The sequence below is a fragment of the Balaenoptera ricei genome, chromosome 8 (genome assembly GCF_028023285.1).
Source record: "Balaenoptera ricei isolate mBalRic1 chromosome 8, mBalRic1.hap2, whole genome shotgun sequence".
In the NCBI taxonomy this organism is placed as follows: domain Eukaryota; kingdom Metazoa; phylum Chordata; class Mammalia; order Artiodactyla; family Balaenopteridae; genus Balaenoptera; species Balaenoptera ricei.
In genome coordinates this window covers 109,866,530-109,937,182 of record NC_082646.1, presented here as the reverse complement: position 1 = coordinate 109,937,182, position 70,653 = coordinate 109,866,530, and the positions used below count along the sequence as shown (strand labels likewise).

General features: G+C 53.5%; 1 protein-coding gene and 1 pseudogene across 4 annotated transcripts; one reads left to right on the top strand and one right to left on the bottom strand.

The window, feature by feature from the left end:
- Positions 1–24,917: 24,917 nt before the first annotated feature.
- Positions 24,918–33,162, top strand: LOC132371060 (mas-related G-protein coupled receptor member F). Of its 4 annotated transcripts, none has more exons than XM_059932251.1 (3): positions 24,918–25,110; positions 28,201–28,314; positions 31,371–33,162. In XM_059932251.1, exons 2-3 carry the CDS (start codon positions 28,267–28,269, stop codon positions 32,352–32,354), a joined length of 1,032 nt encoding a protein of 343 aa, XP_059788234.1. In that variant the 5' UTR covers positions 24,918–25,110; positions 28,201–28,266; the 3' UTR covers positions 32,355–33,162. The 4 variants fall into 4 exon arrangements, with proteins under 4 accessions (XP_059788234.1, XP_059788236.1, XP_059788235.1 ...); XM_059932253.1 differs by lacking the exon at positions 24,918–25,110 and adding an exon at positions 25,131–25,924; XM_059932252.1 differs by lacking the exon at positions 24,918–25,110 and adding an exon at positions 26,952–27,869.
- Positions 33,163–42,483: 9,321 nt separating this feature from the next.
- LOC132370095 (protein N-terminal asparagine amidohydrolase-like) lies at positions 42,484–43,343 on the bottom strand (annotated as a pseudogene).
- Positions 43,344–70,653: the final 27,310 nt, after the last annotated feature.

Here is a 70,653-nt window from a genome sequence, read left to right as displayed (position 1 = left end):
ATGACCGTCAGAGGTCGGGCACCCTGGGCCTGCTTCTGACGCTTTTTGATCTCATCCATTGCCTTCCTGGTCAGTTCAGGCCAACGCCCACCATGGGGCTGGGTCTCCCCTGTCACCTGCAGGAGCAGAAAACATGTGCCCATGGTTTATGTGCCCATAAAGCCAACGTAGCTTTATGGTTTAATTCATTCACTCACTCATTCATCCACGCATCTATTGAGGGCCTCCTGCATGCCAGGGACTGGCCTAGGTACTACCGAATAAGACAAAAGATGCTCCTCGTAACAGTTTCAAATGATTTCTAAAAGCACATGGAAAAAAAAATTTAAATCACCCGTCCTCATGGTTACAAGGGAAAATCATGGGCCTGGAATCATGCAGATCTGAATTCATATCCCTGCCCACGACCACCTTCCTGGGCTCGGGCAGCCCCACCCCCTTGCTGAGCCACGGTCTCTGCCTGCATAAAACGCGGATAACGATGGCGGCAACTCCCATCTGCAGCGACAAGGGACACGCAACAGGGCCTCAGACCCTGTTCCTCCTCTCCTGCCCCCTCCCTTCTATACCATCTCTGGGAGAAACATGACGCAGTGTTTTAAGATCACCAAGAACTCTCAAGTCCCTTGTCACACTTCAGCCTTGAAATGACCACCACAATTAGGGCAGCGACGATCCTCCTGTTGCACTTGGGGAAACTGAGGCTGAGAGAGGCCACGTGCTTTGTCCACGGTCACACAGCGAGTGAGGGACACAGTGGACATCAAGCCTGCCCAAGCGTGGGAAGAGAGTACGTCGGCTGAGCACGGGGCCAAAAGCAGGGGCGTTGGTGAGCAAGACCTCGTCTGTGCCCTGGGGACCAACCCCTGGGAAAACCAGATCCTTCCCAGGCAGGGCACAGGCCACACTGGCTATTTTGAGTTCTCCCACACATGACACAAGCAACAGGAATCTGGGGACACCCGGATCACTGGTCGCATCGGGAACCGAGCTGCTCGGGTGGCGGCCAAGGGAAGGGCTGAGGGTGACAAGGGTCTGCGGGGCAGGGGCTGGAGAGCAGAGCCCAGATGCCTTCAGGGCTGGGGTACCTGCTGGAGAGAAGGCCCGTGGGGAGCTGGAGTGAGAGCCTGGGAGAGGCGGGGGCCGTGTCAGGCTGGGGAGGAATCTGGGGCCTTTCCAGGTCAGGCAGGCACACCTGTGTCCTCCTGGGCTGGGATCCTGAGACAAGGTTTGAGCAGTGTGTGTGGGTGGCAATCCCAGAAACAGGTCAGGGAAGGGAAGGAAGCCATAGAAGTTGCCCCATCAACCCGTAGCAGCCAGGCTCCGTCCCCGGGGGGACCTCAGAGAAGAAACCTCAGGGTGTCCCCACCGCCTCGGGGCGAGGAAGCCTAGGTGCTCCCCCAACTCCCCTGCGACAAGGCCATTGGCTGGAGCCATTCCTAGGATGTGAGTTTCCCAGCGCGGAAAGGCACAGGTGCTGGCGGGAGGGTATCGTTGGCCTGGCCTGGATCCGTGGGTCCACAGCGCTACCCAGCCGGCACCAAAAGCATCCACTGAGACAAGGCTGGGCGGAGCTCAGACCATCCCACTCGGGGCGCCCTATTCACCCAGCACCCCGGTGCACCCAGCCCTGGCCACGCACCGAGGCACAGCCAGGAGCACAGAGTCAGGGCCTCCCTCTCGGAGCCCGTGTCTCATCAAAGAGACCAAAAGTGAGAAGAGCACCACAGGGAAATGAAAAGCATACACTGGATTCGTGCACGAAGGGAGTGAGGGATGGATAAACAGAACGTGGCAGATCCATACAAGGGCATATTATTCAGCCATAAAAAGGAATGAGGGGGCTTCCCTGGTGGCGCAGTGGTTGAGAATCCGCCTGCTAATGCAGGGGACACGGGTTCGAGCCCTGGTCTGGGAGGATCCCACATGCCGCGGAGCAACTAGGCCCGTGTGCCACAACTACTGAGCCTGCGCGTCTGGAGCCTGTGCTCCGCAACAAGAGAGGCCACGATATTGAGAGGCCCGCGCACCGCGATGAAGAGTGGCCCCCGCTCGCCACAACTAGAGAAAGCCCTCGCACAGAAACGAAGACCCAATATAGCCAAAAATAAGATAAATAAAAATAAATTAAAAACTAATTCCTTAAAAAAAAAAAGGAATGAGGTGCTGAATCTTGACGGTAATTATGCTAAGTGGAAGAATCAGATACAAAAGGCCACATAATGTAGGATTCCATTAATACGAAGTGTCCAAAAGAGGTAGATCCACGGAGACAGAAGGCAGGTTGGTGGTGGCCAGGGCCTGGGGGAGGGGAGGGTCGGAGAGACTGCTGAGGGGTACGAGGTTTCTTCTCTGGGTGATTAGAGTGTTCTGAAGTTAGAGAGTGGTGATGGTTGCACAACCTGGTGAATATACTGAAAATCATTGAATTTTATACTTTAAAGGGGTGAAGTTTATAGTAAGAGAATTCATTAAATCTCGATCCTAAAAAGCACACCCGGGGACTTCCCTGGCGGCTCAGTGGTTAAGACTCCACGCTTCCACTGCAGGGGGCCCGAGTTCGATCCCTGGTTGGGGAACTAAGATCCCACATGCCGTATGGCATGGCCAAAAAAAAAAAAGGAATAAATAAAATTTTTTTAAATGAAAAACACACACAGAGGGGTCCTCTTTACGTGAGATGGTCAGGGAGGGCCTCTGGGAGGAGGTGACATTTTAGCTGAGGTCTGAAGGGTGAGGAGGAGCTGGCCATGGGGCAGGGCAGGAGGGGGCATGGCGTGTAGCGGGAGTGACGGGGGGCTGAGGGCAGTGAGCTTGAGGGGAAGGGGCCGAGGTGCGGGGAGGGGGCGGCAGCAGACCCCATAGGGTTTGGTATCTGTGCTGAGGGGTAGCTCATTCTGACAGCAGCTGGAGGCAGCTGGAGGGTCTCAAGCTTGGGAGAGAAACATGATGGGATTTATGCTTTTAAAGTGTGGTGGCTGGACTAGAGGGGACAGGAGAACCCCCGCAGGAGACCACATGCCTCCGGGGAATCCCTTGGGACTGGGGCTTACCCAGTACAAACCAGTTCTCACCCCCATGCCCTAAGAGGGACTGTGGGTGGGGACACTTTGCTCTGTTGTGGCCATTTGTATCCTGCAGTATCTTTTTTTTTTTTTTTTAACATCTTTATTGGAGTATAATTGCTTTACAATGGTGTGTTAGTTTCTGCTTTATAACAAAGTAAATCAGTTATACATATACATATGTTCCCATATCTCTTCCCTCTTGCATCTCCCTCCCTCCCACCCTCCCTATCCCACCCCTCTAGGTGGTCACAAAGCACAGAGCTGATCTCCCTGTGCTATGCTGTTGCTTCCCACTAGCTATCTATTTTACGTTTGGTAGTGTATATATGTCCACGCCACTCTCTCACCTTGTCACGTCTTACCCTTCCCCCTCCCCATATCCTCAAGTCCATTCTCTAGTAGGTCTGTGTCTTTATTCCCGTCTTACTACTAGGTTGTTCATGACCTTTTTTTTTTTTTTTTCCTTAGATTCCATACATACGTGTTAGCATACGGTATTTGTTTTTCTCTTTCTGACTTACTTCACTCTGTATGACAAACTCTAACTCCATCCACCTCACTACAAATAACTCAATTTTGTTTCTTTTTATGGCTGAGTAATATTCCATTGTATATATGTGCCACATCTCCTTTATCCATTCATCCAATGATGGACATTTAGGTTGCTTCCGTGTCCTGGCTATTGTAAATAGAGCTGCAATGAACATTTTGGTACATGACTCTTTTTGAATTATGGTTTTCTCAGGGTATATGCCCAGTAGTGGGATTGCTGGGTCGTATGGTAATTCTATTTTTAGTTTTTTAAGGAACCTCCATACTGTTCTTCATAGTGGCTGTATCAATTTACATTCCCACCAACAGTGCAAGAGGGTTCCCTTTTCTCCACACCCTCTCCAGCATTTATTGTTTACAGATTTTCTGATGATGGCCATTCTGACCAGTGTGAGGTGATACCTCAATGTAGTTTTGATTTGCATTTCTCTAATGATTAGTGATGTTGAGCATTCTTTCATGTGTTTGTTGGCAATCTGTATATCTTCTTTGGAGAAATGTCTATTTAGGTCTTCTGCCCATTTTTGGATTGGGTTGTTTGTTTTTTTGTTATTGAGCTGCATGAGCTGCTTGTAAATCTTGGAGATTAATCCTTTGTCAGTTGCTTCATTTGCAAATATTTTCTCCCATTCTGAGGGTTGTCTTTTGGTCTTGTTTGTGGTTTCCTTTGCTGTGCAAAAGCTTTGAAGTTTCATTAGGTCCCATTTGTTTATTTTTGTTTTTATTTCCATTTCTCTAGGAGGTGGGTCAAAAAGGATCTTGCTGTGAAAAGGCACCCTTGCCCTGAGATGATAAACCCCAGGGTGTGGGAGAAAAGGCCACAGCACAGAAAAGGGGCTGAGCGGGCGACCGCCTCGGGCCGCAGGGAAGGTGAGAGCGCCGCAGCAGGGCAGGGACGGAGGCAGACCCCGGGGCCGCCTGGAAGGCAACGCAGACTTTGAGCTTGCTGCCCGGCCAGCTGCTCAGGCTCCTCGGGGCGGGGAAGGGGGTTTGGGGGAAGCACGGGCCCAAGGGGCAGAGTCCACCAGCACCAGGAAACCTGACGGGGAGGGACTGGTGGTCTTCCGGGCCGGGGACGGCGGTCCTGCCAAGGATCGAAGCCAGGCCAGCGGATCTGGCAGGTCACAGTCAAGGTTTGTTCTGAGGGCGGAGGGGAAGTCCCCACACGACTCAGGAACACGTGAGCTCCTCAGAGAGCCAGCGACGTCCCAGCAGCTGGAACAGGGAAGCATCTTGGAGAAGGATGTCAAGGGAACTTCACTGCCCTTCAGAGCTGGCTGAGGGAGCCACACTGGACCCATTCATCCCTCATCAAGTGTCTTCTGTGTGCCAAGTCCTGGCAGGGCTTCATGGGAAGGCTTCCTGGAGGAGGTGACATTTGAACCGGGCCCTGAAGGATAGTGGGAGTTTTCCAAGGAACAGCAGGTAGAGAGAACACTCGAGCACAGACCTAGAGGTTGGAAAGGGCCTGCACCAACCAGGGAACCGAGCAGCCCTTGCCTGGGCAGGGGTTGGAAAGTTGGGGGGACTCTTCCAGGAGGGGGGTAAACCTGGGGTCTCTCTGCCAGGAGCCCCCTCGAGCTGGGCCGAGCTAGGATGGGCCAGCGACTCCCTACCTGGTTGATTCCTTTGACTCTCCCGGCTTTGCCTGTCCACCTGCCCCCCATCCCTCAGACCCTTCCCCAGGTGGGGATGCAGGTGGCACGGTGAGCACAGAGGTGAGGGGACCCCACACTTCTGCTGGGAGGGATTTGGTACAGTTCAGAGCCAAGAGGGCGTGCAGTCACCTCGGCAACGGCTCCCACCATCTCAGGGAGAGGCCACTTTGCTGACCCCCTTGTAGGGAATCCCACCGCGGAAAGAGGCGTTAAAGACAGGCAGTCACGCCCTCCCTATGGTCAGGGAAACCACCAGCACATAGGGTGCATTCTCAGGGTGGAGGCTGCAGCCCCGGGACGGGACCCAGGGCTTGTGCATGAGCTGGAATTCAGTCGCACTTGCCCTCTCAGCCAAGTGCACCAAGGACATGTGACCCAAGGACAGTGCACGGTGGCCCCGCTTGCAGCTCTCTCTGCCAGGCCTCAAGGTCTGGTGACAGGGGCCTGGAAAGGCCCAGATCCCCATAGGTGTCATGCTCTGCTCTTTGGTACTGCTTGTTTCTATTGACAAACAGCCCACCTCGAGCTGCCATCAAGCCTGGGACTTTCAGAACAGACACTTCTGCTGCTATTTCATGCTATTTCAAGAGAGCTTGAAGGCAGTTTGGGGAAGTTGGAAGAGTGATGCATCTTTTTTGATCTCTCCAAATTCCCCTATAAAAATGGACAGAGCACCTAGGATAGCAAAACCCAAAACTCATGGGTTGCAGCCAGGATGGAACTAGACGGCCAGGTGGCCACGGCAGGCAAGGAGGTGGAGACGAATCCCCAACAGGTGCAAGAGCCACGTGGTGTCAGCCTCTGCAAGAGAAGACGGGGAGGCAAGTCAACGGGGCTCTGACGGTCCTGAGAACTGAGGACCCCCCCACCCCAGTTGCCAACAGTTCTCACTGCAAAGCGTGGTGGTCCCATCTGAGAGCAGACGTCAGTACCTCACGTGCAGGCTTCTATCTGTGGTGACTGCAGGAGGACAGCAGTGAGGTCACACGGTGCTGGGGCAGTCTGGACCCTGAACCCACGACCAAGTTATTAAAGTACCAGAAAGCTTCCATGACTGCCCTTCAAAAGCCCACATCTCTTGTAATCACAGGGTCAAGGTTTTAGAAAACCAGACCCAAACTCTGACCCCGTGGGGTCAGCTCGGCCGTTTGAAATCGTGGCCACACGGGTTCCTTGGGGTGAAGTTAGGGTATCGATGAGAAAGAGGGGAACCCCAAACATTGGAACGGATCCCATTTGGAAAGATTGTGGTACTGCTGGACCTCCAAATCCCTCAGACACTCTGTTGCCTGCAGAAGCCGTCCCAAGTCCCCCCTCCATCACTCCTAAGGGAGACGCTTCCTCTAGGGCCTGCCACCACGTCTTGCTTCTGGATCTGAACTTGAATCGCAGGAGCAGGGGTATAAAATCTGACCCAGGGGGACTTCCCTGGCGGTCCAGTGGTTAGGACTCCTCACTTTCACTGCCGAGGGCACGGGTTCAATCCCTGGTCGGGAACTAAGATCCCGCAAGCTGCATGGCACAGCCAAAAAAAAAAAAATCTGACCCAGGAAGATGTACTGCATACAACAAAAGAAATGACAGGCATTACCAGTTTCCATTGACAGAAACCTCGGGAATAAGCACGGCAATGGCCCTGCGGGTGTCAGACCAGCATGGAAGAAACGTAATGTTTTCTGATACGGATGCAATCGCCCATCCCAGACTCAAAGTGTTAACCCAGAGCTGGGCGTGGCTCTAATAGAATGCTCATGTCATTGACTGAAGTCTGGACCCAGCGGTGGCTCCTCTTTTTTTTCTCCAAAATCAAAATTTAACTTTTTTTTTTAATTGAAAGAAAGATTCTTTAAATTCTACGGTGCTTTACAATTTTCAAAAATTTCACACACATACTCAGCCATAAAAAAGAACGAAGTAATGCCATTTGCAGCAACATGGATGCAAATAGAGATTACCATACTAAGTGAAGTCAGTCAGAAAGACAAAGACAAATACCATATGATATCACTTATATGTGGAATCTAAAATATGGCACAAATGAACCTATCTACAAAACAGAAACAGACTCACAGACATAGAGAACAGACTTGTGGCTGCCAAGGGGGAAAGGGGGAGGGAGAGGGAGGGACTGGGAGTTTGGGGTTAGCAGATGCAAACTATTACATTTAGAATGGATAAACAACAAGGTCCTAATGTATAGCACAGGGAACTACATCCAATCTCCTGGGATAAACCATAATGGAAAAGAATATTTAAAAAGAATGTATATATGTGTATAACTGAGTCACTTTGCTGTACAGCAGAGATTGGAACAACACTGTAAATCAACTATACTTCAATTCAAAAAATTGAAAAAAAATTTCACACACATGGTTTCATATAATCTCATAATAACCCTTTCCGTCCCCATCCCCTATGTTGCCCCTCCCCCCAACCCTCTCCCCACTGGTAATCACTAGTTTGTTCTCTATCTCTGTGAGTCTGCTTCTTTTTTGTTTCATTCACTAGTTTGTTGTATTTTTTTAGATTCCACATATAGGTGATATCGTACAGTATTTGTTTTTGTCTGGCTTATTTCTCTTAGTATAATGCCTTCCAAGTCCATCCACGTTTCTGCAAATGGCAAAATTCCGGTGGTTTTTTTTTTTTTTTTAATGGCTGAGTAGTATACATTGTATGTATATACCACACCTTCTTTATCCATTCATCTGTTGATGGACGCTTAGGTTGCTTCTGTACCTTGGCTATTGTAAATAACGCTGCGGTGAACATTGGGGTGTGTGTATCTTTTTGAATTAGTGTTCTTCTTTTTTTCAGATATATTCCCAGGAGTGGAATTGCTGGGTCATATGGTAGTTCTATTTTTGGTTTTCCACAGTGGCTGCACCAATTTACATTCAGTGGTGGCCCATTTGAGATGGAGATGAGATTATGGGATTCCCTTGGTAAACTGTAAAGGACAGTTTTTTAACTTTGGCACTTTTGATATTTGGGACGAGATAATTCTTTTTTTGGGGGGGAGGCTCTTAGGGGGGGTGCTTAGTGGCATCCCTGGTCCACTAGATGCTAGCAACACACCCTTCCCAGTTGTAACAACCAAAAATGTCTCTAGACATTGCTAAATGTCCCCAGGTTGGCAGGCGGTGTGTGGTAGGAAAATCCTCCCTAATTGAGAACACCTGCTGTAGAGAAAGTTCTCCAAAGACTTGGGGAAATAGGAATATTGGAGTAGATTCATTATATACAACCCACTCGCCCATGCCCTAACCATGCCCCAAGAGGGCCCTTCACCAAAGCTTTGCGAAATACAGTGGGGAGGGGAACACAGCACGTGGAAAGTCTTCGTGGCTGTTCTCTGCGGGCTAGGAATAACCTTGGGAGACGCTGCCATTGAAACAGCCTTCCTGAATTCCATGAGGATGAAGGAATCCCAACACAGCAGGGGCCAAGGAGACAAGAAGGGTGTAGTTACCATCATGGAAACATGAATAACCAGAGTAGCCCTTTGGTAGTGGCTAATTGCTCAGGAAGTACCTGGGACTGAAATGTTTGGTTTAACCCCATAAAATTGGTGATAGGCAACCATTTTTGACCTGAACTACCATTTAACATGGTTCAGACTCATAAAGGAGCAGCTAACTGAGATTTACTTGATTGGAATAAGCAAAGAAAACCCTCTAGATCTGATTCACAGGACAACAAACTGACCCACCATATCGATGACATCTGGCAGATTGGACCCAATGAGCCAGAAATATAAACCCTCCAGAAATCTTGGTCAGACACATGCATGTCAGGGGGTGGGAACTGATCCCCACAAAATGCAATGAAATTTCTAGAAGGACAATGGTCTGGGGCGTGTTGAGATAACCTCGCCAAAAGAAAATACAAGTTGCTAGACCAGCAAGCTCTTACTGCTAGGAAAGTCCCACAATGCCTGGTGAGCCTCTTTAGATTTTGGACACAACATACATCTTATAAAGTGTGCTCATCCAACTGGTCTACCTGTAAGGCTGCCTGTGACCTGTAAGGCAGGTGTGAGTAGATGCTAGGACAAGAGAAGGCTCTGGGATGCGTCCAGGATGCAGTGAAAGTTATTCTGCAGCTCAGACCAAATGACCCAGCAGAGCTGATGGAACGTGAGGTGTCAGGAGATGGGGGGATTCTGTGGGAAGTCTTTAGCAGGCTCCTACTGGGGTATTGCAGCACAGACCGTTCAAATTTTGGAGCAAAGCACATCCTCTTCTGAAAAGAACGCTTCTCCTTTTGAGAAGACAGTTCCTGGCTTGCCTCTGGGCCCTAATAGAGACTAAACGTGTGAACAGAGGTTGCAAAGTCACCATCGATCTGAGCTGCCCATCCTGAACTAGGTGTTACCCAACCCAGCAAGATAGACACTGAGATGCCCACCACGGCACTCCACGGTCAAGGGGAAGTGAGACACAGCGGATCAGACCTGAAGGCACAAGTCATTGCAGAAGCAGATGTTAGACTCCCATGGTACCTCCTCTGCTGTGTCAGCCCCTCTCCCTCCATCCACGCAAATGATCTCCCGGGAGTTCCTTAGGACCAGTTGACCGGAAGAAAGACTTCAGGCCTGCACGATAAGCTGGCATCGTCTGAGGGTGGAGAGCTGAAGCTCTGCAGCTCCAGGGAGGTGGTCCTGAAGGGTCTGGGGCCAAATTTTCAGACATGTGCCTGGTTGTCCCTTTTACCTGGAAAGAGAGAGGGTCAGAGGTATGGGTCTACACTGAGACGTCGGTAGGGCCTAATGGATGGTCAGGGATCCAAAAGGAACAGGCTTAGGGGACCTCCCTGGTGGTCCAGTGGTTAGGACTCCACGCTTCCACTGCAGGGGGCATGGGTTCGATCCCTGGTCAGGGAGCTAAGATCCTGCGTGCCGCACGGCGCAACCAAAAAATAAAAAGAAAGAAAAGAAAGGAACAGGATTGGATGATTGGTCACAGGAGGTCAGGAGAAGAGGCCTGAGGGAGAACCTCTCGGAGTAGGCGCAAGGTAGCCAGATAGAGATTAACATCCCATGTAAATACCCACCAGAGGCCAACTTCACAGAGGAGGCTCAGTGTCATCAGATGGACAAGATGACCTGTCTGATGGCATCAGCCAGCCTGTGTCCCCAGCTACCCTGCTTTGCATGGGCTCAGCAACCCAAGCTTCCCTACTCCAAAGCTGACCCAGCTCAGTCACTGCTGCGAGCCCGGGTACCCCCGGGGGACACCATTCCCCAGGGGACAGCCAGCCACCTGGTTGTGGGTTGATTTCACTGGACCACTTCCATCATGAAAGGGACAGTGATTTGATTTTCCTGGAATTATGACTTTGCTCTGAACATGAATTTGCCTTCCCTGCCTGGAAGTCTTCTGCCAAAGCCACCACCCATGGACATACGGAATCTCCTTGGTCATTATTACACCCCACAACGCTGCTTCTCACCAAGGAGCTCATTTCCCTACAAATGAAGGTGCATCACCAGGCTTGAGCCCACTGGCTCCTCGGTCTCACCATGTTCCCCATCGTCCTAAGCATCTTTGAATGAAGGGATGGCCTTTTAATGGCTGGGTGATGATCCTGTGCTGTTTCTAGGATACGGCCTAGGCTCTGAACCAAGAAACGAAGAAGGGGGTTATTGTACCCGCTGGCATGACTGGTCCTGGTTCAGAGGGGGAATGCAGTGGAGAGACTATGCCCGGAGTCCAGAAGATTTTCTGGGGCTCTAGGCACGCGGGGTTCAGTAGTTGTGGCGCACGGGCTTAGTTGCTCCCTAGCGCGTGGGATCTTCCCGGACCAGGGCTCGAACCCATGTTCCCAGCATTGTCAGGCAGATTCTTAATCCCTGCACCACCAGGGAAGTCCCATGCATCTCCGTTTTTGGAGAGAGGATTAGTGTGTCTTTGGTTGAACAGGGGAAAATGGGGTTCTGTTAGGTATAGAAAGATATTATTGTTTTCTTTTTTTTTCATTGGAGTATGATTGCTTTACAACATTGTGTTAGTTTCTGCTGTACGACAAAGTGAATCAGCTATATGTATACATATATCCCCCCCCTCTTGAGTCTCCTTCCCACCCCCTCCCCGTCCCACCCCTCTAAGTCATCACAGAGCACTGAGCTGAGCTCCCTGTGCTATACAGCTGCTTCCCACTAGCTATCTATTTTACACACGGTAGTGTATACGTGTCAGTGCTACTCTCTCAGTTCATCCCACCCTCTCCTCCCCCCCACTGTGTCCACAAGTCCATTCTCTACATCTGCGTCTCTTCTCCTGCGCTGGAAATAGGTTCATCAGTACCATTTTTCTAGATTCCACACACATGTGATAATATATGATATTTGTTTTTCTCTTTCTGACTTACTTCACTCTGCATGACAGACTCTAGGTTCATCCACATCACTACAAATGACCCAGTTTCATTCCTAGAAAGACATTATTTTTTCTTTATTTAAAAGTGAAGTGAAGGGACCCCCTCACACCCATTAGGATGGCTACTGTGAAAAAAGTATAGAAAATAACCGGTGTTGGTGAGGGTGTGGAGAAATTGGAACTTTTGTGCACTGTTGATGGGAATGTAAAATGGGGAATGAAAACAGTATGATGGTTCCTCAAAAAAATTAGAAAGAAAACAACCGTACGATCCAGAAATTCTGATTCTGGGTACAACCCCAGAAGAACTGAAAGCAAGGTCTCAAAGAGGGATTTGCAACCGAAACACAGAAGCAACCCAAGTGTCCATCAACGGATGAATGGATAAACAAAATGTGGTCCATCGGTACAATGGAATATCATTCAGCCTTAAAAAGGAAGGAAATTCTGACACATGCTACCATATGGATGAAGCTTGAGGGCATTATGCTCAGTGAAACAAGCCAGTTGCAAAAGGACAAATACTGTGTGATTCCACTCAAAGGAGGTCCCTAGAGTCATCACATTGATAGAGACAGAAAGTAGGATGGTGGTTGCCAGGGGCTGGGGGAGGGGAAGAGGAGTGTTTAACGGGGACAGAGCTTCAGTGTCACTAGATAAAAAGAGTTTTGGAGATGGATGGTGGTGACGGTTGCACAACAATGTGAATGTAATTATTGCCACAGAACTTAGAAATGGTTAAAATGGCAAGTTTTCTGTTAGGTGTATTTCACCACAATTTATTTGAAAAGATCCTGGAATTTAAAAAAAAAAAATTTTTTTTTAAATGAGTTGAAAGACACACACACATACCAATCAGTATAATCTGTTCAGCTGGCCCAGGCCTCGGGGGAAAATTCCAGCTCCAACAGCTGAGGGGCTAAACAATTCTGAGTTTTATCTGGAAAACAGCTACTTCTGCCAGAAAGTTTAGGAAACACGGCCTCCCACAAACAGGAGACAACAGAGCACTCAGACTGGAGAACAACTCTGCAATTTTGCACTAGTTTCATGGAAAACTGTGACTAATTCATGTGGGGAACAAGGCATATTTTTTTGTTGTTGTTGTTTTGGGTTTTTTGGTTTGTTTGTTTTTGAATTTTATTTTATTCTTTTATACAGCAGGTTCTTATTAGTTATCCATTTAATACATATTAGTGTATATATGTCAATCCCAATCTCCCAATTCATCACACCACCACCACACCCGCCCCCCCCCCCCCGCCACTTTCCCCCTGTGGTGTCCACACATTTGTTCTCTACATCTGTGTCTCTATTTCTGCCCTGCAAACTGGTTCATCTGTACCATTTTTCTAGGTTCCACATATATGCATTAATATACGATATTTGTTTTTCTCTTTCTGACTTACTTCACTCTGTGTGACAGTCTCTAGATCCATCCACGTCTCTACAAATGACCCAATTTCATTCCTATTTATGGCTGAGTAATATCCCATTGTATATATGTACCACATCTTCTTTATGCGTTCATCTGTCGATGGGCATTTAGGTTAATTCCATGACCTAGTTATTGTAAATAATGCTACAGTGAGCATTGGGGTGCATGTGTCTTTTTGAATCATGGTTTTCTCTGGGTATATGCCCAGTAGTGGGATTGCTGGGTCATATGGTAATTCTATTTTTAGTTTTTTTAGGAACCTCCATACTGTTCTCCATAGTGGCTGCATCAATTTACATTCCCACCAACAGTGTAAGAGGGTTCCCTTTTCTCCACACCCTCTCCAGCATTTGCTGTTTGTAGATTTTCTGATGATGCCCATTCTAACTGGTGTGAGGTGATACCTCACTGTAGTTTTGATTTGCATTTCTCTAATAATTAGTGATGTTGAGCAGTTTTCATGTGCTTCTTGGCCATCTGCATGTCTTCTTCGGAGAAGTGTCTATTTAGGTCTTCTGCCCATTTTTGGATTGGGTTTTGTTTTTTTTTTAACGTTAAGCTGCATGAGCTGTTTATATATTTTGGAGATTAATCCTTTGTCCGTTGATTCATTTGCAAATATTTTCTCCCATTCTGAGGGTTGTCTTTTCATCTTGTTTATGGTTTCCTTTGCTGTGCAAAAGCTTTTAAGTTTCATTAGGTCCCATTTGTTTATTTTTGTTTTTATTTCCATTACTCTAGGAGGTGGATCAAAAAAGACCTTGCTGTGATTTATGTCAAAGAGTGTTCTTCCTATATTTTCCTCTAAGAATTTTATACTGTCCAGTCTTATATTTAGGTCTCTAATCCATTTTGAGTTTATTTTTGTGTATGGTGTTAGGGAGTGTTCTAATTTCATTCTTTTACATGTAGCTGTCCAGTTCTCCCAGCACCACTTATTGAAGAGACTGTCTTTTCTCCATTGTATATCCTTGCCTCCTTTGTCATAGATTAGTTGACCATAGGTATGTGGATTTATCTCTGGACTTTCTATCCTGTTCCATTGATCTATATTTCTGTTTTTGTGCCAGTACCATACTATCTTGATTATTGTAGCTTTGTAGTATAGTCTGAAGTGCAGTGGCCTGATTCCTCCAGCTCTGTTTTTTCCCATCAAGACTGCTTTGGCTATTCGGGGTCTTTTGTGTCTCCATACAAATTTTAAGATTTTTTGTTCTAGTTCTGTAAAAAATGCCATTGATGATTTGATAGGGATTGCAATGAATCTGTAGATTGCTTTGGGTAGTATAGTCATTTTCACAATATTGATTCCTCCAATCCAAGAACATGGTATATCTCTCCATCTGTTTGTATCATCTTTAATTTCTTTCATCAGTGTCTTATAGTTTTCTGCATACAGGTCTTCTGTCTCACTAGGTAGGTTTATTCCTAGGTATTTTATTCCTTTTGTTGCAATGGTAAATGGGAGTGTTTCCTTAATTTCTCTTTCAGATTTTTCATCATTAGTGTATGGGAATGCAAGAGATTTCTGTGCATTAATTTTGTATCCTGCAACTTTGGCAAATTCATTGATTAGCTCTAGTAGTTTTCTGGTGGCATATTTAGGATTCTCTACGTATAGTATCATGTCATCTGCAAACAGTGACAGTTTTACTTCTTCTTTTCCAATTTGTATTCCTTTTATTTCTTTTTCTTCTCTGATTGCCATGGCTAGGACTTCCAAAACTATGTTGAATAATAGTGGCGAGAGTGGACATCCTTGTCTTGTTCCTGATCTTAGAGGAAATCTTTCAGTTTTTCACCATTGAGAATGATGTTTGCTGTGGGTTTGTCATATATGGCCTTTATTATGTTGAGGTAGGATCCCTCTATGCCCACTTTCTGGAGAGTTTTTATCATAAATCGGTGTTGACTTTTGTCAAAAGCTTTTTCTGCATCTATTGAGATGATCATATGGTTTTTATTCTTCAGTTTGTTAATATGGTGTATCACATTGATTGATTTGCGTATATTGAAGAATCCTTGCATCCCTGGGATAAATCTCACTTGATTATGGTGTATGATCCTTTTAATGTGTTGTTGGATTCTGTTTGCTAGTATTTTGTTGAGGATTTTTGCATCTATATTCATCAGTGATATTGGTCTGTAATTTTCTTTTTTTGTAGTATCTTTGTCTGGTTTTGGTATCAGGGTGATGGTGGCCTCATAGAATGAGTTTGGGAGTGTTCTTTCCTCTGCAATTTTTTGGAAGAGCTTGAGAAGGATGGATGTTAACTCTTCTCTAAATATTTGATAGAATTCACCTGTGAAGCCATCTGGTCCTGGACTTTTGTTTGTTGGAAGATTTTGAATCACAGTTTCAATTTCATTACTTGTGATTGGTCTGTTCATATTTTCTATTTCTTCCTGGTTCAGTCTTGGAAGGTTATACCTTTCTAAGAATTTGTCCATTTCTTCCAGGTTGTCCATTTTATTGGCATAGAGTTGCTTGTAGTAGTCTCCTAGGATGCTTTGTATTTTTGTGCTGTCTGTTGTAACGTCTCCTTTTTCATTTCTAATTTTATTGATTTGAGTCCTCTCCCTCTTTTTCTTGATGAGTCTGGCTAATGGTTTATCAATTTTGTTTATCTTCTCAAAGAACCAGCTTTTAGTTTTATTGATCTTTGCTATCGCTTTCTTTGTTTCTATTTCATTTATTTCTGCTCTGATCTTTATGATTTCTTTCCTTCTGCTAACTTTGGGTTTTGTTTGTTCTTCTTTCTCTAGTTCCTTTAGGTGTAAGGTTAGATGGTTTATTTGAAACTTTTCTTGTTTCTTGAGGTAGACTTGTATTGCTATAAACTTCCCTCTTAGAACTGCTTTTGCTGCATCCCATAGGTTTTGGATCATTGTGCTTTCATTGTCATTTGTTTCTAGGTATTTTTTTATTTCCCCTTTGATTTCTTCAGTGATCTCTTGGTTATTTAGTAAAGTATTGTTTAGCCTCCATTAGTTTGTATTTTTTACAGATTTTTTCCTGTGATTGATATCTAGTCTCATAGTGTTGTGGTTGGAAAAGATACTTGATACGATTTCAATTTTCTTAAATTTACCAAGGCTTGATTTGTGACCCAAGGTATGATCTATCCTGGAAAATGTTCCATGAGCACTTGAGAAAAATGTGTAATCTGCTGTTTCTGGATGGAATGTCCTACATATATCAATTAAATCTATCTGGTCTATTGTGTCATTTAAAGCTTGTGTTTCCTTATTAATTTTCTGTCTGGATGATCTGTCCGTTGGTGTAAGTGAGGTGTTAAAGTCCCCCACTATTATTGTGTTACTGTTGATTTCCTCTTTTAGAGCTGTTAGCAGTTGCTTTATGTATTGAGGTGCTCCTATACTGGGTGCATATATATTTATGTTTATTTTTATTTTTTTAAATTTATTTATTTTTGGCTGTGTTGGGTCTTCGTTTCTGTACGAGGGCTTTCTGTAGTTGCAGCAAGTGGGGGCCACTCTTCAACGCAGTGCGCAGGCCTCTCACTATTGCGGCCTCTCCTGTTGCGGAGCACAGGCTCCAGACGTGCAGGCTCAGTAGTTGTGGCTCACAGGCCTAGTTGCTCCGCGGCATGTGGGATCTTCCCAGACCAGGGCTCGAACCCATGTCCCCTGCATTGGCAGGCAGATTCTCAACCACTGCGCCACCAGGGAAGCCCTATATTTATAATTGTTATATCTTTTTCTTGGATTGATCCCTTGATCATTACATAGTGTCCTTCCTTGTCTCTTGTAACATTCTTTATTTTAAAGTCTATTTTATCTGATATGAGTATTGCTACTCCAGCTTTCTTTTGATTTCCATTTGCACGGAATATCTTTTTCCATCCCCTCACTTTCAGTCTGTATGTGTCTCTAGGTCTGAGGTGGGTCTCTCTGGGTTTTATCTTGTTCCTTCATCTGGTACATAGCCCTCTCCCTTCTCATCTTGTCTATCTTTCTGTGAATGTGGTTTTTGTTCCACAGGCTGCAGGACTGTAGTTCTTCTTGCTTCTGCTGTCTGCCCTCTGGTGGATGAGGCTATCTAAGAGGCTTGTGCGAATTTCCTGATGGGAGGGAATGGTGGTGGGTAGAGCTGGATGTTGCTCTGTGGGCAGAGCTCAGTAAAACTTTAATCCACTTGTCTGATGATGGGTGGGGCTGGGTTCCCTCCCTGTTGGTTGTGTGGCCTGAGGCGACCCAACACTGGAGCCTCCCCAGCTCTCTGGTGGGGCTAATGGCAGACTCTGGGAGGGCTCACCCCAAGGAGTACTTCCCAGAACTTCTGTTGCCAGTTTCCTTGTCCTCACGGTGAGACACAGCCACACCCTGCCTCTGCAGGAGACCCTCCAACACTATCAGGTAGGTCTGCTTCAGTCTCCTATGGGGTCACTGCTCCTTCCCCTGAGTCCCAATGCGCACACTATTTTGTGTGTGCCCTCCAAGAGTGGAGTCTCTGTTTCCCCCAGTCCTTTTGAAGTCCTGCAATCACATCCCTCTAGCCTTCAAAGTCTGATTCTCTAGGAATTCCTCCTCCCGTTGCCAGACCCCCAGGTTGGGAAGCCTGACGTGGAGCTCAGAACCTTCACTCCAGTGGGTGGACTTCTGTGGTATAAGTGTTCTCCAGTCTGTGAGTCACCCACCCAGCAGTTATGGGATTGATTTTATTGTGATTGCGCCCCTCGTACCATCTCATTGTGGCTTCTCCTTTGTCTTTGGATGTGGGGTATCTTTTTTGGTGAGTTCCAGTGTCTTCCTCTTGATGATTGTTTAGCAGTTAGTTGTGATTCCGGTGCTCTCGCGAGAGGGAGTGAGCGCATGTCCTTCTTCTCTGCCATCTTGAACCAATCCTCCAAGGCACATTTTTATCTTCTGTGTCCACATGCACCCGTGGCAGGCCCAGCGGAAACACAGAACCTAGTGCAACATCACCCCTTGCCTACCTCCCTCCTGTCCCCCCAAATCAGGAGTGGGTTTACACCAGTCTCCCCCCAACTACTGGACTCAGCCTGTCTCTTCCCGCTCAAGCCACCCTCCCTGGGGTACCTGCCTATGTCTTGCAATTGTCACAATGGCACACTGATGGAGGCTGGGGCGCTGGTAAGCTGAGGACCAGACCTCTCAAAGCCAGGCAGGAGCGAATTCTCAGGATTTTTTTCCTTCCCTGCCTCACTTCTCCATCTTTGTGTAGTGTTTCCTGGGATCATCTCCCAAATAAATGACTTGCAGCCCCCCAAGAAGTTAAGAATAGTTAAAGGGGTGGGGAGTGGGCTGGGCTGGACTCTCTGCCCCCCCCACCATGTCCTCTCTGAGTGATACTGGGTCAGCGCTTCCCCAGCTTCTGCCCCGGCACTGGTGGGTGAGTGGCCAGTATCCTGGAGGCTAGTGACTGCTTCTCCCATCCTCTGGTTCCAGGCTTCCAGACTTCCATGGCCCAGCCCCACCCACATTCCTGTATGAAACCCCTTATTTCCCTGATAGTGTGGTGTGTCTGTTTCCTGATCCAACTCAGAGAGAGAGACAGAGAGACAAAGACAGAGAGAGATGTTGCAGGGGAACCTATAGTTTAAAATAGGGGAAAAGAAGCATATCAACCAGTGCATCTAGTTGGATCCTGATTCACACACACAATCCTGTAAATAAACCAATAAATAAATGAATGTGGACACTGCATATTTGTTGATTTTAAGGAATTATTGTTCATGACTTTTAGAAATGATCATGGTGGACTTCTAAAATGAAAATGTAGCCTTTGAAAAGGTTCCTTATTTTTCAATCCCATGATGAAACAGTCACGGGTCAAATGATGTGATAACTGGGATTTGGTCCCAGGATGCAGACGTGGAGGGAAGGGAGCAGGGATGGACCACAGCTGGTGTCAAGGCTGATCGAGGAGTTTAAGGTGGGCAGGGCGGCGGGGCAACGATGCTGGGGGTCCCTACGGGCTGAGTGACCCACATTAAGGAGTCTGATGAGTGAGCAGAACGCACAGTGGGACAGTGCAGTGGTCGTGGTGCAGCAAGGAGTCCAGGTGGGAGGTACAACAGGCCCGCACCAGCGTAGCGGCCGTGGGAAGGGAGAGAAGTGGACACGGCTGGAAAATGTCTGGGCAGCAGGAAAGTGAGGAATTGGAAGCTGGGCAGAGAGCCTCAAACTAGGAAGATGGGAAACCAGCCAAGGCCCTGCTGCTGGGACATCCCATCTCAGGCGCCAGGAGATGGCTCTGCCCCTGGGCTTGCAGGGGCTGGAGGCCCCGCCCACCTCCCCAGCCTCATCACACACACCCTCCCAGTCCTGCCCTCCTACCTCCCTTTCTGTTCTTCTTTTTTTTTAATTTATTTTTTGGCTGCATTGGGTCTTCATTGCTGTGCGCGGGCTTTCTCTAGTTGCGGCAAGCGGGGGCTACTCTGCATCATGGTGCACGGGCTTCTCATTGCAGTGGCTTCTCTTGTTGTGGAGCACAGGCTTTAGGCATGCAGGCCTCAGTAGTTGCAGCACGCGGGCTCAGTAGTTGCGGCATGCAGGCCCTAGAGTGCCCGGGCTTCAGTAGTTGTGGCATGGGCTCAGTAGTTGTGGCTCACGGGCTGCAGAGCACAGGCTCAGTAGCTGTAGCGTACGGGCTTAGTTGCTCCGCAGCATGTGAGATCCTCCCAGATCAGGGATTGAACCCGTGTCCCCTACATTGGCAGGTGGATTCTCAACCACTGCACCACCAGAGAAGTCCCCCTTTTTGTTCTTCTAACACACCAAATCCTTTCCTACCTCAGGGCCTTTGCACCTGCTGTTCTTTATCCTGGACTATTCCTGTGAGCTCAGTGGGTATCTGGAGCCTCTCCTTTCCCTCCTCAGGCCTCAGCTCAAGCAGAAAGAGCTGTCAGCCTGGTCTTGCTGAAAAGGCTTATCTACCATTCTTAGTTTTTCTATTGCTGCTGTAACAAAGGACCACAACCTTGGTGGCTTAAGACAACACACATTTATTCCCTCTCTTTTCTTTTTTTTTTTTTTCTTTTTTTTTTTTTTTTTTTTTTGGCTGCGGTGCGGCCTGCATGTGGGAACTTAGTTCCCCGACCAGGGATCAAACACGTACCCCCTGCAATGGGAGTGCCAGGGAAGTCCCTACACATTTATTCTCTTGTAGTTCTAGAGATCAGAAGCCTAAAATCAAGGTGTAGTCAGGGCTGGAGCCCCTAGGGTACAATCCATTTCCCTGTCTTTTTCAGCTTCTAGAGGATACTGCATCCTTGGCCCACGGCCCCTTTTTCACATCCCTCCAACCTCTTTCTTCACTCATCACGTCACCTGACTGATCTCCTGATCATCTTCCATCATCACATCTCACGCTGACCCTCCTGCCTCCCTCTTGTAAGGACCATTGCAATTATACAGGGCCCACCCAGATAACCCTGGATAATCTCTCCTTCTCAGGATCCTTAACTTCAGCACATCTGCAGTCTCTTTTGCCACATAAATTCCTGTAGTCTCAGGATCTGGGATTAGGATTTCAGCATCTTTAGGGAGCCATTATTCCACCTACATCACACCCTCTCTTCTTCTACCACATAATTTCCTATCACCACACCTGTTCATTATCTTCACTGCACTGATTCCAGTTGGAATTCTTATGTTCATTTGTTTCTATTTATCACCTGTTCTTCTCTTCCTTCATGTCTGATTCCTCCACAATTCTTTCCCCAGCACCAACAGTGTTGGTGTTCAGTAAATACGTGTGAAATGAAGGTAAGAACGGATGGATAGATGGATGGATGGATGGATGGATGGAGGGATGGATGGTGGATGGATGGATGGATGGATGATGGATGGATGGGTGGTGGATGAATGGATGTTGGATGGATTATGGATAGAAGGATAGATGGATGTAAGATGGATGATGGATGGATGATGCATGGTTGGATGATGGATGGATGAAAGGATGGAGGTAAAATGGATGATGGATGATGGATGAATGGATGATGGATGGATGGATGGATGGGTGATGGATGGATGGATGGATGGATGGGTGATGGATGGATGGATGATTGATGATGGATGAATGGATGATGGATGGATGGATGGATGGATGATGGATGGATGGATGGATGGATGGATGGGTGATGGATGGATGGATGATTGATGATGGATGAATGGATGATGGATGGATGGATGGATGGGTGATGGATGGATGGATGATGGATGGATGGATGGGTGATGGATGGATGGATGATGGATGAATGGATGTTGGATGGATGATGGATGGATGGATGGATGGATGGATAGATGGTGGATGGATCGATGGATGGGTGCGTGATGGATGGATGGATAACGGATGAATGGATGTTGGATGGATGTAAGATGGATGATGGATGGATGGATGATGGATGAATGAATGTTGGATGGATGAAGGATGGATGGATGAAAGATGGATTATGGATGGATGGATACTGGATGGATTGATGGATGGATGATGGATGGATGGATAAATGAACAAATGAATAGTCTTCCACATGCAGGACAAAGGAGAATGTAGGCTTCTGCAGATATTCCTAAGATGCACATTCCATCACAGATGCTCCATCCTGGCTGGAGGAGAGGAGAAAGGAGGGAGGAGGTGTCCTACTCACTCTTCCCCATCAGGAAAACCAGCTAGACCTTGGAGAGACCTTTTTGATCTCAAGGGTTGAAACCAAATGGCCTCAGGAATTAACCTGGGAGACCCAGACCATGTACACATTTGCCTTGTCTCCTGGAGGACCTTAGCCAAGCAGAAGAGAAAGAGGTTTTGGACCCTAAAGAACTAGCCTATCACCATAAAAAGGAATGCTGCACTGATATGTGAATTCACAACATGTAAGAACCTTGAAAACTTTATGCTGAGTGAAAGAATCAAGACACAAAAGACCTGTGTGATTCCATTTCTATGAAATGTCCAGAACAGGTAAATCCATAGAGACAGAAATTAGATGAGTAGTGACCAGGGGCTAGGGAGGCTGCTAATGAGTATGGAGTCCTTTTAGGGGGTGAAAACAACATTCTATAATTAGAGAGTGGTCATGGTTGCACAACTCTCTGAATACACTGAAACCATTGAATCGTACACTTTTTTTTTTTTTTTTTTGGCCGCACCATGCAGCATGCGGGATCTTCGTTCCCCGACCTGGGATCAAACCCATGTCCACTGCATTGGGAGCACGGAGTCTTAACCACTGGCCCACCAGGGAAGTCCCAGTAATTGTGTGTTGAATGAAGGTGCAAAATGGGCGATGTTGTGAGGATGAAATGATCCCATTTATGCAGCCCTGGCTCAGAGGACACAGCAAGAGGCAGATGTAATTGTCATCATCCTTACTGCACTTGTCCCCTGAGCAGAGGGGACAAAGGTCAACAGAGAGGTGAGAACAGGGCACAGAGGGCGAGATCCTGGGTCAGGAAGGGCCAATCAGAGCTGCCCACTTGGGGGCCTCATCCAGGCCTCTGCCCTTTCTGCCTCCCCCCGGCCTCATCCAGCCCCCCATTCACCGGTGAAGCACGCCTCCTGCCTCAGGGCCTTTGCTCATGCAGTTTCCTCTGCTGGGGATGCCTTCCTTACCCTTCTCACCTGAGTTGCTCCTGCCCAACTTTCCCCACAGGCTCCCTCATCACCTCCTCCAGGAAGCCGTCTTGATCTCCCTGGCATGCTGGTGCCTTCTGTTCAGCCGTGGTTTTCCATGTGTCTGGGTCACCTGATTCTGGTCTGCCTCCCAGCTTGATGGCAGCTCCGGGAGGGCAGAGACCTCATCTGCCTGTTCATCAGCCCAGGGCACAGGGCGCGGTACCCGGCAGGCGCTCTGCAGTGTGTGCGGGTCTGCCTGGGAGGCTCTGCGCCCTCCCTGCTGGCCCGGAGGGTCCGACTCGGAGCAGCTGGGCAACGAGGGACCACAGGAGGGCCCAGCAGAGGAGGGTCCTGGCCTGCATGCTTGTAGGGGGCCCGGGGTGGGTGTGAGACCAGAGTCCACCTGTGAGGCCCACGGCACTGGACCACTAAAAATAAACTTCCCTTCTCCTAGGAGGGGTGGAGGAGGACCACTGATGGCAGGGTTGTGGCTGTTCAGGGCGTGAGGACAGAACATGAGGGCTGGAAGTGCAGGGACAGTGTCTCACGTGGCCAGCACTGGGCCGGCCCCCTCCAAGTCGCCCTAAGCCTTGTGAAGGGAGAGGGGGAATGAATGACACAGTGCTCCTGGGGTCACAAAGAGCTTTCTTACCTGGGACCTGATTCCTTTCTCACTGCTACTCCGAGAGTCGTTATTTTTCCCACCTGACAGATGAGGAACCGAGTCCCAGGGTCACCCAAGGTCGGAGGCAGCCATGGGAGCCATGTCCCTGCAGAAGCCTGGCCTCCAGGCCCGAGGACAGTGGGTGGCAATGGGCCGCAGCAAACCCAAGCAAAGAATGGCTTTCCCATTTACAAGCACCTCTCATTAGCTTTGAAAGAAACAGATTTCCATACCAAATAAGGCGGTGGACTTCAGAGCCGCTGCCCACTTCACACAATTCCTTTTAAGAGTCCAGATGCAATTACACTTGGAACTTGCCTGGACTGGCCTCCCCCGGCCTCCCCACGTAAACAAGCAGCCCAGCTGGGCCCCAGCTGGCCGGCCTGGGAGAGGAGGGGAGGGTCCCCACCTCTGCCTGCTGCCAGCCCAGCCTCGGGCGTGGCCGTGACCTTCAGCATCCTCAAGCCCTCCCCCAACCCCTCCCTAAAAAACAAAGGCCCCAGGAGGCCAGCTGGACCCAGCAGGGAACAATCTGATCCCCTTCTGAGGTTCGCAGGTGGCCAGGGACGTCGAGCTCCTCCCGGCACAGGAGGGCTGCAGCTCCAGGGCAGGTGCAGGGGAAGCTCTATTTCTGGCTTCTCTTTAAGATGCCCACGGAGGCACCCCCCAACCCCAATCTGGGCATCATGTGCTCCCACAGGGAAAACATTGCTCAGAATTCCCTCAGGCTCCCTGGGCCATGAGAAAGTTGGTCCAGGGCAGGGAGCTTTCCCTGGTGGCTCCTGGGAAGCCACTCCTCACCACCCCCGTCCTCACGGCCACCCCTCTGGCCCCTGCACCGCCCCCCAGGCTTTGGCTCGGAGCCCCAGGACCCTGTGGGGACTCGCCGGGGTTGGGGGAGGCTGACTCATCCTCGCGCTGAGCGGCGCACACACAGCCCGCCAATTTCCCCGCTCGGGCCAGGCCCCAGGCGAGCGCTGTGATTTTCCACTTGCGCCATCTGACTGCTATTAGGGCTGGGGAAAAGGGAATTCCTGGCTCCAGAAGCCCGCAAGGGACCCTGGGCAGATTCCGGGGTGGAAGGGGGCGCAGGGTACCAGCTGGGTGGCACCGCTGTCCGGCCACCCGTTCTGCCCTCCAAAGTGCCTGCACCACCCCCTCACTGGAGCCCTCACCCTGCCGCCTCCAGGCTTCTCCATAACAGCCCCTGGGTACAATTAAAAAAACAGGTGGGGATGCGCCCCTCCCAGGCCTCCGCGCCCCGAAGTGCCCAGTGGGGGCCGAGGGAAAGCATCGGGCAAGTGGACAGCCTGACACTCCCTCTCCCGGGCACTGGGCAGCCCCGCGGAGCCGCAGATTCACAGCCGGACTCGGGCCGCAGTGCTCGGGCCAACATGACGTCATCAGGCGGAGAGCTGAGTTCCCAGCGGGGCTCCGGGGGGGGCTCCTGAGCGGGGCATTCCTTCCCAAAGCCTCATCCCGGCTCAGCCCCTCCCCCTCCTCTTCCCCGTCCCCGCCCCCCTCCTGCCGGGCCTGGAATTGGGCTTGGGGCGGGTTACACCGCCAAAGCCGTCTCCTCCAGCAGGCAGGCGAGGGCTCTCCTCCACCCTGAGCTCGCGTTTCCTGAGGCTCCGGGCAGTGCTCTGCGCTGGCCTGCTGCCCTGCTGGTGGGTGACCAGAGGTGGGCATCACGGGAAGAGCCCTCCACGAAGGGGCGGCCTCTGAGGATCAGGCCAGCAGCTGCAGGTAGCTCCACGGCGCCCAGGGCCCAGGGGAGGGCGTCCCGCGAGCCGGGGCTGCAGGGTGAAAGCCGGGCAGGGAAGGATTGGAAGGCAGGCACCCTCGAGGCTGGCAGCCCCCGGAAATCACACGGCCCCAAGCAGGAGCCTGAGACCGCAGAGCAGCGCTCTCCCCGCCACAGGAGCCCTCCCGAGGCCCCAGAGTCCCAGGGTCACCGGGCCGCTTTGAGAGTCCCCCTCCTGTGTGGCAGGCCCGGGCACCCTGGTGATTGCTGACCCCCCAGCTGTCCTCTGCTTCCAGCTCCTGCTCTGTCCTCCTGTGGGTGGGGGCTCCCCCTCTACCCCTCCCCACCCTCGCCAGCCCTCCAGGCGTGCTTTCTGGAAGGGCCGGAAGGGGAACACCCAGCAGGCAGCATCCCAAGTGCAACGGCTCCCGGCGCCGTCACGCACGCTGAGTGCACCCCCTCCTTCCCCGGGGCCGAGCTCCGGCGGCTTGGGGCCAGCCCTGGGACGGACACCGAGGGGTCAGCCTCGGCAGCCTCCGGAGGTTGGGTGGCTGCGTCCCACCTCCTCCCCGCTGTGCGGTGCCCGGTGGGGTGCTGGCGTTGGGCGAAGGCTGTCCATGAGACATTTTGAAAGGTGTCCCCCGTGTCTGGGGGGAATGACAGCCACAAGCCCACCCCGTGGCCAGTGCTCTCAGATCCAGCCCAGGTGGCAGCCCCGGGACAAGGAGAGGGGCTGGGAAGACCGACGGGAGAATTGGAGTCTGACGGTTCCCACCAAGGCCTCTTGGTGTAAAGTCCTGTCTAGCGGGGACCCAGGTGGGTTTGGAGCTGGGCGTGGTGGGTGGCAGTGAAAGATAAGGAGCTTCCTGAGGCCGGGCCGACAGGTGGCTGGGGGCCCGTTCTCGGTCTTGTGCTTTGAGGGGAGGGTCAGCAGTGAGCTGAGCTGGCAGATTTTTTTGTCTGCTTTAGCCCAAGCTAGTCCTGTCATACGCCAGATCCTGACATGAGGGGCACACACGCTCACACACACTCACACGCACTCACGTACGTCCCATACACATGTCACACACACGTCTTTCTATGGCCCACGTGGGGTCCAACTTGGCTTCCAGATCTCTCTGCACGGAAGTGCAGTAGCTTTTCAGATGGCCCGTGACAGGACAGCGAGGGCTCAGACACACAGGGACACCCACACCTCGAATCAACCACTACATGCCCAGCCCCAGTCGGACCTCATGGGCAGGCCCCAGCCAGCTGTCCTGGGGGCATGTGTGTCCTTGGGGGTCTAGCCTGGCAGAGGTGAACGGAAGAGGCTCTCAGAGTCAGGACATTCCTGGGGGCCAAGCCTGGGGCCCAGACCTAGGGGTGATGTGTGTCTGGAAGGGCGACCAAGAAGAGCGAGAACAGTGCAGGAGGAGGAGGAGGAGGGTGGAAGGGGGAGTACCCCAGGCCAGGAAGGGTGAGGGCGAGGCAGGCACCCGGAGAGCTTGGACAAGCCCCAGAGTGTGGAGAAGCATGAGGTCTGTCCGTGGCAATGGGGACAGTGGCCCAACTAGAGTCAAGACTGTCACGGGGGAGGGGTGGGAGGTACACAGTAATATGCACATCTCCTAGCCCCCCCGCTGTCTGCAAACCCACACTGCACACGCCTCACGAGTTGGCTCACTTGTTCTCACGCATAAGGGCCCCCCCCCCCCACGCACAGCCACCTGGGGCCCCGGCGCGAGCCCCACGCCCTGCGGGGCTGCGGTCCGGGGCGGTGCCGTCCACGCCCCCGGCCCCGCCCGCTGCCCCTCCGGGCGGCCCTGTGCCACGGGCTCCGGGAGGCCGAGGGTTAAAGAGGGGCGGGCAGCTCGCGGGGACCGCCTTCCCGCGCAGCCAATGACCGGCGCCTGCCCGGCCCCGCCCTGCCGGCCAGGGGCTGAGGGGCGCGCGCGTGGCGGCCTAGGATGGAATTCCGGGGGAGTCAGGAGGAGGAGGGGCACGGCAGCCTGCGGCCAGGCTGTGCCCCCGCAAGGCTCCTCCTCCGCTGACAGCCTCAGTTTCCCGCCTGCACAGTGGGAGGGATGGGTGCTTGCGGGCGGGGGCCGAGGTCAGGTTGGGGGACCGGAGTCAATTCGAGTGCACCCGGGGCGGGCGGACCAATGAGCTCTGCCGGAGGAGGGCGGACAGGTCTCAGGCAGGGACGCCCCCTCCCCGGCCTGTCACTACTTCTCCCAGGCCTCCAACCTGCAGTCCTGGCCGAGTCCAGCTGCCCCTGCTCCAGCCTGGAGCCGGGGCCACCGTAGCAGCCTCGAGGCTGGTGCCGCCTCCAGCCCTCCTGTCTCTGCAGCCGCTCTGGTCCTGCAGGTACACAGATCTGCAAAGCTGCAGTGTGTGCGGCGGTTAGGGGGTGCGCCCTGGGCAGGTGACCTCACCTCCCTGCCCTCGTCATAGGGGAGTGACTACACCTGCCTCGTAGCTGGTACCCAGGACCAGACAGGAGGAGGGGTGTAAGCGAGCAGGCACTCACTGACCCGGGGTGGATGGTGGCGACAGCAACGCCGGTTCTGATGTGCGAGGTGCCCTGCCTTCCAGGCGTGTGTAGGGGAAAGACCAGACACCGTAATACGTTACAAACTCAAGGCCCAGGCAAAAGTCTCCTCCTCCAGGAAGCCTCCTTGCCGGAAATGATCTTTCCTCCCCCACTCTCCGGTCTGGGACTGAACCCCTGTCCCACCCCTGGCTGGACACAAAGGTGGTGTCCAAGAAATGTGTGCAGGTAAATAAAATATATCTCCAGAAGCCGTCTGGCTCCAGAAGTCTCAGAACAAGCGGGGAAGGAGAGGGGCTTCTTCCCCAGGAGGTGTCCCTAGGGTGTCAGCAGTGGGGTGAATGAGGGCCCCGGAGAAGGAGGGAGTGGTGCACACAGACGCCACCTGCTCTGGACTCAGCAGGAAGCCCGGTGCCTCCCACAAGGCCCTGCTTCTAAGGCGGCCAGGGGATGGCTCCTCAGCCTGTCCTCCACGGGGAGAGCCCTGGGGGCCTGGGGAGGGGTCTGCGAGGGAGGGGAGAACACTGCCGCCCTGACGTGACTCTTCCTGCCTGGCCAGGCGGGTTGTGCACGCTGGTGAGCTGTGAGCGGAGCCGTAAGGAATCTGGACTCACCAGGCCTGGGGATGGCTGGAAACTGCTCCTGGGAGGCCCATCCCACCAACAGGAACAAGGCAAGTGCCACCATCGGCTCCCGACAGAGGGGGCTCCCCGACCCGGGTCTGCAGGATGGTGTGGTGGGAGGGGGCAGACCCCGCCCAGCATCCCCTTCTCACACACACTCTGCCGCCCAGGCCCCATCCTCTAGCTCGGGACAGACAGGCGGGCAGCGGGGCCCCTCTGGGCCACGTGGCCTGGCACTGGTTACCGGTCACCTCGGATCCCCAGTGTCATCGTCACTGGATGCCCTCGAATCCCATCCTGTGCAGACCTTGGGGCATCTGTTACCAATCTCCAGAGGCCTTGTCATCTCTACCCTGGGGAGATGGGGCGGTCAGCTATTTCCCATGGCCAGGCCCTGCCAGGGGGCCCTGCGAGGCTGGCTCCAAGGGGGCCCTGGTGTCACGTGCTCCGTGGGTCTCTGGGCCACCCTGCCAGCGTCGCCCAAGGCCAGGGTCCGTTAGTCCCAGTTTATCGCCTGCCTCCAGGCACTAGCCATGGCTGAGACTCTGACGACCCATCAGTCTGACGCACCCCTTCTGCCCTCCCCCCCTCCTGCCCCCTACTTCTCTGAGGCCTTTGAAAACCCTGGAATTCCCTCCTGAATCCCGGGAAAAACCCTCTCAAGTTGGAAGGACCCCCTGAGTTTACCAAGTGCAACCTTTGAGGAAACTGAGGCTCACGCCAGTGTAGTAGCTTGACTGCGGTGAGTCCGGTGGTCGGGGCAGAGCCAGGACCCCAGCCCCTGGCATTTCCCCACCATGCCTGCAGCCCTGATGGTGACCACTACGAGATGGCAGCCACAGGAGACAGAGAAGGCTCTGTCTGGCTTGGGAGTCCCCAGAAGTCCCCAGAGAAAAGGCAGAGCCCAGGGAGGGCACCAGGCTCCAGAGCAGGCATTTCACAAGGTGCTATGTGGCCGGGATGGCAGCCACATGTCCAGTGATTCACCGGCCCTCCCGCTCTGACTCTGAAGGGAGGATGGCAGACTTCTTCCAGCCTGCGAGAGGCACGGAGGGATCTGACCTGTCAGATGCAGCCCCTGCCACTCAGTTCCCTCCGGCGCTAGAGCTGGTCTGGTCCTCCGTGGACTTGTTTAGGCACTGGGTTCTGTAAATTTCTTACCGTGGACTTGTTTAGACACTGGGTCTTGTAAATTTCTGGGTCTGCTCCCCAGCTGAGAAGAGGAAAGGCTGAGTAAAGAGCGAGCTAAGGGGCTCAAGAGTTGACAGACAGACAGACAGACAGACAGATGTGGGGTCAATAAATATATTTAGAGGATGCCGGGTCGTGACCGGGACCCCCATGCCCTGACCTCCCGGAGTTTCCCCAAAGTTTGCTGGCACCCACCAGTCCCTGCTTGCAGGGTCGCCTTGACCGCAGCCAGGCCAGAGGTCCCTCCCTTTGTTATGGGGTGTCAGGCCCAGAGAGCAGTCCTTCGGGACCCAGCTTTCTGCCGGAGCTGGCGCCCATCTGGAAAGTGGCAGAATAGTCCTGCCTCAAGAACCTTCTGGTTTGTTTTTCAGTTTTGTTTTGGGTTTTGGAGGGAGAGTCATGAGCAATGGGTACTGACGCCCGGCCTTAGATTAGGGGGAGGTTCAGGCTCTGTGGGAAAGAGTGCGGGGATGGATTAGTGATGTCTGCCGGGGTGTGGGCAGGGCAGTGACAGTGCTCTGGGCATCCTCCGCCACTGGGGATGAGAGGTCAAAATCCACAGCCTGAGAACCGAATCCAGCTTGTCGATGTGTTATGTTTGGCCCACACCGTGTTTTTTAAATGTGAACATTTAGAGATCAGGATAGTTTACATTACCATCTCGAGTTCTGGCTTCTCTGGGGAGAGAGAAAAGGATGATCAGCCACTCAGCCCGCCGGTCCCACTGGCGCCCACCGGCTGGAGCAGGGCACCGCCGACTTGCTCAGGACGGGTGCCCTCCGGTTTGCCACTGCCCACCCCCGACTTGCCAGCTTCTTGCACATGACCCACGTCCCTGCATTTATATGCCAGCCCAGACCCTGCAGGCAAGACTGGCATTTCACCAGATGGACTCTCACAGCCAGACCAATTGTCAAAATACACAGCTCTATAAATAGCCACTGCCTCAAGTGTCTCGCCCTCTAGGGACCCCCTTGGGCCAGATCCAGATCCCTCATGATCCAGAAACCCAGAGTCTCACCCTGGCCCAGCAGGGAACCACCTCTGATTCCCCAGGTCTCTCTGATTCCACTATAGGTCAGGGTCCACTTTGGTTTTGTTTTGGTAACTTACAAGTGATTTTGTTTTTTAAAATAAATATTTTCGTGTTTCAGTGTGAAAAATTGCAAGTTTTGTAAATCTGCATACACCTTCACCAATTCATTAATTGTTAGCCTGTTGCCACATGTGCTTTCTCTCTAGTATCTCTTTTTTTTTTTAATAAATCTTTATTATCTCTTGATAGATACTTTCTTTCCCAGAGCTATTTGAAAGTAAATTGCAGACACCAAACCCCTTTGCACCCAAACAGTTTGTATCTTCTAAGAACGAGGACACTCCCATACATAGCCACGGTACATTTTCCTATTCAGAAAGTGTAACACTGCTACAATACATAGTCCACGTTCACATTTCCCAGTCATCCCCCTAATAGCCTCTATAGTGATGGTTAGATCCACTCTGCAATCCAGGCTTACAGCCCTGCATTAATTGGTCATGTCTCTTTAGTTTCCTTCAATATGGAAAGCTTCCTCAGTTTTTCTTTATCTTGCACAACATGTACGTTTTCTGGCCGGTGGAGCACCAGGTGCCTTTATGAGGGACCGATTATTTTCACCATTTTTACTATCACTCCTGTAGGCTGCCAGCTCCAGACTCTGGGGCACAGAGTGGCAGCACTATGTCAGATCAAGGGTGTCTTGTGCTCCAGTTGGAGCCCATTCATTGCTCCAGAGCCACGTCTGTAATCAGGACCAACACACCTGGGCTCAGGTGCAGGTTTGGGGGTGGAGCCCAGCACACCTGGATGCAGGTGCAGGTTTGGGGATGGAGCCCAGCCAGCATCACCGCGTGTCTCCCCTCCACGCCTGCGCAGATGTGTCCGGGAGTGAGCGAGGCCCCGGAGCTCTACAGCCGCGGCTTCCTGACCATCGAGCAGATCACCATGCTGCCGCCGCCAGCCGTCATGAACTACATCTTCCTGCTTCTCTGTCTGTGCGGCCTGGTGGGCAACGGGCTGGTCCTCTGGTTTTTCGGCTTCTCCATCAAGAGGAGCCCCTTCTCCACCTACTTTCTGCACTTGGCCGGCGCGGACGTCGGCTACCTCTTTAGCAAGGCCGTGTTCTCCATCCTGAACACGGGGGGCTTCCTGGGCTCGTTTGCCGACTACGTCCGCGCAGTGTCCCGGATCCTGGGGCTCTGCATGTTCGTCACCAGCGTGAGCCTCCTGCCAGCCATCAGCTCAGAGCGCTGCCTGTCGGTCATCTTTCCCTCTTGGTTCTGGCGCCGTCGGCCCAAGCGCCTGTCGGCCGTGGTGTGCTCCGTGCTCTGGACCCTGTCGCTGCTGGTCACCAGCATACACAACTACTTCTGCATGTTCCTGGGCCGCCAGGCGCCCGGGACGGGCTGCGGGCACATGGACGCCTTCCTGGGCATCCTCTTCTTCCTGGTCTTCTGTCCGCTCATGGTGCTGCCCTGCCTGGCGCTCATCATGCACGTGGAATGCCGGGCCCGGCGGCGCCAGCGCTCGGCCAAGCTCAACCACGTCATCCTGGCCATGGTCTCGGTTTTCCTCGTGTCCTCCATCTACTTGGGGATCGACTGGTTCCTCTTCTGGGTCTTCCAGATCCCGGCCCCCTTCCCCGAGTACGTCACCGACCTGTGTATCTGCATCAACAGCAGCGCCAAGCCTGTCGTCTACTTCCTGGCCGGCAGGGACAAGTCACAGCGGCTGTGGGAGCCCCTCAGGGTGGTCTTCCAGCGGGCCCTGCGAGACGGGGCCGAGCCGGGGGAGGCGGGGGGCAGCACACCCAACACGGTCACCATGGAGATGCAGTGCTCCTCGGGGAATGCCTCGTGAGAGGCCAGCACCTGGAGGGGAGGCGGGGGCCAGCTGGAGTGGCCTCCAGAGACCCTTCGCGGAGGGACAGGATCTGGGCAGCAGCCCTGGGGCCCGAGCGCAAGGAGAAAACTCTGCTCCCCGCCCGCGTGCCGCCGTCTCCCGCGGCCGAGGCTCTGGGGGTGGCCGGCAGACAGAAGAGCTGCTTCCAAACAGACCCCGTGGCCTCACCAGGCTCCCCCCAGCTATACCTCTTTCCATGACCCACTGTGCAGAAGTTGCCCCCGGGCGGTGGGCCGGGTGTGGGGCTCCTCTCCGCCCCAGGATGCCCAGGAAAGGAGAGGGGGGGTCACGCAGCCCATCCACCTCCTGCCCCATCAGCCAGCCCATCGCCCGTCGGGCCAGCAGCTTTGTCCTGCTGTTGGGACACCTGCTCTCTCCTTTCTGCCCCGTCAGGGCAACACTGTGAGCAGACCTCCAGGAAAGGGTGCCACCTGGGAGACGCTTCTCCTTAACCCGCCTGGGGGCCCAGTCTTTCTGCACATGACGTCCCCCTTGGTGGCCGAAATGGGGGAGCCTCTGGCACGGCGAGAGCCTGGACGCAGGAAAGACCGCGTCGGCTGGCTTGAGTGGCTCGCTCTCGTCTCTGACTCCATGCCAGCCGCCCGGTCTGAGGGGCTCCGGAAGGCCGTCCAGGCAGTCTCTGGGCCATAGCCCCACCCAGAAGTGGGCACTGGCTCTAGCTGGCCACCTCAGCCACCTACAAGCACGGTGGCCCAGTTTGATGAAAGATAATACATGTATATCAATAAACGTTTTCTATCTTGCAGCGAGGAAGGCTTCCTGCCCTCTGTGCTGTCTGTGATCTTGTTCCCACAGGGAGGACCCCACTGGCATCCAAAGCCCAGATGGGCAGCCTTTCCACGCCGCCCCCCATGCAGCCTGCGCTGTACCCCAGCTCCCGTGCCGCCTCTCCCGGCTGGCCGGTCTACACACCCGGCGTGCTCCCTCTCCTGGTAGGGTGTCCACTCCTCTGCCGGAGGGAGCTTGGTCCCCACGCTACCCTCTGTTGGCTAACCCCCATGCACTTTTCACCCACCCAGGGCCACCCCCTGCTCCCCCTGGGAACCTTAGTTTTCATCACACCTACTGGGTTCTAGGCTCTCTGCTGGCTACTAATACAGTCCCTGCCCAAGAAGAACACAGTGTGCGGGCTTCCTTGGTGGCGCAGTGGTTGAGAATCCGCCTGCCAATGCAGGGGACATGGGTTCGAGCCCTGGTCTGGGAAGATCCCACATGCCGCGGAGCAACTAAGCCCGTGCGCCACAACTACTGAGCTTGCGCTCTAGAGCCCGCGAGCCACAACTACTGAGCCCTCGAGCCACAATTACTGAAGCCCGCGCGCCTAGAGCCCATGCTCCACAAGAGAAGCCACCGCCATGAGAAGCCCGTGCACCGCAACGAAGAGTAGCCCCCGCTCGCCGCAACTAGAGAAAGCTCGCGTGTAGCAATGAAGACCCAACACAGCCAAAAATAAATAAATAAATAAGTTTAAATAATAATAATAAAAAAAGAACATAGTGTGTCCACACAGAGACCCCCGGGGTGGCTGCTGCATCCTCGGCGATACTGCACCCCCTGCCCCACCCAGAACTCTCTGTCCTAAGCTCTCTGAGGCAGGGTTGGCGTCCCTGTGCCTGGCACCTCCCGAGTCCCCAGCAACAGGCTGAAGCCCCTCCCAGGAGACAGCCTCCACTAGAGCCGGGCCGGACAGCTCCCTGACCAGCCCCTCGCCTCCGGCAGCCCCAGGAACAGGCCCGTCTTGGGCTCCTTGTGTCCAGCCTGGGACCCCAGCCACTTTGGGGGAAGATCTGGGAAAACTGCTCACCGCATAGGCCCGGGGAGAGACCAGGGCAGGGGCAGGGCGCCCCTCTTCTGTGGAGAGCCAGGAGATGGCGGGGCGGGCAGGGAGGCTGACGGAGGGAACTGCCCGTCCAGGAGGCAGTACCGCCCGGTGGCTGGCATTCTCTGCCCTGCCCTGGTGATCCCGGGGAAGGGCTGCAGCACCGCCCTCGGGCCGGCTGGCCCCCAAGTGCGTTGCCCTGACGACCAGCCCCCGGCAGCCCGGCTCCCTTTTCTCCCAGCCCCAGCCGCCGCTCCAGCGAGGCCACCGCTCTGTGTGGTCCAGTGGCGAAGTTTCCAGGAGCTTCGGGTGATGAAGCGGGGTGCCCACCCGCCCCTTTCCCAGCCCCTGGGGTGCACCCTCCCCAGCCTCCCCTCCACACACCAGTCAGGGAATCCCGGGAGAGCGGAGCTGGAGGCCACCACGGCTGACGCTTCTGGGGACTCAGAGAAACCAGGTGGGGTCCTGACGACGTGCGTCAGGAGGTGGGGTCGGGACCATCGGCTGGAAAGCTCCCAGCGGCGCAGGCCTCCACGCCTCCCAGGCCTGCAGGTGCCCCAGGGGGCCGTGCAGGGCCTGGTTCCTCGGGGAGCAATGCATCCCAGCCCCTGGGGCTCCCCTCTTCCTCAGGAGCCCCGAGCCCCCCGTGGGGAGCTGCCCCCCACCCGGGAGCTCGACGGCGCCTTCCTGCCTCTGCCATGGCTCAGAACCCAGGCCCGGTGGGTGGGCGGGCGGCCCTCACCAACTAGCAGGGCCTGGAGGTCAGGACAGGGCTGGGCCTGTGTATGGACGTACACGTGCCCTTGGCAGACGCTAAGCCGAGAAGGGTGGGGGCCGAACTCCAGGAATGGGGGCTCTCCCAGCCCCGGGACCTTTCTCCCTGCCATCTTGCTAGTGAGTCTTCTCCTTTCTGCCGCTCCAGCCCCCGGGAAGCGTCCAGGCACAACCTGCCCACGCCCCGACCACCTCACTTCTGTGCTAGTGGTTCTGAGCTGATGGTGGGGAAAAGGCCCAGATGCCCACAAGCAGAAGCCTCAGGCCCTCGACCCCTTTCCTCCTCCTCCTTTGGTATTTAATTACTGAAGGGGCCACGGAGCCCACTGCAGGGGTGGGGTGATGCGCCTCTGCTATCCCCACCCCGCTAAAACGGCATATCCGGGCCCCCCCGTGGTGACCAAAAGCCTCCTTCTTTCTGGGTGTCCCATAAAGGCAGGAAGTCAAGGGTCCCCAAACATCACAGATTTCCACCGTGAAACTGCCTGGGGCAAGGGGTCTGGCCATTCCCCTTTGACAACTGCTGGTCAACAGGGTCATAGAATTACGATTCGGGGAGTGAAGTCCCGTACCTACCAGGCAGCTTCTAGGTGGCTGGACAAAGAAAGAAGACTTGTTCCCCCGTGCCCCCCAACAGGATATGAGGGAGGGGAGGGCCACGGGCAGGACAGAGCTCTCCGCTTTTTCATACTTCCTGTCACCGCTGTCTCTACAAACGTGAGCAAGTGGGGAAACACACTCTAGGTACACACGGGATACACACAGCCAAATTTGGAAAGCCAGAGCAAGCCTCACGGAGGCCGGGGACTGCAACCCGTGAGCCGTGGGACCTCGGTCTGCGGTGGCTCAGTGTCCCCACACACTACAGTCAGGGCGCAGGGCGGCCACTGAAGGAGGGACATTCTCGGGAACAGCCAGTGCCAGCACTGCTGGTCAGGGCAATGACTGTCATTTCTTGAGGACCTACTATGCGCAGTGGGCCCTGGGCTGAGAGTTCCATGTGCGAATCTCATTTGATCTTCAGGACAGGGCTCTGCAGTACAGACTACCAGCGGCCGTGGCGGACACCAGTGCTTACAAATGGCATTCCTCGTCCAAGGTCAGTCCCGCCAGGTGGACAGCCCTGGCTGGAGCCCCAGTCATCAGCAGGCACAGTGGTTTTCTTGTTTCCCTGGAAGCTCAGGCCTCTGACCTCTGTGTTTCCCATCAGCAAAGCACTGGGTGTTGGGGTTCTGGGGTGATGCATGAAGTAGACAGGGCAAGCCCATCGCCGCCCAAGGACGCCCTGGACCGGCCTTGTTGGATTACAGAGTCAATAGAGACCAAAGGAGAGGACAGCCCGGGTTTAGGCTGTAGATGTCTGGAATGGATTGGGGGATGGGAAGGGATGCGTGTTCAACAGACGGCACAGTGAACAACCTGGAAGCTGATGCCTCTTCTGTCTCATCTTCCATCCTAGTAAGAGGAAACGGAATGCCTCTCTGGCATCCGCCCAGCTTTCCTGAATATCCTGCCAGTATGGTTTTGAGATAACTTGGGGTTTATATTCTATGCCAGAATTTTGAAGCCCAAGATCTTTTCTGCACGGCTTGGTCCAGAACCCTCCACGAAGAGGATTCCTCTGTCCAGGGAACCAAAGGCTTCCTTTAGAAGGCGAGACAGAGGGATGGGTCCATTTATGGTCCAGTCCCTCAATGCTTGGGAAGAAGCTCCAGCCCAAGGAAGTGTGCCCTTAAGCAGGTTGGCTACAAGGCTGGGGAGCTCTGCAAATGTATTGCAGAATCTTCCAGAACCAGGACAGCTGAGAACATGAGTACAAAAATATTACATTCTCAGCCAGTGGGGGCTGGAGAGTAGCCAGCAGGGGTTTGGAGAAAACAACAGGACACAGTTCACAAAATTAAAACTCATGGAAAACTCTGCTTCAGTGAGTCAGAATGCCAGCACCAAGTTTCCTGGCAACTCAGGAGAAGGCTTCCCTAATCAGGCAGATTTTTTTTTTTTAATCTTTGTAATTGATTTAATGGCGGTCTAATTGGCATACAATAAGATACATCCATTTAATATGTAGTTCAATGATCTTTGACACATGTGTATATGCTCATGTCATCACCAAATCAATATACAGAATGCTTCCAACCCCCAGAAAAGAACATTTCCATCACCTCCCCCAAAGTTTCCTAGGACATCCAGCCCATCATCCCGCCTCTGCCCCCACCCTGAGGCAACCACTCATCTCTGCTTTATGCCACTCTAAATTCTAGATTACAGATTAGTTTCATAAGCAGATTTTTTTTATCAGCCAGGACTTTTGGTAACAAGTCACAGAAACCCCAGTTTAATCTAGTTTTGGTGGAGGGGTGGGTGGTATAGGTGGAGCGTATGCATGTGTTTAAGGGAATTCACTGACTCACATACCAGGAAAGTTCCAGCGAGCATGGGCTACTCTTCACTGCGGTGCGTGGGCTTCTCATTGCGGTGGCTTCTCTTGCTGTGGAGCACAGGCTCTAGGCACGTGGGCTTCAGTAGTTGTGGCACATGGGCTTCAGTAGTTGTGGCACGTGGGCTCAGTAGTTGTGGTTCGAGGGCTCTAGAGCGCAGGCTCAGTAGTTGCGGCGCACGGGCTTAGTTGCTCTGCGGCATGCGGGATCTTCCCGGTCCAGGGATGGAATCCCTGTCCCTTGCATTGGCAGGCAGATTCTTAACCACTGCGTCACCAGGGAAGTCCCAGAAGTGATATTCAATTCAGACATAGCTGGATCCGGGCCTCAAATGATGTTCCCTGGGTTACTTTTCTTTTTTCCCTGTTTCTCATCTCTGCTTTTATCTGCATTGCCTTTATTCCCAATGAATCAACTCAACAGCAGGTGACTAGCAGTTCCTAGTTTATATTCGACAAATTCAGCAATCCCAGCAGAAAGAGAGCATCCCTTTCCTGATAATTCTGGCAGAGGCCCCAACCATCACGCTCACTGGCCAGGCCCCAGGCCCCAGGCACCAGCCCTCTCCTGGAGCAGGGGGCAGACTGGGGAGAAAGCAGGATGCCCACCTCACCAAAACCCAACAGGCTTAGAGCAGGGAAGAGGTGAGCTCAAACAAAAAACACGAAAAGGAGGTGCTAGCAGGCAAAGTGGCAAATGTGGGCCACATTCCACCACCCACACACCCACTTCTTTCCATGTATTGATATGATTTTATAACGTTTCTACCCCAAATCTGTAGCTATATTATTCACAGCAGAAAATGCACTTCCCTCTCTCCCCGAGAAGAGAGACAGTCCAAAGTCAATTCTGGGGACTGATACCCCAGCACCGAGCCCAGGATCTGTGGGCCATTTGCATCTCTCTCCATCAGATCCAGAGGCACTTCCTCAAGGACTGGTACCCAATCCTAGTGATGGGTACCATCCCTCCAACCCAAATGATGATGGCCACTCTCAAGACACACAATTCACAGTGGACAGGACAAAGGAAATAAATATGATTTTTTTTTTAATCCCATTTGGGAAAGGAGAGAACAGAAACAACACACAATGGTAGTGGTCCCTAGCATATTCCACGCTGGACAGGAATTAGTAAGGACTGGCAACGAGGGGGGTTCTTGATCGGCCAATAAGCATGGTCGCCAGAATCCAAGATGGCCCCCAACAATCCACCTCCTGTATCCACAGCCTTGTGTAGTCCCAGCTCCATGAGTGTGGGCTGGACCAGGTAACTTGCTTCTAACCAACAGAATGGAGCAAAGATGATTAGGCTACATGAGACTGTGACTCCCATCTTGTGAACAGACGCTCCCTCGAGCTGGCTTTGAGGAAGAAGCTGCTGTGTTGCAAGCTGCCATACTGGGGAGACCCCAACAGCAAGGAGCTGAGGGCAGCTTCTGGCCAACAGCCAGCAGCACACTGAGGCCTTCAGTCCAACAGTCCGCAAGGATCTTCATCCCGCCAACACCTGTGGAAGTTTGGAAGCAGGTAAGACACCTCCAGAGACCACTTCCTGATGGTCCCACAGGACGAGCCATTGCTGCCAGATTCGGGCAATGCTGCCCTCTGGACGCCTTCATGGCGTTTGGTTTCTTTGCTTTTGGTCAGTTCCACGAGCTGGTAACCAAGACCAGATTCCTTGTTGAGTCACTCTCCTTGAATCTCAATTCAGGTCCATGGTATTCTAGCCCTTGGGCACAGTTCTGGAGAACTCAGCCATCCCTCTGGCCTCAGCTGAATGGCCTCTGTGAGACCTCAGAGCCGTGAAAACAACCGCTTTGGGAGTAGGGAGCAGAGCTGATCTGCCTCCCGGGCAGAAAGTGGGGCTTCCTCATGGCCATCCCACCGGGACACTCAGGTCACCTCGGGAAACTGCCCAAGTCTCCAGCTAACAGGTGGCACAACTTGGACTTGAAACAAGGTCCTGGAGGCCAGGCCCGGTGCTCCCTCCCCCCCAGCCTTCCCCGAGCAGAGCACTGGGAGAGAACGTCAGCCAGAGCACCTCCACGTGGATGTAATGGCCCCTCTCGGCCCACAAGAGCCCCCATTCCCTCCAGAGCCCCCATTCCCTCCAGAGCCCCACCCTTCCCCCCACCGATGGGGCCCGCTGATGCTCTGAGGTCGCCCCGGCCATCCCAGTCGGCCTTCCGGAGGCGGGGCATTGCTGGGATGGCGTAGGAGAGGGGTGACCCTCCCATCGCTCCTCGTGGGTGCCCAGTCTCATGCTCCATTCCCCTGCAACCCAGCCGTCCCCCAGGTGGGGAGCCGGGGAGGCCACGCCTGGCCGGGCCCATTAGCCCCCAGCTGGCTCTTCTGCAGGCCTCCCAGGGGGTGCCATTCGTGCATTTATACCTCAAGCTCCCCTTCCCGCTTCTGAGAGGGAGCCAGGGGAAGGTTCTCTGGGGGCCCCAGGGACCGGGTGCCTCTGAGGCCAGGGTGGGGGGCAGCAGAAGACAGTTCAGAGCATCCCTGCTGAGCCAGGACGGGGGCAGGAGAGACTTGGGGCCTTGGGGCAAAGGGGTGCTGCCGAGACGCCAAGCACCAGAGCGAGGAGGGGGCTGCCCCCTTCCCTGAAGGACTGAGCGTCACCCCGGGGAGCAGGGAAGCAGCCCCTGGTTCCTACTCTCTGGGTGGAAGCAGGAGGGCATGCCAGTGACAGGTGATCCCCTGCTAGCCCCAGGTAAGGGTCCAGCCCCGCTAAGTGCAGCTGGATGACGTGGGCAAGTGTTTCAGCTTCTCCAAGCCCTCATCTCCTAAATAAAACGAACTAGTGAAGACTACCTTTAAAGTATTTAAAGGGGTGACAAGTTCTTATCACCCTCTGGGGTGTCTGCCACTTGGAGAGCCCCCAGCAATGGTGATAGCAGAGCCCGGACAAAGGTGAGACAGGCAGGTACCATGGGGAACACAATTTAAGGAGAAGACATACAATTCGTTTTTGAAGAATCAACTTATGAAACAACCAGGTGATTTATTCTCATTTATGTAAAAGAATGTATATGTAAATGCACAGAAAAAAACCTTCAAGGATATAATCACACAGTAAATGGTGATACCCAGGGTGAAGGCAGGGCAAAACCTTCTTTCTTCTTTACCATTTGAATCTTTAAAAATAAGACTGTTTGGGTATCTAATCTATGCAAATTTTTTTATAGGCTTAAAGTACAGGAAGAAATGGACAACAGCATAATAGTGGTGGGAAATAACACATTTCCGTAAGTCTTTCGTGGAATAGATAAAAATTCACACAAGGCTTTCGAGGACAGGAAGATTAGCGCTAACTCGTAGATTCTATATTTTAAACCATCACCCATCAACAAGCCGTGAGTGAGCGTTTACTCCTGCAGTCATTGTGCTGAGGACCAGGAGGCCGTGGAGAGGGATCAAGTCAGACTCAGGCCGACCTGGTGGGCAGACAAGCCAGCTGAACTAGTGTGTAAGGGAAGGAGGGCAAGGGTGTCTGGGGAGCACACAGCATAGCACTGAGTCTAGGGGCCACTCCACATTTATTGAGTGCCCACTGTGTGCCGGGACCTGACTCAGGGGTAACCAAGACACAAACTCCCCCCGCTGTACAGGGGACCTCACTGCGGTGAAGGCAGGCGTTAACAACCACCTGGTCCATTTTCTTTTCTTTTATTTTTTTTTTTAACATCTTTATGGAGTATAATTGCTTTACAATGGTGTGTTAGTTTCTGCTTTATAACAAGTGAATCAGTTATACATATACATATGTTCCCATATCCCCTCCCTCTTGCGTCTCCCTCCCACCCTCCCTATCCCACCCCTCTAGGTGGTCACAAAGCACCGAGCTGATCTCCCTGTGCTATGCGGCTGCTTCCCACTAGCTATCTATTTTACATTTGGTAGTGTATATATGTCCATGCCACTCTCACATCGTCCCAGCTTACCCTTCCCCCTCCCCATATCCTCAAGTCCATTCTCTAGTAGGTCTGTATCTTTATTCCCGTCTTACCACTAGGTTGTTCATGACCTTTTTTTTAGGACCTTCTCCCTGCCTTAGGGAGAAGGGGAAGGGAAGGGGGCTGGGGGGAGGGTGAGTGGAGTTGGACACCAATTCGAGTAACCAAAGCCCCAAATTTGTACCATTCACAGGTGTAGAATCTGAATTTACACCAAATCTCCAAGCCAAGAAATTCAGGGGCTTCCCGGGTGGCACAGTTGTTAAGAACCTGCCTGCCAATGCAGGGGACATGGGTTCAAGTCCTGGTCCAGGAAGATCCCACATGGCATGGAGCAACTAAGCCCGTGCACCACAACTACTGAAGCCCGCACGCCTAGAGCCTGTGTTCCGCAACAAGAGAAGCCACTGCAATGAGAAGCCCACGCACCACAACGAAGAGTAGCCCCCGCTCGCCACAATTAGAGAAAGCCCGCATGCAGCAACGAAGACCCGACGCAGCCAAAAGTAAATAAATAAACTAATTAGTTAAATTAAAATTGAAAAATGTACAGGACATTACCAATAATGAATTGTGGAGATAAGAAACATTTTTAAACTATTAATATTACAAAATAAATGTTGATCAGCCATGGTAAAAAAAAAAAAGGATTGAATTACCATTCAGCTCTCTCTGTGGAAAATATTCAACACTATTGACGTATGAAAAGGCTATCAAAGAATGTGCAGCCAAAAAAGGTAGGAAAAAACACTGCAGATATTTTTCTCTATTTTGTATTATTTGTGGTATTTGTCAGCTTTTAAAAATCTGTGATTTGCTGTGATTTCTTTTCCCATTCTAAACAAATACTCGTTGTATGTAACTTTGTTGTTATAATTTTGTATTCTTTTTCTTAAAGAGCACCCCCTTCTTTTTTTAAATTAATTAATTAATTTATTTTGAATTTTATTTTATTTATTTTTTTATACAGCAGGTTCTTTTTTTTTTTTTGCCAAAATAAAATTTTATTTTAATGTCATTTGAAAAACACAGAACAAGGAAAGAGACCTAAGACTGAATGGATGTAGATTCCAAATTCATATTCTTTCCTACCTCCACCAGTGGTCTTTTGTCATGCCAAAAATTTGCTTTCTTTGGTAATTCCTATTTATTTTTAGCTTCCTGGAGAAGAGATCTTTTCCCGTAAGCCATCTTCATTTTTTTTGTAGAGTAGAGCCTTATTTCCAGGAAACAGCGTGTTAGCCGGAGAAGGGTATTTCTTTAAAAACATCAAGGTAGATCTAATATGTTCAACAAAGTGGTGGGGGGGGGGGGGCTCAGCCAGAGGTGATGTGGAAAGGTTCTCTAGTATTTGCTTATCATCTTGCTGCAACCAGAAATCCACATGGGGATATGGCATCCAGGAATATGGTCCTATACGAAGTTGTTCTGTCTTTGCATCGTAAATACTAATCATTGGTCCTCCCGTTAAAGCTCGTGCGGCACGTAGCTCCTCCTCCGGACCTCGGTCTTGGAAGATCTTGTAGATCTCCGCGGTTTTGATGTTGACAGCAATGCCATAAATTACTGGAAAGTGGTTTTCATTTTCTTCCCGGTCATTTAATTCTGTCACACATAATGTCACCAAGTGAATGTCATCTTCCTGCTGTCAAATTCACTAAGAAGCTGATGAGTGCACCACGAGGTGCACTTCCAGCCTTCCACATTGAGTGTGGTCGGTTAAGGATTTTATGGAGTTCATGATCAAGGGGACCTCAGCTTCGGTGTCAGTTCCGTCACAATGTGTCAGGCAGGTAGCCCCATTACCTCCAGAAACGGGTGGGCTCGGACGAGGTCCCCAGCGGACTGCGGCAGCCTCACTCACCGCCCCTCCACGAGCAGCGGCATCGCGGAGGCGGCCGCCCCGGCAGGCCCAGGGAGGCGGCGGCCTCCTCAGCCGCGGGCCGCCCGCCGCCCCTGCCCTCACCCTCGCCCTCGCCTTCGCCCTCGCCCCCGCAGCAGGTTCTTATTAGTCATCCATTTTATACATATTAGTGTATACATATCAATCCCAATCTCCCAATTCATCCCACCACCACCACACCCGCCACTTCCCCCCCTTGGTGTCCATACGTTTGTTCTCTACATCTGTGTCTCTATTTCTGCCTTGCAAACCAGTTCATCTGTACCATTTTTTTAGATTCCACACATAGGTGCTAATATACGATATTTGTTTTTCTCTTTCTGACTTACTTCACTCTGTATGACAGTCTCTAGATCCATCCACGTCTCTACAAATGACCCAAGTTCGTTCCTTTTTTATGGCTGAGTAATATTCCATTGTATATATGTACCACATCTTCTCCATCCATTCATCTGTCGATGGGCACTGAGGTTGCTTCCGTGACCTGGCAAGAGCAGCACCTTCTTGTTGATAAGCTTTGGGCCCCACAAAATTTTTCCCTGGATGGAAGGCAGAGGAATTCCCGTTCAGACTCTGGGATGATTAGCAGAACCCCTGGGTCAACGGAGGACAGCCTGAGGGGTGACTGCAGAGCTATTTTCATGGAGCCCCGTGAAAAGCGGGAGGAGCCCCCATGAAGAGTGGGAGGAGCCCCAGGACTCATACTGGGGCTCGGGGAGCTGGGGGGCTGGAGGGCTGCTTCTGACAGCCCAGGTTACCTTAAGTCAACAGAATGACTGCTCAAATCCCTAATTTCTTGTTTTGAAATCTGGACTAAAACTCGGGGAATTTCTATGCCCATGCTAAAAAAAAACACCTTTTTTTTTTTTTTTTTTTTTTAGTAGTCTGGAGGCTGAGAGTGATTTGGAAAACAAACAAACAAACAAAGCAAACGAACTCACAATGTGCTTCTGCAATTTGCTGAATTAGAACCTCTGTTGAATTCACCACGTCATGGGTCTGTTATTCATTCAACAAATATTTATGATCATTTACTCTGAGCCAGGCATTGCTCATAAGAGGCTGCACTTCTGTCCATGGAGATGTTGAGAAGGTTCCAGAAGACACGGGGCAGATCCCGACCCTGAAGAGCCAAACTCCCTGGAACCACCCATAGGCATCTCTTGCTGGAAGGTTTCCCCTCCTCCTTGTCTGAGGCCACCCCTCCCTTCCCTCAGGAGCTGCTGCCTTCCCGGGGGAGCCCTGCTAAGGAACTAGCTCGTAATCCCCTCCGCATTGACCCCCGTAGTCATCCTTACCTTGAACCAGATCCCACCCGAGCCAGGGTGGGTGGAGAGAAGGGCGGGAATTCCACACCCCAAATGAGTAAACATCTGGGTGATTGTTGTGGGGATGGGTTTGGGGGAGTGCTTCACGGACAAGGGTGCAAAGTTACTTAAGACCAAGTGAAACGGGTCGGTATGCGTGTGTTTATAGAAACTGCACAAGGTTGGACGTGGTCCTGGGAGTCTGAGGGCCGTTAACACGAATCTGAAACTCACCCGGGCGGGGTGGGGAGGGACCTCGAATGACACAGCCCTCGGCCTAATGTAGATGGAGGGACCCAAAGACCGCAGAAAATGGGGGGAATCTGGCATGGGAGTCCCACCCTGCCCCCACCACGGCCCCAGAGAGGACCCAGAGGGACACGAGACACCCACGGAAAAGGCAGTGCCGGGACGTTCCAAGATGCTGGGCGTGAGGGGAACGTGTGAATCAGGAGGGGGCGTGGGCCCATGGCCTTGCTCTCCGGGGTGGTCTCACATCCAATCCCTTTTCTACATGAACCAGGATTCCCTTGTAGGAATGGCCTCCCAGTCTTTTTTTTTTTCAGGTTGTACCATGGGATTTTTTTTAAAGGTGTACAACGTGGTGATTTAATACCCGCATACACCGTGAAATGATTACCGCAATGAGCTTGATACATCCCTCCCCTCCTTACCACATGGCGTGTGTGGTGGCAGCACATACGATGCTCTCTCTTAGCAACTTTCCAGCGCGCAGGACAATATTGTTAACTGCAGTCACCGTACTGGGCCCCAGAACTTATCCATCTATAACAGGAAGTTTGTTCCCTTCGTCCAGCGTTGACCCCATTTCCCCACCCCCCGCCCCTGGCAACCGCAGTTCTACTCTCTGCTTCTATGAGTTTGGTTTTTCTAGATTCCACATTCAGGTCAGATGGTCCAGGATTTGTCCTTCTGTGTCCGGCTTAATCTCAATTAGCACAATGTCCTCCAGGTTCATCCAAGTTGTGGTAAAAGGCAGGATTTCCCTCTTTTGATGGCTGAATAATATTCCACTTTATGCCTACACCACATCTTTATCCATTTGTCCATCCAGACACTTCGCTTGTTTCCATACCTCGGCTATTGTGAGTGATGTGGTGATGAACATGGGGGTGCAGATCTCTTCAAGAGGCTGGTTTCATTTCCTTGGGATAGATGTCCAGAAGTGGTCATTCTGTTTCTAATTTTTTGAGGCACCTCATCCCTGTTTTCCATAACTCCTGTACCAACCTCCCAGTCTTGATGGGTGGGTAAATCTGGTACCTTCTGCCACAGAAACCAAAGGGGCCCCTTTCTACAAACACCTCTTCCCATCACTTCATACAGCTAAGGGGGGTGAATGGCCTGTGCCGGGTTGAATAGCGTTCCCCCTGCAAAATCCATGTTCACCCGGAACCTCCAGATGTGACCTTATTTGGAAATAGGGTCTTCGCAGATGTGTCTAGCTGAGATGAGGACGTACAGGATTGAGATGGGCCCTAAATCCAATGACTGGTGCCCTTACATGAAGGTCATGTGAAGAGACAGACACAGAGGGATGAAGGCCACGTGGCAATGGTGGCAGCGCTTGGGATGATGCAGGCAAGGACCACCCAGGGCTGCCAGGAGTCGCCAGAAGCCAGGATTCTCCCTCAGAGCCTCCAGAGGGAACCAACACTGCCAGCACCTTGGTTTCAGACTTCTGGCCTCCAGACTGTGAGAGATTGTGTTGCTGTGGTTGCAGCCCCCAGCTGGTGGTCTTTGTTATAGCAGCCACAGGAACCTCATACCCGGCCTCAGGTTGCCCATCGTACGCACTTCCAGAGAACTGAACCTTGAGACAAGTAACCCCCAGAGATGTGTCCCCAGCTCGGCCACTTCTGACCCTTGAGTGGCTCCTGTATCTTTCCAGCCCCATCTCCAGGCACCAAGCAATTCGTCAGCTCCCTAACCTTCTGCTGATGAGCGTCTCTCTTTCTTCTCTTTTTCTCTTAAGTCAGACAGGGTTGAGGATGACCATCCCAACCAAAGAATCTGAACAGACATGTCTCGTTGTCATTCAGGTAATTGCATAAGTGAAGATGCTTTAGGCAGCAAGTGAATGAAACTGAGGTCAAACTGGATAAAAGGGAAAAGGAATTCGCTGGCTCTTGTAACTAAACACTCCAAAAAATATTGTGGCTCCAGGTGTGGGTGGATGCAGGTGTCACCGGGAACCTGTTTCTCTCGTCGGCTCTGATACCCACTGTGAACATCACTCTGGGGCAGGGTCTCCCTGATGCTGGTACAATGGGCCCCACCTCTCAGACTTCCATCCCACCTGCTCACCACCCCAGGGGGAGAGTGCCTTTTCTTCAGTGTTTCCCATAAAACTCTGGAATGGACTCTTGTTGGATAAATTGGATTCTAGTCTTTTAAGTACCTTTTTCCCAAACTAATCATGTAACCAAGGGGATGGAATCTGTTGACTCTCCGAGTCTGGAGGATGTTACACTCCTGTGGAGCCAGATGCGAAGTCAGGACTCCCCCCGAAAACCACCCGCAGCTCCTCTTAGGGAGCGAGAGCTTGCAGATGCTAGCTGGCTTGGCTTGGGATTCGGCCGGCTGCCAACTCCCTTAAAAGCATGGTTGCCCCGCGGACCATGCGCATCCCAGCACCTCCGTGGTTCCAAACCAAGCCGAGGCGTGGTCCTTCGGATGACACCACAGGCCGTGATCCCTTCCAGCCCCCCCAGCCCTAGGCTTCCCGGCCACGTCTGGCTCTGTGCCCCCAACCCCCGTGCGACATTCTAGGGTGGAGCAGAGCGGAGGAGAGAACTGAGCCTAACCTTCCGGGGAATTCCAAGGAATGTGATAAACCATACAAACTATCACAGATGCACTACCCAGGCAACCGCGGAGGGACGGAGAAAGAATCATGAAAATCGAGGACGTCGCATAAGTTCACTGGAACTACGGACACAAGTGCATCTGTTCACTCACAATAAGATGACACAGCAGCGGGAGTGTTAGCTCTGTGTACACGGAGCTGGAAATCCACGACAGCTTGGCTGCCACGTGGGACCACCTCCCCACAGTCTGGGTTATGTGGTGGTTGCTGAATAATAAGAAGCACTAATTCTGTATTTGTGAATTGGTGAGTTCCTTTGGGACTTGACTTCCGTTTCCCCAGGAGGGCTCACCTGGTCACTGCCCCCAGGTCACAGCTGAGGGAACAGATGGCGTCCAGCTTCTCGGGTGGGAAGCGTGCTCTGGGGGGCTTCCCTTGGTCAGCTGGCAGGACCCCTGCCTTTGCTGGAACCTGGGCCTGAAGCAGGGGACTCAGTGCTCCCTACGGGCTCTGGTCACGTGACTCTCAGCCCCCTGGATGTTAACCCCTGGTGGAAAGGACCTCTCTCTGCACAGCTGTATGATTCTTGTTTTCAGATAATTCAGCTTCCAGGATGCTGGTTTTGCTCTTGTGACACCTTACTCAAGACCCCCAGAAGCCTCTGAAATCCCGACCTTTTCTACCCGTTCTTCCAAGGCTCCATGACGGGCTGAACTGTGTCCCCCGCAAAATTCCTATGTTGAAGTCCTAACCCACAGCGACTCAGGATGTGACTGTATTTGGAGTCAGGGTCTCCTAAGAGGAAATCAGGGGGAAATGAGGTCACTGGGGTGGGGCCTTAGTCCAACATGACTGGTGTCCTTATAAGAAGAGGAACCAGGACACAGACACACACAGAGGGACGACCCTGTGAGGACACAGGGAGAAGATGGCCATCTACAGGCCGAGGAGAGAGGCCTCAGGAGGAACCAGCCGTGCTGGCACCCTGATCTTGGGCTTCTGGTCTCCAGGACTGGGAGACAATAAATTCCTATTGTTTGAGCCGCACAGGCTGTGGTATTTGTCATGGCCGCCCAAGCAAACTCACACAGGCTCCTTCCCCAGGCAACATGCAGTGTGAGCAAAACACGCAAATGGAGTTTCGCAAGAAGGTTTTCACAACAGCTTGCCATCTTGCATCAGGGATTGCTGATGTCCAGCTGGGCATGGGGGAAAGCTCCCTGCCCACGGCCCACACAGACCCCGCCAACCCCGTGCATGAGGCTGGCCACATGCAGCATTCCACTCCCGGGTAGCCGTTTCTGCACCAGCGAGGAATCTCTCGGTTCCCAGTGGCAGGACCCACACAAACTAGATCAAGCCCACTCCTTCCAGAGGCTCACTGGCACCCACAGTCAGAACGTGCCGGGCAAGCTTGCTTCAGGCACAGCTGGATCTTGGCACGATCAGGATTCTGTTTCTCCTGGTCTCTCCTCTTTGCCTTCCTTGGTGGACTACCTTTTAGGCCAACTCCAGATGTGAGGGTAAGCATGCCGCCAGCACCTCTAGCCTCGGTTTCCTGCTGAGAACCAAGCACTTTCCCAATGCCCCGGAAAAAGGTGGGCCACCATTGAATTGAGCTGCACTCCTGAGACCTTGACCTTGCAGTGGGCTGTGGCTGGCCTGGGACACGTGTCAACCCATGAACCCACCTGAAACCCAGAGGAAAGGGGAAACCCAGGTGGCCGTCTCAGAGGAAGAGGGCCTCAGTCCTGAGCAGGAAAAATAAACCCATTTCCCCACAGGGACGGGGGTTAACGGGAGCACCTCGGTCTCCAAGGATCCACATTACTGGTGCCACATCATCACAGCTCTTCCTCCTCTGCACATTCTCGTCAATGCTTACCACCCAGCCTTTACCACCACTTGGTGTCGGCATGCTTCCCACCCTCCCACGCTTGCCGCTTCTCCAGCCGTGGACCAGGACCTGGAGAACTCACACCCACAGACTTCAAGATTCTCAATCATCCGCCAGCCAGTGACATCAGGATATGGAACACTGTTAGTTTCCTACGGCTGCTGTAACAAGTAACCACAAACTCAGTGGCTTAAAACAACCCAAATTTATTATCTTATGGTTCTGGAGGTCAGATGTCTGAAAGGGGTCTTCAGGGCTAAAGTCAAAGACTGTGTTCCTTTCTGGAGGCTCTAGGGGGAAGTCCATTTCCTTGCCTTTTCCAGCTTCTAGACGCCGCTCACATTCCTTGGCTTGTGGCCCTGCATCACCCCAACCTCTGATTCTGGCATCACATCTCCTCTGACTCTGACCCTCCTGCTTCCCTCTTATAAGGACCCTTGTGATTACATTTGGGACCCACCTGGATAATCTCCATCTCATGACCCTTAATTCAATTGCACCTGCAGAGTCCCTTTTGCCCTGTAAGATAACATTCACAGGTTCTGGGAATCAGGACATTGTATTTGTTTCCGAGGGCTGCCATAACAAAGTACTACAAACTGGGGGTGCTTAAAAAACAGAAATGCACCGTCCCATAGCTCTGGAGGCAGGAAGTCTGAGATCAGGTGTCGTCCTGGCGGAGCTCCCTCTGGAGGTGCTAGGAAAGCGTCTGCTCCAGGCCTCTCTCCCTGCTTCTGGTGGTTATCTGAGATCTTTGGCGTTCCATGGCTTGCAGGTGTATCACTTCAGTCCTCTGCCTTCTCATCATCTTCCTTCCGTGTACGTGTGTCCAAATTTCCCCTTTTTATAAGGACACCAGTCATGTTGGATTAAGGCCCAACCTAATGACCTCATCTTCACTTGGTTAAAGTTGCAAAGACTCTGTTCCAAATAAGGTCACATTCTGAGGTCCTGGGGTTAAGATTCCAATGTATCTTCTTTTGGAGGACGTGATTCAACCCATAACAGAAATGGACATCTTTGGGGCCATGATTCTGCCTTTTCCATCTCCACCCCTAAGGACTGGCCAGTATTTAAGGCGGGAGAAGGGCCAGGCACTTCAAGCAGACGCTGTATGCCATCCCAGTGCCTTTCATGGCATGACCTCAACCACCGATTCCCACGGGAGGTGACGGAACGAAGGGAGTGATGGTCAGACCCAGCAGAAGGCGAGCAAAGGTCACTAAGCCAAGGTTAGACCTCTGGCAGAACTGGCACGTGGTCTCTGAGCTCTGGGCCGCAGCTTAAAAGGGACTTCAGAGAACCATAAATATCCACAATCAGGAGCCCTTCGGCTCCACCAGCCCAGCCACACACCCCGAGCTGCAGCCTGTGATGTTCTTGGGGGCTCGGTATTCAACTTCCTGGGCAAGGGGACCCCTGCTCTGTTCCTCCAAGTCCCTGCAAATCTCGCCCTCCCCCGGACAGGAGCTGGTGAGTCTGTGGCCCGGGTCAGCCCGCCTCCAGACTCTGCACATTTGACCTTTGCAGCCCTCTTCCCGCTTCTCGCTTCTCGGAAGACACAGATTCTGGTCCCAGTGATAGGACTTCCAGGAACATCAGGAGACCACGCCCAAGTTGGCCCTGCCTGGGGCGGGGCGGGGCAGGGCAGGGGGGGTGAGGGGGGGATCCAGGCCAAGGGCAGCAGCTGAGGCCCCAGGTTCCAGCTGGTGGGTGAGTTGGGTCCCCTCACCCAAAGGACAGGACACGGCAGCCAGCAGCAGGTGAGGGGACTCGGAGTGGGAACCACAGTCCCGGGTCCGAGGCTGAACTCGGCCACATACTCTCCCCATCCGGTGCCCCCAGGCCGCAGCCCTGACCTCTGTCAGCATCCCCCTTCTCTTCTGCCCGTGGGGACAAACAGCCACTCACTTCATCCCCGAGGACCAGTTGCCCCATCCAGGTCACCCACGTGTGGGACGTGCCGGCCTGAACGTCTCTCCTGCCCGTTCGCTTCCATCCCGAGGGCACAACAAGCTCCCATTCATTCAAAGGAAAAAATGCAAAGTGGAAAGAGTACAACATTCATCCTTCATCTACTTTAATGGAAAAAAAGCACGTGGAAAAAAACTGATTCGTGAAAAATGGAAAAAAAAGCTGATTTCTGACAATTTTTGTTCTCCTTTTAGACGTTGCTACATCACTAGTACCAGCAATGGACATAAAATCCCTTCCACCTCATGGGCTTTCCTGAGGTGGTTGTGAAACTAAGCAGGACCCAGCGGGGCTCCAGGGCACGGGAGCCTTTCCGAGTCCCCCCACCCCCTCCTGTTTCCTTGTTTGTAGGGCGCAGACTCCAGCCTCCACGACCTTCCCTGAGTCCCAAAGGGCAGATTCGAACAGGGAAGGGAGGGGACACAGAGACAAGGGAGAAGCAGCCAAGAAACAATGGTGCAGCCTCGGGGCAGGGTCCTGGTTCCCCCTCAAGGGATACACAGAACAAGGTCTTTTGAGCTTTTTATAGAACTAAAACCCCCAATGAATAGAAGATGTCAGCATTCTTCATTCAGAGAAGACCACCTGAGGCCAGATTAAAGGAACCAGAGATTACCCGAGACCAGATTAAAGGAGTTCAGGCCCTGCCCACACCCTCATCTTATCAGCAACCCCGCCCTTGAACCATGGCTATAAAACTCCTTACCAAATCCTTCCAGGTTGGGACACACAGTTTTTCAGGGCAGGATCCCGCTGGGTCCCCCTTTGCCTGGCAAAGCAATGAAGATATTCTTTTCTACTTCATCCAAAACTTTGTCTCCGAGTTTCGTTTCAGCACCGGTGCACAGAGGCCGAGCTTTCAGCATCCGTTGCTTATGTTGGAAGCAAGGGAAAGGTGTGAAGCCAGCTTCCCGGGCCCGGGAGGGTGGGGAGCCAGGAACATCCCTTCAAAGCCAGCCCCAGGGGTGGGAGGGGGCTCTCCTGGCAGGTGACCCACAATCTGGTCCAGGCCTGGATCATGATCGAAGGACCAACTGGGGCAGCGGGATGTGGTACTAGCAGGTGCCTCTGCCCCGTCCTCCCTCATACATCATGGATCAGAGGTACACATGTCCCCTGCTTCATCAGGGGTGACGCTTATTGCAACGGGCTGAGTGGTGGTCCCCAAAAACATGTCCACATCCTGACCCCCAGTTCATGTAAATGTGACCTTATTTGGAAAAAGGATCTTTACAGACATAATCAAGAGAAGGAGATCATCTTGGATTATCCAGGGGGGCCCTAAATCCAACGATAGTTGTCCTTATAAGAGACACACAGGGGAGAGACCCAAGGAGCGGAGGTGGAGGCCATGTGACCACAGACACAGAGATTGTGGCGATGTGGCCACAAGCCAAGGAAAGCCTGGAGCCCCCAGAAGCTGGAAGAGGTGAGAGGGATCCTCCCTAGAGCCTTGGGAGGGAGCGCGACCCTGCGAACCCGTTGATTTTGGACGTGTCGACTCCAGAACCGTGAGAATCAATTTCTGTTGTTTCGTCACCCCGTTGGCGGTGATCTGTTATGGCAGCCAAAGGAAACTCCTACACTTACATCTCTGTTTTTCATTCCACTTGTTTGTTGGTGGTTTTCAAAGGAGGCAGCAGTGGGAAGAGGACGGAGATGGGGGTGCGGAGGGGGGGTGGAGATGGAGATGGGGGGATGGGAGCACGGAGAAGGCTTTCAGGGAGTTTGCTGGAAGAGCTGGAAAGAAAATGAAGTGGCGGCTGAAGGTCAGCAATCCAGTGAGGATTTTTGTATCCTCACTACACACACGCTGCGTCCCGGTGGCAGTGGTGCATTGCGGGGAGATGCGATGTTCAGGGAGAGGGGTGCTGATAGCAGGACCGACGTCTTTGAGTTGGGGGTGATGGGCCAGTGCTGGGGCGTGGGTGGGGTCAGCAGGGCTCGGCCCAGCCCTGGAGCAGGCGGAGGGCAGCTCCCAGCTCCTGGTGCAGGGCAGTGAGTAGACTTCAGGCGGGAAGAGGTCCTGATGGGCTCCTGTCACTGTCACATCCCGAGTGACTTTTCTCGGTGGTACCTGGGTTGTCAGAGCAGGTGGGGCGGTGGAGGTTTGAAACAGGAGCAGAGGGTGGGAGAAGGTGTGAAGCAGCCGTCTGAACAGCACCCGGGAGAGACCCGAAGGGGCATGTGGGCTTCTGGGCGGCCAGCCCCATGTGCGGGGGTCAGGATTAGGCAGAAAGCAAGAGGGGCCCAGGCGCTGGGACGCCCATGAACCTGGAGGACACTGTGCTGAGAAATAAGCCGTCGCAGAAGGACAGTTACCGTGTGATCCCACGGGTCTCTAGAGTCAGCGAATTCAGAGACAGACAGTAGCCCAGTGAGGGCCAGGGGCTGGGGGAGGGGAGGGGGAATGAGTGTTTATAGGGACAGAGTTTCAGTTTGGGAAGATAGGAAGTTCTAGAAATGGATGAGGGTGAGAGTTGCACAACAATGACAATGTGCTTAACGCCACTGAGCTGTACACTTAAAAATGGTTACAATGGTAAATTTCATGTTATGTATTTTACCATGGGGAATGAATGAATGAATGAAAGCAGGAGGGGTCAACCCCAAGAAGAAGAAGGGGGAAAGGACGCCGTCCCCTCCATTCCTTGAACTTCCATTAGGAGCAACCTTGGAGGTTCTGGATCTGGGTGACCACAGAGGGTCCCCTGCGCCATCTCCAGCTCAAGCCCACCACCCCCCGGCATCACCGCGACCTCTCTCCTGCCAGCTAACCCTCTGCTTCTGCTGCTACGGCTGTGAACGGTGGTTGAGGGAGGGCATGTGCAAACGTGGTGCCCGCACCCACCTCACCGAGGCTGGCAAAGTCTCTGGGCTCCTGTGTGGTCGGCTGGCTAACGACCCTCACGATGACCACTGAGGGGTTTCAGTGCCCAGCCGCCCTCCTGAAAGCTCCCGCCAGGCAGGCGTGTTACTCCGGGCTTGAGGAGGGGCTCAACCCAGGGCCGGGCAACAGCCCCGGGGTCCCCAAGGACCAGGCATGCCCAGCACATCTCTCTGCTTCCCAAGCTGTTTCCGGGCCAGGGCCAGCGCTTGGACGGGAGGTCAGTCCCCGGTGCTGTTCCTGTGGGAATGCTGGCCGCTCGGCATCCTCTCAGCCTCAGCTGCTCACCTGTGAAATGGGCATAACGGTTCCAACACCCAGTTCACGGAACTTCCCCTGCTCCCTCACCACAGCCAGGCCCTGGGGAAGCAGGATGGACTAAATCAACAGAAGCCCCAGCTCCCGGGGGCTGCCACGTGCCTGGAAGCCACAACATAAACTCAGTGACAAATATCTCTGTAACCAAGTGTGGAGCTAAGCCTCCGCAGGTGGGGATGGAAACACAGTCTTATTTTTTTTTCTGCACTGCCCTGTGAACTTGATCCAGTAGCTAGGCCTTGGCATTTTCTGCTCATTTTTCACTGACAGTCTTGGGGTCATTTGAGGTTGAAAACTCAGTTTTGATTCCAACATGAAGATGTGCATTCCCAGGTAACAATCAAAAGGGCAGCTTGACGTGGCGTCTGGCCCCAGCGCTCCCATCACAGCCCTGTGGGGTCCGGGAAGGGGAGGCAGGGGACCGGGGTTTGGGTGGCTTGGCTGGCGGCCTGAAGCTCCCTGGCCCTGGCGATCGTTAAAGCAGCAGCGCTTCGTGGATGGCACGGCCCAGGCCTCAGCCTGCAAACCCTGACACTGGCCCTGGTCCCCCTCCCAGCAGGCCTGGGGACAATGAACACGGACTCTGTATCCCCAAGACCTTCCTGAGTGGGCAGCCCTCCATCCAGGACTCTCCCCAGCCTCCAGCCTCCTGCTGAGCGGCCCAGCTGGATGGAACCAAGGTGACCCCACTGCCCACCTGCCCTCCTACGGCCACATCTGGGCCACGGGAGACAGTTGCCCCAACGCAGCAGCCTCCCCTGGCTGACGGCCAAAGCCTCAGGGAGCCTTTTTCTGGCCCTCTGAGTTCCCCAGCGTGGGTCACGCCCAGGCCACAGTCACTCTGGCTGCCCCGGCATGAGCGACAACGGGTCAACAGGTGATCCCAGTACCTGACGGCCGATGCCGTGGGCACTGCCGCTGGGCTCCGTCCTTGAGCTTGGTTAGCAGTCGAATCCTCGGCCCCCAGAGGAAGAAGTTGTATGGCCCATGTTACAGATGAGGAAACTGAGGCGGGAGGGGCTTCGTGGCTTCCCACGGGGACACACCAAGTAAGGGTCAGAGCTGGGGAGAGTTCGTGTTTACTGGGAAGCAGAGTTAAGAGCTGCGGAAGGATGACCAAATTAGGACGCCATCCATCTGCAGCTGCTAATGGAATGATGGATCCAGCAAGGATGGTCAGAGGCTGTGGAAACCACTCGGGGAAGAGTAGAGTGAGGGAGGCGGCTGGCCTCAGGGGAGGGTGGGCCTTGCTGGGGTCCCAGCTCCATCCCTCAGGGCAGTGGGACCAGGCAGGGAAGCAGGAGGCTGGATGTTGAGAAGGAATTAGCGTTCCTTCTGTTGGATGTGATACTGCGTCGAGTGGTGCATAAAAACATCTTCATATTTAGGAGTGAAATGATACGATATTTGGGATTTGCTTTAGAATATTCCAGAAGAGAAGACCAAAAAGAGAGTGCTGGGACTGAATAAACAAAAACAGCAGAGTGGTGACAGCTGCTGAACCTGGGAGATGGGAACTTGAGGGTTTGTTACACTCGTCTCTCTATTGCTGTGTGTGGTTTTAAATTTCTGTAGTAAAAACGTAGCATGAGAAAAGAAAGAGAATAGATGGAGGTCCAGAGGGTGGCTTGGATGGACGAGAGAGAGCGTCCAGGGCCTGGACGGTGCGAAGACACACAGAGATGAGAGCCTGTGGCAGAGGGGCAACGCTGTCCCCAGGCCCACGAGCCACCTAAGGGCCAGGCAGCACCCACAGCCCATCCGGGTGCCCTATGAGTGGGGCAGAGCCATGTCTGCCCGGATGCCCCCGGGGAGGATGGCTCCTACGCGGTGAGAACTCAGGTCTCCAGGGTCAGCTTCGGGGTAAAGCCAGGCACTGTCCCCCAGCCCACTCACCTTGGCCTCCGAGCCCACCCCCTGTCATGCTGCCCAGGAGGGACACGGTGGGCAGACCTGACAGCCCTTTGCAAGGCAGCCCATGCGCTAGGACGCCTCCCAGTGGGTGGGACGGGTGCCCTTCCCTCATTTATAACTCAAGCCCCGCTTCCCACTCCTCAGAGGTAGGTGAGCTTTCTCTGGCGGGTTCCAAGGACAGGCAGAGGGGAAATAAAACAGGGGAAGGAAGGCGAGTCAAATTCAGCTCAAGATTCACCTCCCACCCGAGAGAATTGAAACACGGGTCCACACAAAAACTTGCACATGGATGTTCATAGCGGCAAGCTTCATACGAGCCACGCTCCATATGTGTAATTCATAAATCCATAATGCATACTCATTGTAGCCAAAGAGCAGAAACAACCCAATGTCCATCAACAGATGAGTGGATAAATTGTGGTTCCTCCACACTGTGGAATATTACTCAGCCATAAAAAAGGAATGGCGCTCTGACACAGGCCATGGCATGGATGAGCCTTGAAGATGGTGTGCTCAGTAAATGAGGCCAGACACAAAAGGCCACACATTGTATGATGCCATGTATATGAAATGTCCAGAACAGGCAATTCCATCAAGGCAGAAAGCAGAGGAAGGGGGGGATTGTTACTGGGCAGGGGTTTCTTTTGGGGGTGATGAAAATGTTCTGAAATTGGATGGTGGTAGTTGCACGGCTCTGTGAATTAACTAAAAGCTACTAAACTGTATGCTTTTAGGGATGAATTTTATGGTATGTGAATTATAGCTCAGTTTTTTACAAAAACAAGCCCTGTGTGAACAGGTGCCCAGGAAGCCCACCCTGGTGCTGGGGTCTGGCGGTCACAGGAATGAGACCCTGCCCCCTTATCCGGAATACAACCCGGCTCCTGCCACGCTGAGGGCCTGCCTGACCCGTCCCGGTGACTTTATCATCTTAGCCTCCTCTCTCCTCCCCTCCCACCATCCATCATCCCGCTGGTCAAACACACCCAGTACATTTCTGACCAAGAGCTTTTCACTCGCTGTTTTCTCAGCCCGGAACTCACTTCTCCCTGATCTCGGTATAATTGGCTCATCGCAGCATTAAGATCTCAGCGCAGATCCCGTGCCAGGGAGGCCTGCCCCGCCGTGCACTCGACAGCAGCGCCGCCCGCCCCGAGCTCTCCTGTACCACCTGGCAGCACTCAGCGTCTTCTTGTTTCTTTGCTCATTTATTGCCTGGAGCTTGTCCACAGCTGGATTCCCAGCACCCAGCATGGTCCCTGGAGGCCAGCGGGTGCTTCATAAATGTATATTGATGAATGAATGAACATTGAAAGTATTGATATTCAGTATACGATATGGTCATTATTGAATATTGATTCACATTGAAGGGGTGCTTTTTTTTCTTTTTTTTTTTTTTTCTTTTTTTTGGCTTGTGGGATCTTAGTTCCTTGACCAGGGATCGAACCCAGGCCCTCGGCAGTGAAAGCACAGAGTCCTAACCACTGGACCGCCATGGAATTCCCAAAGGGATGACTCTTTATCCTGGAGAAGACTTGGTTACATTCAGGACTCCCATTTCCTGAAGAAGAAGACAGCCCTGAGAGGAAGATTTTTCAACAACCTTATTACAAGTCAAACGGGATCAAATCCCTTCTCTCTTTCCATGTAGTCCTCAAGGTTAAGGGCGCCCCCAGGGGGATTTTGGCCCCATGTGATTTGTGACAAGTGGGATCCCCAGGGCACGATCAGAAAAACCATCTTCTGTTCTCCTCTGGCTCTTCAGCATTTACTTAGAGGGGTCAGTTCTTCCCCAGCTTTGGATGAAAACTTGGCCAGGCCCCACGACTTGCCTGGTCAAACGACAAAGTCCCGATTCAGAAAGGAGATGGCAGGTCCCACGTCACAGACCTGGTGGGCAGTCAGGGACTCGGGCGTGGACCCCTCTTGGGCTGTGGGCTTCCGCCCTCAGGCCTCCCCGCCTCCTGCCTCCTTCTTCGTGGTAATTCTCCTTTCAGAGCAGTGGGAGGGAGGGGCTTCTGGAACGTTCTGGCTGGATGGGCACCACCATTGATGGACTCGCCCTCTCTGGGCCTGACCCCTCCTCTGGGGGATGCTCACCTGACTTCTTCAGAGGCTGCCTTTGGGACCGTGGCAGGTGGTCCATCTGCTTGGCAGACACTGCAATTCTGGCAACACGCAGGTGCTGACTGTCCTACGAGGCGAGCCAGTGCCACCACGAGGAAATGGCGGCACAGAGAGTTAGTAACTCGCCAAGGTCCCCCTGGGGTGCGTGTCAACTGGGTGGGCTGGCTCCTGACGGCCTCCCTCACCCCCAGGGGCCCGCGTCTGGGGCTCCCACGTGCCATGCTGACAGGCACCCCCATCCCAACACGCAGGACCCCCTTCTGGAGCAGAGCCGGCCTCTGGGCTTCCCAGGTGAGAGGCAGGGGCTCTGGCTGGGGTCACTGCCCATCAGCAGTTCACCTCAAAGAAATCCTCTTCACCATCTCCCCCAACCCCCGCCTCCCCAGCAAATCTGCCACCTTCCCCGGACCCTCATCTCTGCTGCACCATCTCTTGAAGCCTCTGTCGAAACTTCCTGTTACACATAAAGGAACAAACCGAGGTGACACAACAGCCGTGGCTGACCCGGGCCTTAAACCATCTTGGGGTTCCCACTCCAGAGGCCCCTACTGGGAGGAGCTTCAGAGATCCAGAAGTTTCCATGCAGACGCTCTGCTCGTGCTGGCCCTGCAGGGTGAGCCTCATGGTGTTCCCAGCTTCTGGAGGCACCAGCACCTCTGGACCCCAGAGCTGCCACCCGGAGACCCTCCCAAAGCCCGGTGGCCCCTGTGCCCTGGGCGACCTTCCTCTGGGGAGGCCAGGCGGGATGAACTGTTGGCCGCCGGTACTTCCCCTGTCTCCCCGCCCTCCTGTGGGACCGGGAAGCCAGAGGAGCTTCCTGGGGAGGCCCGTTAGCCCGCAGGCTCTGGCTCCCGCAGGGACAGGCCGAATGCAGCTGGTCTCTCTCGCTCGGGGCCACCACCGTCTCCCGAGGGCCATGCTTCCCGTAGATGGACTGGGCGTCTCTCCTCCTCCTCCGAGGCAGCATCTGGGGCAGATCCGGGGCACAGGCCCCTCTGAGCTCAGCAAGCCTCAGCAGCCCGTGCGAGCGGCCAGGCCTGCAGCCGGAGCAGTGCAGGGGCCAGGCCCGGGAAGCTGCCCAGGCCTCCAGGACCCGGGTCCTTCTCCAGGAGCGGACGGCGCAGGCAGGCCAGGGGAGGGGCCGCGGCTTCAAGTCCAAGGTCAGACACGGCTGCCACACGGCAAGTGCGCCCTTAGCAAGGCCGCTCCCGCTTGGCAGCCCCGCCTTCCGGGCCCAGGGGTCAGCCCAGACCCGAGGCCTGAACGGTTCTAAGTCTCCTCTTTTGTGGGAGAGACAGGTGGGAAAGCGGCCAGCAGGGCCGGTGAGTTTCTCCCCCCTGCAGGGCCGGCGGTGCAGCGAGCCCCTGACGGGAACAGCCCCGCCCTGGGTGCCTGCGCTGCGCTGTCTGTCGTCTGTCGGGCCCCCAGCAGGCCCCCCCAGGTCAAGGCGAGCACAGACGGTCCTCTCAGTGCCCTGAGCGTGCTGGGGACACCAGGGACCCTAGTGGCCTGGGCTCCCCCCTTGGTTGGACAGACAGCGATTGGAGACCCCGGACCACCAGGTGCCCGGCTCTGCCATCCAGGGGTGAGCGTCCAGGCTGAGAAGTGCTCTCGGGGAGCTGAGGCTTGCTGGCCCCCCGTCCCCCGATGTCCCTGCCCCACCTGATGACTGTGGTGCAAAGGACCTGCGAGGCCCTGTCGGCAAATGTGGAGGGGCCTCCAGGGGGTTAGAGGCAGGTCGCGACTCCAGGGTGGGCACTGGGCCGGGCGGGGGCACACGTGCTGGTGTCCAAGCCAAAGCGGGGGCTCAGCAGGGGAGGAGGGGCCTGGACACAGCAAAGGGGCGGGAGGAGAGCAGGCGACAGCTACCCAGAGGGACTCTCCCAGGGGATGCTGCATGTCCTGCTTTCAGAGCCATCCTCTGGTCCCTTATCCCTCCTGCGTCTTTAGAGGACAGATCCCCTCACACTGTCCTCCACACACATTTATAGGAGGAAACCAATCCGGTGGAGCTTTCAGGGTCTGTCCTTAGAAAGAGAAGAGCACACGGCCTGAGGCCACTGCCTCAGCCCCCCAGCAGCCCCCTCAGCCTGGAGCAGAATCTCTCCACTGACTCTGCGGGCAGAGAGGTGGGAGGAGGTGGGAGCCCTCGGGACAGGGAAGGGGCCTCGGTCAGGTCCCATCCCCCAACCCCGCCCAGGCCTGGCACAGAGGAGGCCTCGGTGACCAGTGCAAGAATAAACAGTACATGGGGGGAAGGGGAAGCTGGGACAAAGTGAGAGAGTGGGACGGACATATATACACTACCAAACGTAAAATAGATAGCTAGTGGGAAGCAGCCGCATAGCACAGGGAGATCAGCTCGGTGCTTTGTGACCACCTAGAGGGGTGGGATAGGGAGGGTGGGAGGGAGACGCAAGAGGGAAGAGATATGGGGATGTATGTATATGTATAGCTGATTCACTTTGTTATACAGCAGAAACTAACACTCCTTTGTAAAGCAATTATACTCCAATAAAGATGTTAAAAAAAAAAGAATAAACAGTATGATCAGTAATATGAATAGCAGTAATAAGCAATACCACCCATTCCATCATTGGTACAGAAAGAAGTGATATTTGTGAAATAAAGTAGCGGCCGCCATCAGCGGGGGTTCCGCGTGCTGGGGCCGCACCCACAGCCTTCACGCGTGAGCCGGGTCCTCAGGGGACTCTGCCGCAGAGTCTGGGCTCCGAGGATGGAGCTGAGACCTGTAAATGGGTGTGATGACACTGACCTTGGCCGGCGCGGCAGGTCAGGAGAACAAGTGTACGTGGTGCTCCCGGCCCCAGGCTGCTGGGCGCATCCCAGGTCGCAGCCAGGCCCCATGGACCCTGAGCTTTGCCACCCCGGGTCTCTGAGCCTCCCATGCAGGGCACCTCAGGGGCCAGCGGGTCAGACCAGGAGGGCAGTTGGCAAAAGGAGTAAAGGAAGTCCTGGGTGGAGGAACGCTCTGGCCCATCAGAGTGCGGGCAAATGTCAGGGACGGGGACGTCACCGGCCATCAATTACGCAGCAGATGTTTGTGGAGACCCCTCCCCAGGCCCAGAGCTGTGCTCAGGGTGAGCCCTGGGGTCTGGCAGGTAGCAAGCCCCGCTGTAACTGCAGAGGGGCCGTGCTGACCCGAGGGCGCACTCGGGCACCTGGGAGAGGTCAGGAAGCTCACTGGGTCATCGCTGAGTGTGTTGTGTATCTATGATGGGGTGCAAGGTGCCAGGCCCAGGAATCCCAGCTGCGGAGGGGCAGTGCCCATCACGTCCCCCGGGGGCCCATCGTAGTGAGCACTCGCGAGCAGCCACTCTGCCCTTCCATGCTGGCTGCTGCAGGGCCCGGAGCTGGGCACTCAGGGGCTCCAAAGGGGCAGCACCCTGTAGGGTGGAGGCCGGGCCTGCTCTGGGCACTGACGGCCAAGCCCGGGGGCTGGGAACCTTGCCCCGAGCTTGGCCACCCTCACATCCAGCAACAGAAAGGAGCCCTGGCCTGCCCCAAAGCCGGGAGCACGTAATCTGAATTAGGCGTGAGGGAAAGTGACCTAGCGTGGCCAGCGACAGCTCCAAAGAAGGGCAGGTGGTATAACGAGATGACATCCGGTCACCGCATGGCCAAGCTGGAGGTCCCCCACCCTGGCCTCTTCCCTGCGTGGGAGCCCTGAGCGGTGGGGCTCGGACACAGGCGGCAGGGGAGTAGGCGGGACCCTGCGGCCCAGGGGCCCCAGCTCCGGAGGCAGAGGGTGCACTTCTGTCCTCCTCATGTGCAGGGATGGCGGACGCCCTACTCCCTGGCAGCAGCTCCAGGAGCAGCGGCCCGGGCGCTGCCAGCCCCAGGGAGGCGCCCACCCACACGGCGCTGTCGGTGCTGCACGCGCTGGTCCTATTCACCTGCGTGGGCGGCATTGCGGGCAACGGCCTGGTGGTCCGGCTGCTGGGCTCCCGCTGGCGGAGGGGCACCGTGGGCATCTACATCCTTCACCTGGCCGCGGCCGACCTCCTCTTCCTCCTCTGCTCGGCGCCCCTGATCATCCCGAACGCCAGCTCCTGGGCGGCCCGCGTGCACCACCTGCGCTGCCTGGCGGAGAGGAGCACCAAGCACCTCGCCCACACGGCGGGCCCGAGCCTGCTGACAGCCCCCGGCGCCCAGCCCGGCCTCTGCGGCCTCGTCCCCACCTGGTGCCGGGTCCACTGGCGGCCGCGCCTTTGGGGCCTGCTGGGCACCACGCTCTGGCTGCTGGCCCTCCTGCTGACCGCGCTGGCCCTGTACTTCCACGAAGAGGCCAGGCCTCGCCACCTGCAGCCGGGCCCCGCGGTGGACACCGTCTTCCACTCCTTCACGCCGGCCAGCTTCAGGCCCGTCGTGGCCCTGTCCAGCATGGCCCTCTGCCTCCAGGCGCAGAGAAGCTCCCGGCCACGGCAGCGGCGGCCCACGCAGCTGTACGTGGCCATCCTGGTGGCGCCTTTGTGCTCCGCATCTGCGCCCTGCCCCTCGGCATCTCCGGGTTCCTCCTCTGCTGGCTGGACCTGCCCCAGAAGACGAAGATTCTGTTCAACCACTTCGCCCGCCTCTCCCTGTCCGTGAGCAGCAGCAATCGGGGAAGGGTTGTGGGGGGAGCACTGGCTCTGGCTTTGAGCCTCGGCTCCACCACTACCTCCCTGGGCGCCTTTTGTCCTCTCTGAGCTGTGTTCTCATCTGTAAAATGGGGACAACCACCTCCCTCCGCTACCAGGCTGCTGTACAGAAGAGATGTCCTGCATCCGTCTACCAGTGGGCGCTGAGAAGTGTTATCCCTAAGGTGGAGCCCTGGGCCTTCTGGTGAGGTGGCCTGTGCTGCATTAGAGCTGTATGGACACAGCCCGGCCCTGCCTGACCCATCCCAGGCCCCGTCCGTCCTGTGCCCGGGTCCGCCAAGGGTCAGGTAAAAGATGTCAACCCCCGAGGGGACTCACAGGATCTCAGAGGACGAGTTTTCATCCCAAATAAAGCCAGGACTTATTTGGCTCTTACATCACCTATGCCTTATTTTCCGGGGCAGGGTTGTACCCCATCCTTGACTCAGGAGCTCCACTTCAGACTTGCAGAGCCCAGGGCACACTCACTCCAGAGACAGCCAGGGGCAGTAAACAGGGCAGTGAGGATGACCAAGGGGGCTGGATGACAAGGGACAAAGGCAGTGATGACCAGGAAAGGCCAGGGTGACCAGGGGAGGCCAGGGTGACCAGGGGAGGCCAGGATAACCAGGGGAGGCCAGGGTGACCAGGGAAGCCAGGGTGACCAGGGGAGGCCAGGGTGACCAGGGGAGGCCAGGATAACCAGGGGAGGCCAGGGTGACCAGGGAAGCCAGGGTGACCAGGGGAGGCCAGGATGAACAGGGGAGGCCACGGTGACCAGGGGAGGCCAGGATGAACAGGGGAGGCCAGGATGAACAGGGGAGGCCAGGATGAACAGGGGAGGCCACGGTGACCAGGGGAGGCCAGGGTGACCAGGGGAGGCCAGGATGAACAGGGAAGCCAGGGTGACCAGGGGAGGCCAGGATGACAGGGGGCCGTGAGGGTGACGCTCTCCGTCCCGGCCAGGCAGCCTCCACTCCAGTCGGCTCCAGCCCACTCTGTTGCCGAGGCCCCCTGGCCCCCAGAGGCTCCTCTCAGTTGCCTTTTGCCAAGGGGAACATTTGCCTTTTCCAGACCTGGCTCACTGCAGTCTGACTCAGGGAGGACACGGAAAAGGGAAACGCAGAGGGACGAAGAGAACTGGCCAGTCACCTCCCCAAGCCTTCCTCCCTCCCCAGACTCCTGCCCTTTCAAGCAGCGATACCGGGGTGCAGGGAGGGAAGCCCACTTCAGAGAGCCCCAAAACACCCGCAATGGGGATGTATAAGCCCGATGCGGCATCTCCCGCACCTCCAAAGAGGTGCACGGGCCCCCTCACAGTGACCCCCTCGCAGAGTGTCCGGACCTCCAAGAGTGACCCAAGGCAGCCTCTCCACCTGGCCAGGCTATTCTGCCCGGAAACAAAACGCGGTAACCAGGGAGGGAGCCGAATCAGGACCCTGAGCAAGCCCTGTCCCAGGCCCGCCCACCAGGCCCTGCCCCGCCAAGCCCCGCCCCACCAGGTCCCCGGGATAAGCTCCTCCCCAAGCCCCGCCTTGCCCCCTACAAGCCCTGCCCTAGGCCCCAGGACCAGGCCCCGTCCAAACAAGCCCCACCCAGATAAGCCCCGCCCCACCAGGTCCCACCTAAATAAGTTCCTCCCAAGTCCCACCCTTCCCCGGACAAACCCCGCCTCCAGGCCCCTCCCAGCCTCAAGCCCCGCCCTCCACCCCCTGTAAAGATCTCCCTAGCAAGAGTCCCACACTGGTGAGGAAGGGGTGGGCCTGGCTGGGGCGGAAGGGGGCATGTAGTAGGGGCCCTGGAGCTCAGAAGCCTCCCACTAGAGCCCCTGCCCAAACCGAGGAGCCACCTCATGCAAACCGCCTCCAGTGGTCACAGCCCCACCATGGCTCCTGCGGACCCTGAGCCTCTAGTCCCAGGGGTGCCTGAGACCAGCCTCCTCCTGCCCCAGCCTGGTCAGGGGAGGCCGTGTGCCGGTGAGGCCCCCCTGCATTAAGACCCACTCAAAATGTGATTGGTAACCTGTCAGCACTTGCACGCAGGCAGCCCTCACTGGGGGCCGTGCCCAGTCCCAGGCACCGTGCAGACGAGCCCCTTCAGTCCCCCACAGCACTGGCAGGGCGTCCTATTCGCACCTCCTTCTACAGGTGAGGTGGCTGAGGTGGTGAAACACTGAGGGGCTTGTCACCAAGCCAGGAGGCAGCAGAAATGGACTCTGAGGCCAGGCATTCAGCTCCAGAGTCTGTGAGCTCCACCCACGTGCCTTTTGAAGGTCAGCACGCTTCATACCCTTCAGCAAACCCAGAGCCCAGCACGAAGTTGCACTGGTAAACAGACAATTGGATGTACCCTTAGTGCTCTCCGTCCTAAAACAAACCAACCTCCGGGTTGCATCCAGTGACACCAGACAAGACCGAGAGCAGTGACGAGGCTCATTCTGACAACTGGAGAAAAAGTGCAGCTACACACTGGTCAGGGAGACCCCCCAGCTCCCTGGGCAGAAGGTTGGAGGATTCTTTACTGGGTGTGTTAGTTTCCTGTTGCAGCTGTAACAAATTTAGCATTTTAAAACAACACAAATTCGGACTAATATCTCTGAGTGGACTTGGAACTACTTTTTTTTTTTTTCTTTTAATTAGGAAAACACAGCTCTTTGTAGGGATACTTTAGTCTGTTGTTGCCTGAAAAGTCACTAAAGCGTGATGCTACAGAGAGCTTCTGGCCGGCGAAGCATGCATTTTGAATGAAATGAGACTTATTAGCTAAATCACAGCCGATGCTTCACTTCTTAACCTTGTTCAGCAAATAACATTTTCTCAGGGTCTTAGGGTCCTATTTTCCATGTTTCTCTCTTAGTTGTATCAGAACCAGATCTTCAATATTTTAAACTTGGTGACACATTTACATATGCTAAAAAATGAAAGTGGAATGCAATCCCTACGATGGTATAAAAATGAAATATTTCTTTAATCATTTGAGTAACCACTTTAAGCTATTGGTTCTAAAAGCTGAATAAAAAATGAAATATAGGGACTTCCCTGGCAGTCCACTGGTTAAGACTCTGTGCTTCCACTGCAGGCGGCACGGGTTCAATCCCTGGTCGGGGAACTAAGATCCCACATGCTGCGCAGCGCGGTCCAAAAGAAAAAAAGAAAGAAGAAAAGAAAAGAAATTTCCACTTGAAATAAATAAATAAATACAGACCCATCATCCTGCAGTTTGCGAGGTCTGAAGTCTAAAATGGGTCAGCAGGACTGCATTCCTGCTGGAGGCTCTAGAGGAGAATCCGTTTTCCTTGGCTTCCAGTTTCTAGAGGCTGCCTGCTTTCCTTGGCTGGTGGCCACTTCCTCCATCTTCAAAGCCAGAAGCATAACATCTTCAAATCACTCTCTCTCAGCTTCCATCACCACATCACCTTTTCTGTCTCTCACATGCCTGCCTCCCAGATCTTCCAAGGACTAACTGGGCTCGCCCAGACAATCCAGCATAATCTCCCCATCTCAAGACCCTTAACTTAGTCACATCTATAAAGCCCTTTTTGCCATACAAGTTCACATATGCACAAGTCCAGGACATCAGGACATGAACATCTTTGGGGGACCATTATTCTGTCTACTGCACAGTGGAAAATGGCCTGTCCGAGAGTCAAGACTGGGACTTCCCTGGTGGCGCAGTGGTTAAGAATCCACCTGCCAATGCAGGGGACACAGGTTCGAGCCCTGGTCCGGGAAGATCCCACATGCCGCGGAGCAACTAAGCCCGTGCACCGCAGCTAATGAGCCTGCCTTCTAGAGCCCGTGAGCCACAACTACTGAAGCCCATGCGCCTAGAGCCTGTGCTCTGCAACAAGAGAAGCCACCGCAATGAGAAGCCTGCACACCGCAAGGAAAAGTAGCCCCCACTCGCCGCAACTAGAGAAAGCCTGCACACAGCAATGAAGACCATCAATTCAAATGTGAAGCTAGATAAAGAAAGGTACTCAAAAATAAAAAATCTGCCTACCATTCACTCTTTCTCAGAAAGTCACTAATAGCACAAACCAAGAAAGAGGAGTGTTTCAGTTTTGTCAGAGTATTTGGGGATGAATTCATAAAAGCTCATAGAAAATTAAGCAAATGGAAAAAAAACCAAGGCAATTAATAACTCTATGAAAAGCGAAGAGTTGTGTGAGAAAGGAAATAATATCAGAGTTCATCATACTTCTCTCCTCTATTCTGATTTGTCCTCCTAGAGGAGCCCATTTAGTCCCATGGTCTTAAATACATTATAGACCAGTGAAACCCTTCTCTCCCATTGTATCCCATTACCCACCTCCCTCTTGAGAGTCAAACTTTCATATCAACCTGTCTTCATAACACCTCCCCTTGGGTGTCTAATAGGCTCTACAAACTTAGCACATCAACAGCAGAGTCCTTGCAGTCCTGGGACCCAGCAGAGCCCTGGGTCCTGGGCTCTTCTCCCAGTCTGCTCCATCTCAGGAATTCTAACCCCATCCACCAGCTGCCTAAGCCAAAAACCCAGGAGGTGTCTTAACCTCTCTTTTCAACCCCTCATCTCCCACATCCTTTCAGCAATCCTGTAAGTTTAAACCCAAAATATAACCAGGTCTCTCCATCAAACCCTCACTTTCTTCTTGCCTCTGCCTCTGCTCCTGCAATCCATTCTTGACCAGTCAGGTCTCAGTGGGTCTCAGAGTAAAATGCAAGCTCCCTTCCACAGCCTCTGAGGTCTTGCCCCACCTGGCCACCCGCCCATCACTCTCTGCCCCACTCACACTCACCTTCCACTGGCTCCTCAACAGTGTCCATCTCGTGCCCATCTCAGGACAGTTGCACCCACTCTTCTCTTGACCCCAAATGTCCTTCCTTGTGGTCTTTGCACGGCTGCTCCTTCTCAACACTGAGATTCCAGTTCTAACATCACCTCCTGGTGTCAGTTCCTCAGATAGGCCTTCTCAGACCCCAGGACCTTCCACTGGCCACTCTCTGAGATGATCGTATTTCACTGTCCCTCTTCCCATCCCACTCGATGTCACTTCCAGAACATACCAGCCCCCAGAGCTCAGGAACCCTGCATGGTCTGTTCATTCCATGCCCCACTGTACCCCAGAGCCCTCGTACAGCACCTGCCACGTAAAAGATTTTGAAGAAATCAAAACCCGCCCCCCAAAGTAAATAACCTTAATCAGGGGTAGGCACACTTTTTTCTGTCTAGGGACTGGTAGGAAATATTTTAGTCCTTGTGGCCACAGGGTCCCTGCACAGCCACTGGACTCTGCCGTTTCAGGGACAGACAGTAACCAAATGGGCAGGGCTGTGTTCCGATAAAACTTTACTAATAGACACTGAAATTTGCATTTTATGCCGGTGTCATATGTCACAAAACATTTGTCTTCTTTTGATTTTTTTCAACCATTACAAAATGTAAAACTCATTCTTAGCTTTAGGGCTGTACAAAAAAGGGCAGAGGGCCAGATTTGGCCTGAGGACTACAGTTTGCCAACCCCTGATCCGAATAACATTAGGAAAATGGTTTACTGAATTACAGAGAACTCCATGATGTAATACATGATGTAATACTCACAAGGCGATTTTAAATGACAATTGCGACAAGTATTTTTTAAAACATGGGAAAATGTTTAAGACACGTGAAGTGCAAAATAGCAGAACCCACAAGGGATATGAACAGCCTGACTGATGGTAACTCTGTAAAAGTGTGCAGACACATGGAGGATAATCTGTAAAATGTTAAAAGGGCCGTGCTTGGTAAGCAGAGTAGGAGTAGTTTTATCATTAGTTCTTCCCATTTTTCTTCAAGAAGATTCAGTATAATTCTTGGCTCCTGTTGTAAAGTGAAATTCCGGAGGCTGTGGGAAGCCAGGGATTAAAGTCACAACTTTGGACCACGTTTGGGATTTGAACCCAGCTCTGGTCCTTACTCGTTGCTGAACCCCAGTCCCCTCTTCTAGGAATGTGCGAGCGGGGAGTGAGAGGGTGAGTCCAGATAGAGAGGGGGCCCTGCATGAAGCCTCCCTCCCGTGGCGGCCTCCTCGGCCACCGCCCATCACGGGCACCTCCCTCACCACTGTTCCCTGTGTCTCAGTGGTCAGCCAGCTCTCTGCAGGAGGCTCTCCGGCAGCCCTGGTCATCGGGGGCCCCGCCCAGACTGCACCAGCACTAAGCCAGCTCCTCCTTCAGAGGAAGGAGCAGAGGCTCGGAGGTCAGGCCAGCCATGGAGCTAACAATCATCCCTTCCTCACAGGGGTGAGTAAGGACCAAAGGCAGTAACAGTTATAAAGAGCCTGGCTCAAGGGCAGGCTAGAAGGCTTAAACCACTGTTTGCTTTTCAAGAAGTCCAGGGGACACGGAATGACCAACTGACCCAGCACTTCCACTCCGAGAGAAGTGAAAACGGGTACGCGTAAAAACTCATATGCAGGGCTTCCCTGGTGGCGCAGTGGTTGAGAATCTGCCTGCCAATGCAGGGCACACGGGTTCGAGCCCTGGTCTGGGAAGATCCCACATGCCACGGAGCAACTGGGCCCGTGAGCCACAATTACTGAGCCTGCGCATCTGGAGGCTGTGCTCCGCAACAAGAGAGGCCGCGATAGTGAGGCCTGCGCACCGCGATGAAGAGTGGCCCCCGCTTGCCATAACTAGAGAAAGCCCTCGCACAGAAACGAAGACCCAACACAGCCATAAATAACTAAATAATTAATTAATTAATTTAAAAAAAAAAAAAAAAAAACTCATATGCAAACGTCCCCAGCAGCGCTATGCACAACGGCGAAAAAGTGGAAGAGTCCAAATGTCCGTCAGCCGAATGGATAATTATGAACGGGTAACAACATGTGGTCTGGCCATACCAGAAAATAGTGTTCAGGCGTAAGAAGGAATTTACACATGACACACGGAAGAACCCTGGAAACATTCTGCCCAGTGAAAGAAACCAGACACTCAATGTTATAGACTGTATGGTCCCATTGATACGGAATGTCCAGAGCAAGCGAATCCACAGAGGCAGAAAGGAGATTTGTGGTTGCCAGGGGCTGGGAAGCGGGGGATGGGGAGGACTGCTGGTGGGTGTGGGGTTTCCATCTGGGGGATGAAAATGTTTTGAAGCTAGATAGAGGTGATAGTTGTACAACATTAAGAATGCCTCCAGGGGACTTCCCTGGTGACGCAGTGGTTAAGAATCCGCCTGCCAGTGCAGGGGACACGGGTTCGATCCCTCGTCCGGGAAGATCCCACATGCCACGGAGCAACTAAGCCCATGCGCCACAACCACTGGGCCTGCGCTCTAGAGCCCGCGAGCCACAACTACTGAAGCCCGCACGCCCAAATCCCGTGCTCTGCAGCAAGAGAAGTCATCGCGACTACAGAAAGCCCACACGCAGCAACGGAGACCCAAAGCAACCAAAAAATTTTTTAAAAGAGATGAG

Excerpts from the sequence above, each read along its gene's own strand:
- LOC132371060 (XM_059932251.1), top strand. The coding sequence starts at position 28,267 with ATGGCTGGAAACTGCTCCTGGGAGGCCCATCCCACCAACAGGAACAAG. Across the intron at positions 28,315-31,370 it reads ATCCCACCAACAGGAACAAG|ATGTGTCCGGGAGTGAGCGA; the intron begins GCAAGTGCCACC and ends ACGCCTGCGCAG.